The 72,089-nt window shown below is 39.7% G+C and overlaps 1 long non-coding RNA gene across 1 annotated transcript; it reads right to left on the bottom strand.

The window, feature by feature from the left end:
• Positions 1-16,111: 16,111 nt before the first annotated feature.
• On the bottom strand, positions 16,112-45,326 carry LOC117202478 (uncharacterized). Its single transcript, XR_004484874.2, has 3 exons — positions 45,138-45,326; positions 37,361-37,488; positions 16,112-17,947 (listed from the first exon to the last, which is right to left on the bottom strand). It is a non-coding gene; the product is annotated as an uncharacterized LOC117202478 (long non-coding RNA).
• Between the last annotated feature and the right edge of the window lie 26,763 nt (positions 45,327-72,089).

Below are 72,089 nucleotides of genomic sequence, written 5' to 3' on the forward strand. Positions count from 1 at the left end.
CAGAAGACTCATGTTGACAGCACCTCGCCTTAAGTGCTTGATGAACTTCTTTCTGCTTTTCTGACTCAAGGTCTTTTTCAAAGTCTCTGGAGCCTACTCAGCCCTCTCCTGAAAGGGTAGGAAAATTAATACCCTCAGGAGCTATCCTTAGCCAGTGAGGAACTGAAGCAGGTGGATAAATGCCCCAATCTCCCAGAGGTCCCACAGACTTAAAATCTGAAACCATAGCAAACACTGTTATGTTGTCATTTCCTCTCTTCCTGACATGTACCCAGCTCCTTCAATCCTGTCTCTGGAGATCACTCTCCACATAAACTTCCTGCACCCAAACTCTTTCTAATTCTCTGCTCTCAGCAGGGGAATCCAAACTAAAGCAGAAAGTTTAGAGACTTACATAAGGCTTTGGAGACAGACTGACCTGGCTTACCTGTCTCTGTCACTCATCTACCATGTGATCTCAGGCAATAACTTCCCATCCTGAGCTTCTGTTTTCTCATCTATAAAATGGGTATACTAATAAAATCTGTCTCAAAGGCTGAATGAGATCTTGCAGGCAAGCATTTAATAATCTTATTTTCTATCATTAATATTTTTTATTAAAAGTGTCTAGCACAACATGAACACTCAATGAAGTGTGACTTCCTTTCTGTCTTTTATGCTTGAGACAAAATAGATCTGGGAATAATAATAACAATCAAAATGTACATTTTTCCCCCATGGTCTGCAATACTATATTTGCTGCTCTGCTATATATAGAAGCAAGGCTGGATACAGTTTTCATCATCAGGGGTGTTGTGAAGTCTTGGTCATCAATTTTATTCTCTAGAGCTTTCAAAAACACACCTCCAAGGAGAGAGAGGATTTTGTGCTCCCAGTGCCCTCTCCATGCGGTATAAGCTGTACAGGAAAAAAAATACTTCTGCTACTCAGTGATAAACAGGATATAAGAATGCTACCTCATCTATATATTTTTCAATCACTTACTGGCATTTTTGGAAAGCATGCAGACTTAGGGAACTGGTTCAGGGCAGGCAAACTAGGCTGTAGATAGCTGGGGTTTGATGTGCTGTATTAGGTAGCGGCATGTGGCCCTCAGGAAAGATGCTTCTTTTCTGTGGCCCTACCGGAAGCCAGTATTTTATGTTATTTAGTTTCTTATTCCATTACTCAAAAAAAAAAAAGCTTATGAAGTGGTTACTATGTGCTAAGCAATGTGCTCATTGCTGGAGATAGAATCTTGATCACATGGACTTACTTCCTGGTTTATTTGGTTCTTATTATATAGAGAAGGACAACTAAACACTCACATAAGTATATATAAGATTGCAACTCTGGTGATAAGAAGAAGTTCTCATAGGAGAAGAGAGAGCTTCAGAAGCTAGGAAGACCCTAAAGGATTGTGAAACATAAGCTAAGACCTGAACTAAGAACAGGAACTAACTGGGCTGGGCGAATAGCATGGCAGGGATGAAGAGGTCTTTCCAGTTAGAAGGATGTACATCCTTTGTTATAGTCTATCTCCCTTTATTTTTCCATATAAATTATATGTCTATTCTTTATTTTTTGTCTCTTCCACTAGAATTTAAAGTCCTTGAAGGCAGGGGCTTTGTGTGTATGGACCATTTCTCTAGCTCCATGTATGGATACATGTGCAACAGCCCTGGGGATTGAGGGAACATGGCAAACAGCATGCAGAGCTGAGCTCTCCCAAGCCCTAAGTCCTTTCCCGTGAGTCCTCTGCTTTTGGGAGGTTAGACATTGGGCCCCTTTACTCAACATTCAACACTGTCTGTGAGTTCATTTATTTAGCAGAAATGCCATCTTTGGCATGGGACACAGTGTGTTGGGAGTTTGATGGCCACAGTGGTTTACTCTCAGGACACGCTCTATCTCAAGGGGTCAGTTTAAGCCATGGAGATTCACTTCTCTTCCCAGGGACTGGTGTGGAAGTAGGTCTGTGACTGGCTTTAACTGACACAAAGAGAAGGCTGATGGTGGGTTCTAGGAAGGCTACCTAATCCTTAAGAATACATCATAATAGATGGTCTTCTTCTTCCTCTAAATGTTTTCATGTCCGGATGTAAACTCTCAAACTGTCTGGCCAGAGGGGAACATTTTGAGGACGAAGATAGCAGAGCAGAACAATGGAAAGCACTTGGGTCTTTGGTGGAGTGGTTTAGCCTCTGAATTAGCTAAACTTCAGGTCTTCCTACCTCTGGCTTATTCATTTAGTCCCATTGGGTTTTCTCCCACAGCTGAAAGTGTCCTTAAAACTCACCTTACCTGCTACTGACATATGGTAAACTTGGCACTTCACTTTTCTTTATTTCCATCCTTCCTTCCCTCCTTCTTTTTCGTTTGTATTCAGGTGTGCACGACATTTACACCAGTGATGTTGCTGGCTTCCTAAAGTGCACACATTCATACATGGTCCTTGCAGAGCGCACACACTTGCACACGTGCACACACGCACACACACACACACACACACACACACACTGTTAGTGTAGTCCTAATCCTGGTTGGGCTGAGACTCCAGTAAGTATACATTTATACATCAGAGCATCTCTTTCCTAGGAGCTGCCCACCTTAAGACCACCTTCCGGGTTAATCAAGTCGGCTTGGGGTCGTATTGCTTCAGCTCAACCTGAGGGGAGAAGTGTGGCTTTGGGCAAGTTACTAAGCCTTTCTTAGCTTCAGCTTTCTCATCTGGAAAATGGGGATAACAGCAAGACCTAGCTCAAAGGGTTGGTGGGACATGTTAATCTATGGAAAGCACTTAGTATTGAGCCAAACACAGAGTAAGCACTCAATAAACTAAGCACGTCCAGGGTAACTCAGGCAGAAGTTTCCCATTTTGCCTCCTGCCTCATTGTCTCTTTCTCATTGCTCTCCTCCTGGCCTTGAATTGGGTCAAACGAATCTACAGAGATTGTAACTCGTGGTATTATTCCTCTCTATCAGAGTCAAAATGAGATATATAAATGTGTAAATTATACTTATAAATTTATAAATATAAATATAATATAAATAAATATAAATTTATAAAATTTACACATAAATGTGTAAATTACTTTGCCCTCTCAGTATCATCTAATACCCAAAATCTTTCTAATAGGGATCCATCTTTCAGTAAGTATGAACAAGAGAATGATATGTTTCCACATCAACTTGTGGACTGAGCCACAACATTCCTCTCTCTCTAAATTTCTCTCTCTCTCTTTATCTATGTATGTAGATATAGATATAGTGTGTGTATGTGTGTGTGTGTGTGTGTGTGTGTGTGTGTGTGTGTGTGTGTGTGTGTGTGTGTTCTTAGATTTCCTTGTTTGTAAGAATTAGGTAGATTTTCTTCTCTATGAAACATCCATCAAACAATAGCCTGTATCTGCAAAGGGGCACTGACAAAAATTGCACAGGGAAGGGAGTGAAAAGATAAGGGGAGAAGCAGCAAATGAACAGGGTAAATGCTCTAGATTAGCAAAACATGCATCACGATTAATGCCTCATTAAAAATCTAAAACTCAGAAAAGAAGTATCCACAATTTCCTACATTTGTTTGTTCATTACATGTGGTTGATTTTTTTCCAAGAGAAGGAGATAAACAGAATACAAACCAGCCCTGGCCCCTGCCTCTACCATCTGCATTTATATCTCAGGCCATGGATGGTGAGCTCCAGGAAAAAGGCTCTACAGGGCCTAAAGAGTTAAAAGAATTACTTTTGATACAAATACTGTTTTTTCCCCCCTCAAACCAGGAGATATAACAGAATCTTTAAAAGCTTGACTTGGGAATTGGACAGATTTGAGTTTGTTTCTAGATCCTGCTGTTTCCTCACTCTTTGATCTTTGACAAGTTACTTATACTTTCTGAGCTGCTGTTTCCACATTTGTAAAACAGGGGTGCTAATTGTTCCTGCTTTGTTCCTAGTCATTGTGAAAAGTAAGTGAGTTGGACTGCCTTGCTCACAATCTAACATTTGGCAAATGCTAAATTATAACAACAAGAGCTCTGCAGGATCACCTGATGTGGTGCTCACTACCATTGTTTCTGCTTTACAGAAGAGGAAACTGAGGCACAGAAAAGTCAAGTAAACTTGTCCCAGATTATATATTCTGGTGAGAGATTGAGATTGAATTTGGAACAAGCCAGTTCGGTTCCAAAGTTCATCTTCCCAACCATGAGGCAGTCCCTCCTCTGCATTAAAGCATTAGAGAGGTGTTTTCTTTTTCTTTTTACCTAAAAGTTTAAAGATGAAATGCTTATAATGTAGGTTAGCCAGAAATTTCAGGAACTTTGTAGTCTGGCATTTCAGGCTTCTAACAATCGCATCTCAGTCTGTCTTGTTACTCTTACCCCTACTGAGATTCCCCAGAAGAACTTTCCCTGATTGTCTTTCAGCACAGGTGGTTCTAGCTTTTCTGAAACCAGGAATGAGGCACAGAGATTAGCAGAATATGTCAGGCTCACTGAAGAATTGCACAGTCCATAAGTCTAAGTCAAGTTCCTGCCCTATTGGCCCGGCTTCTTTCTAATGTGTAAGGACCCCTGCCTCTAATTAAATGCCAAAACAGCCTCTGGTCTCTCAGCGGCTCCACACTTCTTACCCCATGCCAGCTGGAGCCAGAGCCACAGTGGAGACAAGCCTGTTCAGTAGGAGCCATGCTCTAGGTCTCCTGTAGGGACAATTCAAGAGCTTATGTCATCAAGGTCAAACCAGAAGTCAGTGGGGTCAGTCCAAATAACAAATGGCAAGGGTACAGCTCTACATTGGAGTAACGGCAGGGGAAGACCAGAGGCACAGGTCATCAAGACAGAGAAGAAATGGAAGGCTGGCAACCTAGCCTATGGGGAAGACCTTGTGGTGACAAGGTATAGGCTCAGAGTGGACCCACCACTCATGCTACACATATCAGGTTTGTTCCTATCACATGCTACGTCACATTAAACCTGGTTTCTTGATGACATAAACATGCTAGCTAATAGAACTATCTAACCCTGCCCAGGATATCAGAATTTATGGCACTAGTGGCAGACGGGGTAGAAAGAGGGAGGCATGAGAAGGGTGCAGACATTTGGAGGTAGATAAACAATTTAATGTCCAGAGTTTAGTGGCATGAGGAATGCATATACTCTAGTGTAAAATGGTCATAACCTGAAAGGTGTCATTTCTTCTACAAAAGTCTTAGAGAAGTTAATAGATCCATAAAACATCATTAATGATATTAGGATATTTGGGGACAGAGCCCTAACATTTTACTGGACTCCTAGATGCAAGATAGATCCAAAATTTATATTTGATAAAATAGAGTGCAGGAAATAAATCTCAGTTTCAGCTATCACTCTGGCAAAACTTCTCATTTAACTCAAAAAAATGAGTTTCAATATTGCAGTTCCTATGTAATTTTAAGGTAGGGGTTGACAAACTTTTTCCGTACAGGGCTAGGTCATAAATATTTTAGGCTTAGTGGACCATCTTATCGCTGCTACAACTGCTTAAATGTGCTGTTGTAATGCAAAAGCAGCCACAGATGATATGTAAATGAATGAGTGTGTTCGTGTTCCAATAAAACTTTACTTATAAAAACAAGTGGTGGGCAGGTTTTGGACCATGGTTTGCCAGCCCCTTTCCTAAAGCCTAGCAATCTTTAAAAGAATCATCACTTGATTCTTCCAATCCAAGAACATGGTATATCTCTCCACCTGTTTGTGTCTTCAATTTCTTTCATCAGTGTCTTATAGTTTTCTGCATATAAGTATTTTGCCTCCTTAGGTAGGTTTATTCCTAGGTATTTTATTTTTTTGTTGCAATGGTGAAGGGGATTGTTTCCTTAATTTCTCTTTCTGATCTTTCATTGTTAGTGTATAGGAATGCAAGAAATTTCTGTGTATTAATTTTGTATCCTGTGACTTTACTAAATTCATTGATTAGCTCTAGTAGTTTTCTGGTAGCATCTTTAGGATTCTCTATGTATAGCATCATGTCATCTACAAACAGTGACAGTTTTACTTCTTCTTCTCCAATTTAGATTCATTTTATTTCTTTTTCTTCTCTGATTGTTGTGGCTAGGACTTCCAAAACTATGTTGAAAAATAGTGGCAAGAGTGAACACCTTTGTCTTGTTCCTGATCTTAGAGGAAATGCTTTCAGTTTTTCACCATTGAGAATGATGTTTGCTGTGGGTTTATCATATATGGCCTTTATTATGTTGAGGTAGGTTCTCTCTATGCCCACTTTCTGGAGAGTTTTTATCATAAATGGGTGCTGAATTTTGTTGAAGGCATTTTCTGCATGTATTGAGATGATCATATGGTTTTTATCTTTCAATTTGTTAATATGGTGTATCACATTGATTGATTTGTGTATATTGAAGAATCCTTGCATCCCTGGGATAAATCCCACTTGATCATGTTGTATGATTATATTAATGTGTTTTTGGATTAGGTTTGCTATTATTTTGTTGAGAATTTTTGTATCTATGTTCATCAGTGATATTGGCCTGTAAGAATCAATATTGTGAAAATGACTATACTTCCCAAAGAAATCTACAGATTCAATGCAATCTCTATCAAATTACTAATTGCATTTTTCACAGTGAACAAAAAATTGTGCAATTTGTATGGAAACACAAAAGACTCTGAATAGCCAAAGCAATCTTGAGAAAGAAAAATGGAGCTGGAAGAATCAGGCTCCCTGACTTCAGACTATACTACAAAGCTATGGTAATCAAGACAGTATGGTACTGGCACAAAAACAGAAAAATAGGTCAATGGAACAGGATAGAAAGCGCAGAGATAAATCCATGCATCTAAGGTCACCTAATCTTTGACAAAGGAGGCAAGAATATACAATGAAGGAAAGACAGTCTCTTCAATAAGTGTGCTGGTAAAACTGAACAGCTACATGTAAAAGAATGAAATTAGAACTCTCCTTAACACCATACACAAAAATAAACTCAAAATGGATTAAAGACATAAATGTAAGGCCAGACACTATAAAACTCTTAGAGGAAAACATAGGCAGAACACTCTTTGACATAAATTGTAGCAAGCTCTTTTTTGACCCACTTCCTAGAGTAATGAACATAAAAACAAAAATAAACAAATGGGACCTAATGAAACTTAAAAACTTTTGCACAGCAAAGGAAACCATTAACAAGACGAAAAGACAGCCTTCAGAATAGGAGAAAATATTTGCAAGTGAAGCAAATGACAAAGGATTGCAGCTCAATATCAAAAAAAGCAAGCAACTCAATCAAAAAATGGGTGGAAGACCTAAACAGACATTTCTCCAAAGAAGACATACAGATGGCCAAGAAGCACATGTAAACCTGCTCAACATCACTAATTATTAGAGAAATGCAAATCAAAACTACAATGAGATATCACCTCACACGGGTCTGAATGGCCATCATCAAAAAATCTACAAACAATAAATGCTGGAGAGGGTGTGGAGAAAAGAGAACCATCTTGCACTGTTGGTGGGAATGTAAATTGATACAACCACTATGGAGAACAGTATGGAGCTTCTTAAAAAACTAAAAATAGAACTACCATATGACCCAGCAATTCCACTACTGGGCATATACCCAGAGAAAACCATAATTCAAAAAGTCACATGCACCTCAGTGTTCATTGCAGCTCTATTTACAATAGCCAGGATGTGGAGGCAACCTAAATGTCCATCAACAGAGGAATGGATAAAGAAGATGTGGTACATATATACAATGGAATATTACTCAGCCATAAAAAGGAACAAAACTGGGTCATTTGTAGAGACGTGAATGGACCTAGAGACTGTCATACAGAGTAAAGTAAGTCAGAAAAAGAAAAACAAATATCATATGTTAGTGCATATATGTAGAATCTTAAAAAAAGGTATAGATGATCTTATTTGCAAAGCAGAAATAGAGACACAGATGTAGAGGACAAACATATGGATACAAGGGGGAAAGGAGGTGGGATGAATTGGGAGATTGGGATTGACATATATATATATTATTGATACTATGTATAAAATAGATAACTGTGAGAAACTACTGTATAGCACAGGGAACTCTGCTTAATGCTCTGTGGTGACCTAAATGGGAAGGAAATCCAAAAAGAGGGTATATGTATATGTATAGGGGATACATATATGTATATGTATAGCTGATTCATTTGCTGTACAGTAGAAACTAATACAACATTGTAAAGCAACTATACTCCAACAAAATTTTTTAAAATATCATCACTTTATAACAATAGAATTTTAATAATAAAAATATTATAACTTGTATATTTTTAACATATTGCAGGTTATATATTATATAATATATTTTAGTAACAGGATACAATAGAGTAGAATGAGATAGAATAAACCTCCTGACCACAAAAGATTTCAGACAATTATTGAAAAACTCGTTTTTGTTCTATATCTAATAGGAAGTATCGGTCACTTAAGAGTTAAAACATTAGTCCCAGGTTATTTAGAAAGGTAATTTTCTATAGATTTGCAAAGAGGCATGGAATTTGACCTAAGCCTTGATTTGCTGAATACGGAAGTACATGACATGACATCAACTCCAAGGAAGCTAGGAGCAGTCAGCTTGACAACTCGAGGTCGAAGGTCCTATCTGGAAAGGCACAGGTAAAATTTAAGACTTTATTACAAACGAGGGGTAATTTACCTTTCTAATGATGTGCCTTCCTTTTACACGTAGAGAAGAGTTCATGGAGATTTCTCACAAGGTATAGGAATCTGTTCAAAAAGAAAGTTCTTTAGGGCTCGTTTTGGTTAAATAATGTTAGGAAATAGGTGTCTTTTAAAATTTTGTTATTTCTTTCTGTTTTTCTCCACATCAGCCTATCTATGCTTTGACCTAGTTCCACATCTCATTCACGAAACCTATGTCATGATGACAATCCTTGGCTATGAGTGTTTCATTGCTGATTAGCTTGCAGAAGAACTCAGCCAAATGCATGTATAGCAGCAAGTGCTTTACATCAGAGAGTGCTAGGAATATTGGAGAACGCTCTTTATTTCTTCCTAATCACTTAGCAATAGAAAAAGAAATCTGTTTCTCCTCTGCAGAGATGGCCACACGGAGGTAAACGGATTTCACATCAGGTTTTCTTGACTGTGGGCAGGGGAAGACTTGGGTTTAGGGTCAAGATTCTGTCTTGGATTTTGGAGTGTAAATGCCAAGTCCTGTGCTCCAACTCTATAACTGGCTAATTTGGGGTGCCTGGGTCTGAAAATAGAGCCCCTAGTGTTATTAGTATTCCATGAGGTAATAAATGTGAAACACTTAATCTGGTTTCTAAAACCTTATGGGCACTGAATAAATGATTGCTAAAGATAATTGTAAATGTAAAAATAATTTTCATTTCTATTATTTTGTTTAAACGTTTTGCACCTCTCTGTTTCCTGATCTTCAGACCTCAGTTTAAGAAAATTCTTTTAGATTCATCACCCACAGTCCTGCTTTGAGATTAATTCTTATGAAATGATTCCCCTCTGTCTTCCTTCTTTGAATCTGTGAATCGCATCTGCTTCCTTTCTTTTTAGAGTCCTTATCCCACAGACACATAGATCTCACAGAAAGATTTTCTTTTTCTCATAATTCAAGAGCCTGTTCCTTCTGGATGTGAGAAATTTAGTCCTGACTAATTTTTCCAGAGTCTTCCTATAGACCTGCAAGGATTCCCTAGAATATGAACGCTGAAGTTATGACTCTGTGCTACGGAGAAAACATTTCTTTTTAATATCACATTGGATCTGCAACACTCCAGTTTGGATTTTAGAGGTATTACTATTACCATTAGCAGATAGAAATCGTGATACCAGCTTGAAAGAATACATAGCATCCTCTTATACCCTGGGTCACTTAATCCGAACAACACCTTGTGGGATGTGTACTATTAATTGTCCCCATCTTATACAGCAGAAGTTGGAGAAATAATCATTCATTCGGCAATCTCCCCAGTCCTTCTATTCAGTGGTTGTGCATCAGAGTCCCAGCTTTCCTAGTACAGCTCATGATGTGAAACCCTTTTGATATGCTGTGCATCCTCCATATTAAGCTTCAAAGTTTTAAACACGAAAACCCGGAACTAGCCAAGCCCTTTTTTCTATACACCAAGCCATGTACGTTGAATGGACAAAGTATTATGTGTGATTTGAGTGATTTCCAAGGGTGCCTTTGTCTGTGTGATTTAAACCACAGGTTAAAACCAACTTCAATTTCAAGGCAAAGCCACTCTATTAAATGACTGCTCTGCACCAGGCCCCCAAGCCATGAGCTGTGGGGGTTACAAATCTCTTTCCCCAAAGTGCCCTCAAGTACCAACAATATGGCAGGAGTGAAAAAGCATTGTGTTTCCTGGATTCTTTAGGTTTCAAGAGGCGGAGAGTTGCTGCAGTTGCTTCACGTAATGTGGAGTTGACTCTAAGGCAGGGTTTCTCAGCTTCGGCACTCCTGACACTGTGGACCGGATGGCTCTTTGTTCTGGGAGCTGTCCTGTGCATTGGAGGGTGTTTAGTGACATGACACTAGATGCCCATGGCACCCTCTCCACCCTAGACCCAAAGCTGTCTCCGGACACTGCCTATTGTCTCCTGGGAACAAAACCCCACCTGGTTGAGAACCACTTTTCTGAGGTTACAAATGGGCCTGATGTGAACCAGGCATCTGAGCATGTAGGACCTTGGAACCCCAAGGAATAGTGAATGGCCAGGCCTCAGCAAGGACAGGGACCTTGATGGAATTAGGCCTCATGGCTTTTGCCCTGGAAGGCCTTTGTGGAAGCCGGTGTTGACGACCTCCATACAAGAGATTGTTGCTCTTGTTCCAGCTCTTTCTCTGGAATTTGTTCACCCCAGGGTACTCTCCCACCTCCTGGGTGGCCCCCTCACGTGCTGTCCTAGCACTTCTCTAATCATGGCTTCTACTCTCACAGTCTTTCACCTTGGCTTCCACTCCTGCCTCCCTGTTGCTCATCCATTTTCAAATCTAAGTTTATAATAAGAAGAGTCCTGTGGGTCTACTTCTTCCCATTTGGGATTTCTTGTGCCCAGTCTCTTGGAGGTCCTGAAACAGGCTTGGCTGTCCTTGGGGCAGGTGGACAGTGCTGGTCCCATCAGGCAGGATGGGTCAGAGTCCCGTGACACAGCTCCTTGGGGTTGCTCCATGTTATGGGATCACGGACCTGGCGTGGTGAGCACATGCTGAATGTCCAGTGAAATCGACCATGGAGATATGGAAAACGGAACAAGTCACTGAAGGAGGGGCACTCTGGGGTGCTATATGCTCTACCAATACAATGTCCTTTAATCCTCCTAACAATCAGGTAGTGGCCATGCCCCACTGTACAGGTGAGGAATAAAGTCGAGGGGTTGAGTGAAGTACCTAAATCCTCACACCTGGAGGAGGTAGATTTGAAATTCACGCTGTGCTCTTTGCTTCAGGACTCTTCCTGTGGGGTTAGAATTCATACTTCCACTGGCTCCAGTAACCTAATCTCTGGACCAAATCTAATGCATAAGTTAGCCTGTAACAGTCTCAGGGAGGGAGGAGGTCAAGCTAAGGAAAATTATTAAGGGATGGCTAAAGGAGAAGAGATATCAAATTATAAACAAACTTCTTTCCACTGAAATCTTAGTGTCCATCCAGACCTCACTCCCTCTCCACAATCAGAATTCCTTGAGGACTCATCGTTATACAGAAGTTGTTATCTGTGTGTCCCTGGTACAGAATTTGTGCTACTCTATTATGTTTAGTAGAAATGCCCCTCACTGTGGTATCAGACAGTCAAAAATAAACTAGTGTGTTTTCTATGACCTTATAGCTAATATATGCAAAATACCTGGAACACTGTAGGTGAGCAATAAATGATATCTCTTTCTTTCTCTCTGACTAAGCTGTGCAGTTCTTAAGACTATATTTATCCATTTCTTAATCTCCAAAACTTGGCACAGAGTAAGGAATAACGATAGCTAACATTAAATGAACACTTACCACATGCTGTGCGCTGGTTTAAGAGCCTGACGTGTATTGACTTCCTGAGTCTTTTTAACAACATTATACTAGATACTCTTCTGGCTTTAATTTACAGGTGAGAAAACTGAGGGGCAAAGAGCTCCAACATCATAGATTTAGGAGATGGCAGGGCCAGGATTTGAACTTGGCCCAAATGGTTCCAAATCCAGTCTTATCAGCCTGTCTACTGTGCAGTTTCACAGCAGAAAGCCTCATGGGTTGGCAAAGAGCCTATGCCCCTGCTGTCTTTCGAAATATTTATTCCCAGTAACCCTAGCTCTTTCTCCTCCGCCTTCTTTTAGAGATCGAGCCTGTTGCTGTTTGCCTGTGCAGCTGAGCCACGCACCCCTATCCATCACGCCTCTCTGGTTTGGAGGGGCTGCTGGGGCATGGCGCACTGAGCTGGGCAAGCAGCTCTCCTGCAGCTTTGGGAGCAGCAACATCAATCACAGCCCTCCTTCTCCATCTGGGCACTTGACATAAAGCCACCAAAACTCAGCCTTGGAGAAGCAACAACCGTAGGTTCCTGGGAGTTGGGGTGGCTTCTGCCCATGGGCCAGGGAGCCAGAGGGCCAGGGGGCGAGGGCTGGAAGACAGGTGGCTGTGCTGGGGGAAGAGAACCTTGATTGCTAAGCAACCATCTCAGCCAGAGGAACACTTTGATGTTATACTATTGTGTGCTTGAATTCTGCTCTGTAGAATCAGATCACTGCATTCAGCATAAACCCACCTCCTGGATCACAACACCCTCAAGCTGTGGGCCAGACTCCTTCTCTAGTCTCTCCCTGGCCACTCCTGAGCTTTACTCCCGCCCTGCTGGACGGCTGTCCCTGTGCCCCACAAGATAACTTCCTGTCAAATGCTCCCCACCACCTCCCTCTATTCACATGGGTGACTCTTGATAACCATCAGGTATCAACTGGAAAGTCACTTTTTTCCAGAAAGCCTTGTCTGGCTATGTCTTCAAGAGCCTTTGAATCTCCCCAATGGAAGAACAGATTGCACTAGAATGAACTATCCATTTGTGGGACTGTAAACCCCACAAGACTCTAAGTGAGGGCAGGGACTGTGTGTATTTTATTCATCATTGCAGCCTCAGGATCTGGTCAAGTTCATGGCCATAGGTGAGGCACAATTACTCCTTTTGGGGTCCATGAACAATGGATGGTCCTTAGAATAACAGATAGTAACTTTTACTTGACCATCTGAGACGGCGGCCACATGGCATCCAGGGTGATGTCTTTGGAAGGTATAAGTGGAGCCATGTCATACCCCTATTCAGACCTTGTAATGGTTTTTATAAGCTCCTTAGCATGGCCTATGACTGGTCCCCTGCTGACCCCTCTGTCCTCATTCTCTACCACTATCCCCAATTCACTACACTTGAGCCACGCTGGTCCTCTTTCTATTGCTCAAACACCAAACCTCTTTTCTGCATCTTGACCTCTCTGATGAATCAACAGAGATGATTGCTCTTCCATGTGATCTTGGCATTGCTACGTCCTTTAGCAGGAATATTATCTCCACCATGAAGCCTCCCCGATCATCCCTTCTCATTTGGTTCTGCCCTGCCCTCTGCTATCCTGCGCACTTTCTATCACATGACCTTGTTTTATTTTCTTTTCAGAAATTATAATCTGAAATAAACTCATTTATGCATTCTCTCCCTCTCTTTCTTTTTCTCTGTCATACCTACTTTTACTTGGATGTCAGCTTCCTGCAGGCAGAGCCTGTTATGCGTTATTTTCTGCATAGGTACGGGGCTTAGAACAGTGTCTGGCACACAGTATATGCTCAATAAATATTTACTCGTTTAGTGTACCACCATGATCAATGTATTTGTTCGTTGTTCTAATTATGAGATTTGAATGGACTTGTTCTTGCTGTCTTACCACATCTTTATGATTCAAGGAGCTTATTGGAAGTACGGTACTACATAGGGAAAAGCACTTAGCAAAATGCTTGCTACATTGTTTGTGCTTAGTCTCTCTTCCAGGTCCCTTACTGTTCTAACCCTGGAAAGAACCACAAATCAAGTAGGGATTGAACCTAGATCCCAGGGTCCCGACTGCAAAGTGTTAACCACCTATCATAGTGTCTGGCACATGGAAGGGTCTCAGTAAATGCTATGATTGTGATTGTTATTATTGTCATTATTACACCGTGCTGCTAAGTAATGTCTGCCTTCCCCAGCCTGTACGCCTAAGGTAGGGATGGTGGCTTGTCCCAATAAATAACATGATGGCATGTGGAATGCTCAACAAAAATGAAAAGAAGCCGAGAAGGTAGGAAGCAAAGGCACAGTGTGATACACTTGGGGTACCGTGCAATTCAGGGACTCAAGTGAAACCATGTGCAGATGTCACAGAGTCTTCTCATAGAAGGTTGGAAAGTCATGTACAAACTTTTCTCCCATTTTTAAACTGAGATTTAAAAAAATTTTATTTAATATTTCTATGCAGTCCCTCAAGATCTACCCCTTAGTTATAGGCTGTTTACTTTGTGTCCACTACTTAAGAAGGCCCAAATATGCAGCTTGCATGTCTCATCCCAGCAGAAGGTTCTGACCTGTCATATTTAAGGGCCAGACGTCATACAGGTGAAGTGTGAGGCTCCACAGCAGACACCATGCTGAATTCCAGAGCTTCTCAAAGCAGAGCCAGTGCCAGCAAATCTTGGCTGGATCCCTGTGCAAATACATCACTTCTGCCTTCTAGGAAGCCCTTCCCTATACTAATGCCTCATTAGCAAACTGAGTCCCCGCTATTCACCAAGGACCACGCTAGGCACTGTCTCTGATATTAGTCCATTTACATTCTGGCATTTACTCTATGGTATAACTGTCATTCATCCCATTATACTGTGGATAAATACAATTTAATTATATGATGTATTGGAGTTTCTACTCTGTCCCAGGCATCATGTGAAACATCCACTTGCGTTGGGACTAAAATATAATAATTTAGTAGGAACCTATGAGGACCTTCCCTAAGTCAGGCATCTTTCTAGGTATGGGGATAAATAGGTGCAGATAAACTCTTGGTCTTTAAGGGGCCTGGGCTCAGAGGGAATCACAGCCTGTGGAGGAGGGAACAGGCTGCAGAGAATATGTAAATAAGATGGTGACTCCATGATGGCACATTTAAAAAAATATATTGATATGTTCATTAATCCAAATTTGGGTTCATGTTAGTTTAAACAAGAATCTCCCCAAATCATTTTTTAAAAATGTTATCCTAGTGGTGGCTTCTAAAATTCCCCTGGAAGAACACATGTTCTGAGGCACCTTGCACAGTAGCTGACTCATAATTCATATTTAATAAATGCTGGTTCCCCCCCGCCCCCACCCCCCCCCCGTTCTGGATGAAGATGATGATGCTGATTCTACCCATGCCCTGTGGAATTCAGGCCTCTCTGGGCCTTCCAGACCACATCACAGCTTTGGTTGATCTGTGGGAAGTAGGAGGCAGAATGAGTGTGGGACAGAACCAAATTCTTCCCGAGAGCCTTTGAAATCAAAGGATCACGCGATTTTGCTTTGGTAGTTTTACCCTCTACTGAATTTGATCTCTTCCAGGCTGATGCTTTCCAAAAACAGCAAACATGCCCCATTTTTAAGGAAGTGCTTACGTAGTCTTCCCTCACTAATGACTTTCTCAGATGGGTGAAGCCATAGCCCGTGGGCACAAAAGGTAAAGAAAACTAAACAATGAGTGGGACCTATACCTTGTTCCTGTACTTTTGAATGTTTTGATTTCCACCTTGGCAACCGTTGGGGAAATCCTATCCTTGCATTAGAAACCGTGCTCATGGTGAATTTAGAGGAGGAAAATATTTAAACTGAAGTTCAGGTAAGTAAAATCTTAGCGGTTAGTTTCTTTTCTTTTTGGAGGGGGGCCCTAGGGAAGGGGTTTGTGAGGATGAGTTTCATCATGAGTGATGGAGACAGTATTTGCCCAGCTTCTGCCTTTCATGCCTTCCTTAAAAGACTGAATCAAAAGAACCAACCCGAGTGACCTTTGAAACAATGAGAATCCAGAAGACCACTGCGTTTTGCATTTGGGAAAAAATTAAAATGCAAAAAATGAAATTAATTAAGAACTACAAAGTTTACTAATGATTCTCCAATAAGTTTTTAGGTGAAATTTATTTCAATTCAATGCCAGTGATTTAAATTGTAGCTAAATTTCCTCACATAATAAGAAGCCATTTAGACTCCTTCCACAGCCCCACAGGTTTGGTTACACCCGGATTTCTCAGTCTTTGCGCTAGTGACATTTGGGGTCAGATCATTCTTGGTGGTGAGGGGATATCTTGTGCATTTTAGGATGTCTAGCATCATCCCTGATTTCTACCCACTCGATGCCGATGGAAACTGTCCTCATCCTAGTTGTGACAACCAAAAATGTCTCCAGACTTTGCCAAATGTCCACCGGGGGGGGGGGGGGGCGGAAGTAAAATTAACCCAGATTCAGAACCACTAACATTTGATTTATCATCATTCAAAATGTTCAAGCCAAATATTTTCCCATTTTCCTGAGAGACAGAATAAAAAACATTACTTCATTTACTACAAAGCCTATTACATGTGAACCAACTGCCCACTATTAAAATCCAATTTATTGTAGTCTTTACCAAGTGGTTCCTAAATAAATGTGTTATTCACTGAGGAGGAACACGTTTTTAAAATGCAGCTACTAACTGAAGGAACAGTTAGACATCTACAATGAACAATTGTTTCCTACTGATAATAATCTTTTTGTGTTATATACCCATTGATTATTAGAAGTTGGTATATTGAGATTTGAAAAGTAGAGCCTACCTCATGCCAAAGATGATGTGGTGGATTTGGTCTTGCCTCAGACCTCTCCCTGCCCCTCATGTTCATGGATCACCAATAACAGCTGCTAATACTAGGGGACAATTTATTCTGTGCCACGCACTGTGCTCAGAGGTTTAATAGCATCATCTCATGGAATCCTCCACTCAACCCTATAAGGTGACTATTATTAACCCCATTTCACAAGGATAATCTATGTCTCAAAAGGTCATTTAAGCAGTAAGTGGGTGAATAGAGATTCAAAGCCAGATCTGGATCTTACCCACTCTTAATTAGTATATGTCACAGACACTTTTGTAATACATGTTAGCTGTCTTCCCACACTAGTAGATTCAGTTTTACTGTATATGTTTAATGCAGATGTTGAAAATTCCATCGCATGCTCTTAAAAAATGGCCATGCACTGAGTTCTGAGAAAAATGATCTGAGTATCAGGAGTATTTTTTCTCTTGGTCCTGTCTGGGAGCAAAACTGTTAGCTTGTTCCACAGTGATGCCTTTGTTGTCAGACCAAACAATGACACCTATTAATCACATGAAGAGCAGAACCAAAAAACAAAGTTCTTTTTCCTGTGAACTGAGTCTTAAGGGTTTCATGGTTTGTATCTCTGGGCTTCAGGGCTTTAGGCCTTAGCTTAACAGGGCTGAGCCTCTCCTCTGGGGCTTCCACAGTTTACAGAAGTGCTGGGAAATGGCTGGGTATCTTGCATCTTTAATCACTGGAACCAAAGCAAAGAGGGAGGAGCCGAAGAAAGAAGCAGTGGGCGTAAGAGTGAAACCGACTTCGATGGATGGGGTCCTAGGAGGCAGAACTGCAGACTGTACCCTCAGACAGTCTCTGCGGTCATGCAGGCTTGGGCTTTATCCCTTGGCTGAGCTGTGCTGCAGAGTCTGGCCTGGTCTTTACCAGAAGGAGCCCTGCAGATTAACCTCCTGGCTTCCTAATCAGGGTTGCATTAGTACATCATTTATCGCCTCTGAGGATGGGCCAGGGTCAGGCTGTCAGGGAACTGTGAAAGAAAACATGGTGCAGGAGGTGGAGAGCTACTTCTCTTCTGGCCTGAAAAGCATCACGATTCTTTCGTTCCTGTAAATAAGAACAATAATAAACAAATAAACTCCTGGATCCTTCTAACATCTGCAGTTGCTGTCCCCTTGGGACTGTGTGGGTGGAGAATTATTCCACCCATTGAAATGAGGCAGGGTCATTAGGAGGTTGACAGAGTTCAGGAGTCTTTCTTATGGCCTTTGAGATGGACCAGAAGCTCCCAATGTTCCCTTTCTTCTTATTAAATGGAGTTGTGATCGTAATGCATCCTTCTGAGCTCCTTTCTTCTTCTTTCTCTCTAACAACCTGAATTTGACACACTTCCCTTCCCCTTTAACCCTCACAAGCTAAAAATAATATCCTCTTGGAACCAGCCAAAAAGTGTCAGTTGGAGGAGTTTAATTAGCAAGAGTGGGCAGGAGACAGTTCTTGCCTTCCCCATTTGCTGCATTCTCTCCAGGGAGCCGGAACCAGCGAAACTGGAAAAATCCAGGTTCATGTGTGCACCAGACACAGAGGTTTCTTCCTCGCAGGGAGAGTCTGCCTTGCAACCAAGCTGTTTCATCTCTGTAATAGGAGGTAGGAACACTGACGAGCGAAGTACTGGGGCTTCTATGTGTTGGCACATAGGATTTTAAAGCAATGGGCTCTTAGACTAGATTTTTGGGTTTTGCATCCTGCCTCCCCATTTACTGGCTCTGTGACTTTGCGTAAACAACCTGAACTTCCTATGCCTTGGCTTCATCATCTGTGAAATGGGGATAGTCATAGTAATCACCCATTAAGCGGTCATGAGAATAAATGAGTCCAGTGGAGCGCTCAGAACACTACCTGGCACAGAGTGAGTGCCACGTAGAGTGTTTGTAGCTAATATTATTAGTCGCTCGCCCTTTTTTGATTTTGGTGAAAAAAGCCTAGACCCATCCAGCTGACAAAATTTTGGCTGCTTCATCTTTTTATGGCTACCAATAAGAAGAGAAAAATTTAAATTGAATAATATTGAGATTAACGCCAAAGACAGAATTTTAACTAATTTGCATGGGTCTTGATTCATTTTTTTTTCATGGACTTCAGTGTATCCACAGAACTTTGACTTCTTGGACGTGGAAGGCTCTTAGAAATCCAGTCTCCCCCTCAAGATGTTCCTCGACACAGCAGCATCTCTGGCAAGAGGGGCTGGATGATCATGCAATACTCATGATGATAACATTGAGACCTTGCAGAGTACATTACAATTTATAATTTTTTCTTAAAATCAAGCAATGTCCCAGTTCTGACCTTTAGTACCTCTTCAAGAGATGTGTTAAGACCACACTGGCTGTGGGAAGAGACTCTATTGTCTATAGTTGTTGGCAGAGGTGGGGTTACAGGAACAGATTGGATATAGGGCTGGGCTCCTGAGGGTCACAGGGGACAATTCCAATCACTATGGCCATTGCAGGGTAATGAACACCAAACAGGTCTAGCTTTGGTGTTCAGACTGCCCAACCAAATCATGAGGGACAAAGTCTGAGCAGACTCTAGGTTCGTAGCTGTATGGTGCTGGTATCGAGTTCCAGGGAAGGCTATCTAGATCAAAGTGAGAACAAAGACAACAACTGGGTGTGGAATGAGGGCCAAGCTTTAGGCTACTAGGAGATTGCTTGTAAGAGCCAGATAGGAGGCAGACTCCTGTTCAAAAAGAATGAGCTCAATGCAATGCTCCAGTCTCAGTTGGTTGGGGATGCTGAGATATTTCATGTGAGCGTATTCGTGATGCAGTTTAGGGATAATCTGTGGTCCCTCAGGCACAGGGGCATCTTGGGCCCCACTTGAGAAATATCAGCCCAGGTCTGAGCAGTAACTGCATCTCAAATTCCCTAGTGGGTAGAGAATTTACCCACAAGGCTTGTCATCATGGAACTGCAGTCTTGTCAATATCACCATGCCCTCCCAAATCGGTAAAGTAGTAACTGTTGGCTCCATTGTGCACACTTAGGGAAATGATCTCTGTACATAGAACTAGGAGAGGGAGCTGGGATTTGAAACTCTAGTTCCAAAATCCTATATCTACCCCCCTCCCCTCTGATCATCATATGGCCCATGACAGGGACTTCAACCCATCTTTTGGAAAACTCAATCTTTAGCAAGTCTAGCCTTAATATAAACCTAGACCTCTTTTCATGTAACTTCTTTGTTAGTTTATTTATTTTTTTCCTGGAGATAAACATTGTCCACTTATATGTGACATATTTTGTATCTTTTTCTTCCCCCTTAAACTTTTTCCTTCCTCCCTTCACCCCAAAAGTTGGGGCTTAAAATGACACCATTTCTTATTGCTCTTGAGTATAAGGATTATCTGAACATCCCTGATTCTGTGGGCCAGACTCGACTGACATTGGTTGGGTCTTATTTTTGTGTCTGAGGTCAGCCAGCAGGTTGGCAGGGCGCTGGCTGGTCTTAGATGGCCTTGACTGGAATGGACAGGATGTTGGGACTTTCTCCGTGGTCTCTCATCCTCCATTAAGCTAGCCTTGGCTTGTTCCCACTGCAGTCACAGAAGTCCAAAAGAGAAAGCAGAAGTCCATAGGATCTTTTGAAGCGCAGGTGCAGAAATGGTACATCATTTCCTCTGCTGCATTCTATTGAGCAAAGGAAATCACAAAGCCAGCCTGGATTCAAGGGTTTTGGAAATGGACTCTGCTTCTTAAAGGAAATAGTAGCAAGATCATATTGCAAGGAACATGGATATAGGAAGGAGAATAATTTCAGCCATTAGAAAAATAATTTACAATCCCTTCCTTCTTCTCTGTTAATAATTCATTAATTAGTCTAATAAAGTAAAAATCACTGAGTTACACACCAAGGAATCAATGCTAGAAAAGAAAATACATAGTTCTAGCCCTCTTGCACTTTACATTTTAGTGGGGAAGAGAAAGATTAATAAAATTATCTCACTAGCACATATGAATTTACAGGTATACCTAGTGCTACCCAGGAGAGGTATAGAGTGTCATGAGAGATTAAACAATGGAAGCTGATCTAGTCTCGAGAGGTAGGGAGCACAGAGGAGGATTTTTCCCAAAAAGTGATGATTGAGGTGAGATATGAAAGCTAGGCAAAGCTCAGGGTAAGTGAACAGCATGAGTGAACACCTGGGGTCAAGTTCTAGACAGGAAAGTAGTCCAGTGTGGCTAAAGTCAGGAAGGAAGGGAAAGAGAATATGATCCTTGATGATGCTGGAGAGGTCAGCTGTGGACAGACCTTGTAGGCCATGATGAGAGATTTACTCATTATGATAAAAACAATGGAAAATCACTGAATTGTTTTGAGCAGCGTAGATGGGTAGAAATGGGGTGACATGATCATTCAATATTATGTCGCTAAAGCTAGAGCAGAAGGAGATGGAAAGGGAACTTATCTGAGATTGAACAGTTGCTGGAGAAGACAGATATATTTGCCAGTTTACAAAATGTTTTGGAGACTTGGAAGATGGATTGAAGGTTGTATATTACAGGAATGTGAATCAGCCACTAAGAAGGGCCCTGGACATCTCTCCCAACCCAACGTCATCATTCTGTACTAAAAATACATTGCTGCATTTATTTTGCTAATATTTTATTTAAAAATCTGGAGTCTGTGGTTAAGAGCAGAGGATCTGATACTAGACTGTCTAGATTCACTTTGGAACTACAGAATGACCTATCTGTGTGACCCTGGGTAAGTTAGTCACCATTTTTCTGCCAAAGTTTCCTCATCTGTAACATGGGAACAATCATATTCCTTATCTCATAGATTTGTTATGAGGAGAGTTTATACATGAAAATCACTTTTAAGAGGCCCGTAATAACTTGAAGCCATTATTGTTATCAGTATTATTTTTATTATTTCTTATGTTTCTTTTGTCCATTTTTTGGTTTTGAAGTTATCTGTCTTATAAAAGGATTTTAAAGAGTGTTTCCTCCGTTTTTTGAAAAATGTGATCTTCTGTGACTGGGACAGTTATATAATATATGGATTAGCTATTCTTTAAAGGATAGTCTCTCTAAAATCAACTGAAGGGACTTCCATGGTGGTGCAGTGGTTAAGAATCCGCCTGCCAATGCAGGGGACATGGGTTTGAGACCTGGTTCGGGAGGATCCCACATGCGGCAGAGCAACTAAGCCCATGTGCCACAACTACTGAGCCTGCACTCTAGAGCCTGCGAGCCACAACTACTGAGCTCGCATGCCACAACTACTGAAGCCTGTGTGCCTAGAGCTCGTGCTCCGCAGCAAGAGAAGCCACCAAAATGAGAAGTCTGTGCACGGCAAGGAAGAGTAGCCCCCACTCACTGCAACTAAAGAAAGCCTGCACACAGCAACAAAGACCCAACACAGCCAAAAATAAATAAATAAATTTATTTTTAAAAAATCTACTGAAATTTGTATTTATTTTAATTATGTTTAAAAAGAAGTTCATTTCACATAACTTTACAAGATTACTGGAATAAAATTGTCCATTATGTTCTTCTAAAATTTCTGCCATGCCTGTATTTATGTCTCTTTTTCATTTTTAATCTGTTCATTTGTGCCTTAACATTTTTTTATGCTTCATTAGTCCTGACAGATCTTCGTCTACTTTATTGATCATTCAGAAAATTAGCTTTTAGTTCTGTTGATCTTGTTTGGTTTTTCTATTTCATTAACTTCTCCTCTGATCATTGATTTCCAACTTCCTATTTTCTTTGGCTTTAATATACCTTTTTTTCTTAATTGGTTGCATTGAACACTTAGCCCATTAAGTTTTCTCCTTTCTTTCTTTCTGTCTTTCTTTTTTTCTCTCTCCCTTTCTCTCTCCCTTCCTTCCTTCCTTCCTTCCTCCCTTCCTTCCTTCCTTTCTTTCTTTCTTCTTTCTTTCCTTTCTTTCTCCCTCCCTTCCTTCCTCACTCCCTTCCTTCATTCCTTCCTTTCTTCCTTCCTCCCTTCCTTCCTTCCTCGTATTTGTGTTCAAAGCTCTCCATTTGCCTCTAACCCTACTCCAGCTACTTTGCACAGATTTTATCTGTGCTACCTTCATTGTCATTCAATTTAAATATTTTGCAATTTCCATTTTTTATTTCTTCTTTGCCTCTTTTTTAGACCTTTAAAACATTTTTACAGATGTATGTGGATTGTTTTAGTTGTTATTTTATCATATATTTCTCATTTAATTATACTTTTATCACAGAAAGTGAATTTATAGTACTGGTTATTTTTGGTGTTTTGTGTGTTTTGTCGTAACATATTTTTTGTAAATGTCCTATGTGTTTTTGAAATGATTTCTATTCTCCACCTTCCATTTTATCACTTCTCTCTTAGACTGCATCTGATTCCTCTTTAATCCATTTATTCACTTTTTAAAAATATCTAATGAACAACTTACTTTTTATATCCAGAAATTCTAGTTGGTTGTCTTTAAAATTCACTTGTTCTTTTTCATAGGGTTCTGTTATTTAAAAATTATATCTAATGTATATTAAATCTTGTGTTTAAATACTTACACATTATTTTATTAGTTCTTGGGTTGCTAAGTTTTATTTTTGTTGGGTCATCAGGACCTTTGGATCTCATGGATCTTTTCTTTACTGCTTCATTCTTTTTGACATTGAGCTCATCTTCAAGAGGGATGAACTATTCTGTGGAAGTTCTGCATGTCTTGCCTAGTGAAACTGTTGCTACCGTATGATTTCAAGATTGCTTATAATGAGGGTCCTCAATAGAAAGCTCAGGGATTTTAATGACTGTGAAGCAGTTTTTAGGTTAGTTTCTGGACCTACTGTTAATGCACTATTCATCTAGTTTAAAGTTGGGCCACATATTTATTCCTGGTGTGAGTTTGGAGTTTTTCTTTTTTTTGCCAGTGACTTTTCTTTTCCTTGATCCAAAGCACTAGACATAAGACTAATTTGTTTTGGGCTGATGGACAGAGCTTTTATAATCCGTGAGGAGGAGGTGGGATTTGAATTATAGCTGCTCCACATGCTATTGTCTTTGGCTGGGCATTAGATCCTCAGCACCCAACTCTTAGAATTCAGGCCTCCTCTGATACCTGAATGTTCTTACTGAATCACGTTCAGATTATTACTCTGGCATTGATTTCATTTTCCCCCTCTTGCACATGGAGATCTCTCTTGGCTTATTTTGGTTTATTCAATTTTTACCACTTTATCCAGAATTTCTATGGGCTTAAAGTATGAAGTGGACAAAGTGTGTTGGTTTAATTGTCATGTTGCAAAAAGTCAGCTTTGGATGTTTCCACAGTAATATTTACTGCAAGAAAACAAAACAAAACAAAAACCATTTTCACTAGAGTTCTAAAGTAAATAAGTTATGACCAATGTGTTGGACCCAGCTTGTACTGACTTTCCAAGGGCTTATTGTCAAAATTTTAGGAATGTCACCAGCCGGTTTTTAAACAGACTTTGTTTAAAATTAAATTATATAAACTTATAATTAAATAAATTATTTTTAAAACCCAGAAGTAATACTCAAGACTCATTACGATCTAATTAGTTTACTAGATTTTACCATTATCTGTGATCTTGAGATTATTTATGTCTATTGTTTCTTTACAGTGTAGATATTATATAATGTAATATAATGACATGCTCCTTAACATTTCTTCCCAAGTCTGCATTCAGGGACATCATGTTCATAGCTTGAAGTCAGCCATGGTGGAATTATGCACCCCAGGAAAATCAGCAAATGCTAAAGTCAGGTCAGAACTCAGGGAATAGAGCACCTAACAGTATCTTTTGGAAAAAAAGATCAATGATAAAATCAAGGCAATCATAGAATAAATAACAAATATTGAATATAGTCAAAGAATAGTCAACAAATGTATAATAGCAGTTCCTGAAGAGGAAAAACAAGAAAAAACTTTCCTAAAAATTAAAACATATGGTATATCTTACAATAAAATTTGCAATACAAAATTAAAACTACATATTGAAAAGGTACAGCACATATCTGGAAAAACTGACTCAGAAGAGCCAACACTAATATTCCAGTAAAATTACTGGACTTGAAAGAAAAATAAACAATCCTCTGGCATCTAGGCAAAAACACAAAGACTTATAGCAAAAATGATATTAGACTGGCATCACACTTTTCAACTGCAATGCTTTATGCCAGAAACAAAGATATGGACTAACATATTTAAGACACTCAGGAAAAAAATGAGCCAAGGATTTTGTATCCATCGAAACTAAATCTCACATGTAAATTATTTCACTTTATGTGTCATACTCTTAATATCTTTCAGCTTATTTAGGAATAATTTGTCTTTTGTTGTGTGTATGTCCTTTATGTGTATTTGTTTTCTATTGGGAGCTAGTCCTTATGCTTTTTAAGATCTTGCCCATTTTATGTGAAATTATTACTTCTTTTGAACTTTTAGAGGAAGTCATGGTTCGTTATAGTTTTTCTAACTTCACCAAGCTCCATTTCTGTTGTGACAAAATATGTCAGCTTGATTTCTAACATCCATCCTTTGGCCCTGTTCATCTCCTCTACTTTTATATGAAACTTGCATTTTCTTCATCTCAATTGTCCGTGCTCTGATCAATGAGGATTCTGTCCCAGAAACTCTTCATCACTGTGCTCATTTGTCTTCAAGGGGAGGTTAGCTAGTTTTGAGAGTTTACAGTGCCCAGAATTCTTCAGACCTTACCTGCAGACGTTACCTCATACCTCTTAACACTCACTCACTATTGGGTTGGCAAAACCCATAGTTCACTGTACTTTACAGTGAGTCTCTGGTGGCCATTTTGGTTTTTCTCTTCTCTGCTTTGTCAGATGTCCTATTTCTTTCCTCTGCTTCTTCCCACACTGATGTTGGTACTACTTAGGTTGTGTAGCTGTCTGTGTTTTGACCAATCCAGTTAAATTTTGTATTTAATGGGGATACCTGGTCATCTGGTTTGGTTATATATGATTGTTAGAGGCTTAGGTTTTTATTATGTAGCTTTTCTGTCAGGTTTTGTGTGGGATTCACATAGGTTAAAAAATTATGTCACTGTCACCACCAGCTTCTCAGACTCCACTGGGACATCACATTAATTAATTATAAATAATTCCAATAATAGCAATAATTAAATAATATGTAAATACTAATGTTTAACAACACCTATACAATTTGAAAAGACACTTTAAAATGTTAACACGTCTTTATTACATTTCTTAGAAAACTTAGAAGATCACTGTCAACATGATTTTAAAATCTATCTTAAAGTAGGAGCCACTATCATAATTAATAGTGAAATATTAAAATCACTTTCATACATAATCAGGAGCATTATAGCTATTTCTGTTGTTGATAAAACTAGTAGTAATATTAAAAGATGTGTTAATTTCAACTTTAATGAACACAGGAATACAGTTCTATGATTAATTACAAGTTTAACCCCTAATGCCGCCTAATAGTGCGAAATGTAATACATTTGTTCCTCATCCTCCTCTGGTTTCCTTCAGGCTAAAAAAGTCAGAGAAGAAAGGTGGAGGTGTGCCATTATCAGCTAATAAGGGCTGGGAAATGCCAGGATTTACACTCTAAGCTTTATTCTAGAAATTCAATTTAAAAAATATTAACTTGTGCCTGATTTGGAGCCCATTTTGATGTCTGGTTTTGTTCTGGTTCCACAGTTTCAGAAAATAGAGACAGTTGTTAAGAGTAGTTGTTTATTTTTATTTCAGGAAATAAAAATAAATAAAAAGGTCATGATGCTCTAGAGCACATTTGCAGAGTTATGTTTTAAGTACTAAAATAGTTCCAAATGTATCTTAAGGAAAGATTCATTAAGAGCTTAAAATATAAATGTTTTAATAATGCTAAAGAGTGACTAAAAAAAAATTGTTAGTTCCATATGAGAATCAATGAAGGCAAAACATTTCTTAATTAATATGGGCAAAAATGTTTGACCACTTTTTCTTGCTTCCCCTCACAGGCAGAGGCTTGGAATGCTGCCTGCTGACATGCCACTCCAAGTGTGTACTCTGATCTGTTGTCAGAATGTTGGCTTACAGGTCAGAGAGAGATTTGCCATTTACTGAAGCGTACACGGAGTACTTATTCACACAATTTTTTCCACCCCTGTTTCCTTCTGCCAAAATGCCATATCAGAAATAGATGAAAGGACAGAAAATGTTCAACTTGAGGAACAGAAGACACAAGAAAAGGATAAGAGGGCATGAGCTCTGTATTCAATTAATTGAAAGCTTGTTATGGGGAAAGAAAGTTGTTTGGCATTATTTCAGACAGAACAACTACCACAAATGGACAAAAGTTATAGAGGAGTGAATTTCAGCTCAAATATTGAGGAAGAGAGCCTCTCTACTTTACAAACTTTGTATGCTCCACCTTCCTTTCCCACTCAGGTTTATTCCCAGAAGCCTGTTCTTCTTCCATGAAAGAACTCTCCCACAAATTTATATTCTCCTTCCCCTGAAATTTCCCTTTTAGCAATGGAGGTATTGCCTGCACTAAAGGGATGAATCTATATTTCATTTTAAAGTATGGAGGGCTTTACATCAAAGATAGTATCAAATGCGATGAAGTCACTTTCATATCAGATTTATTATACCAAGATGTAATTATATTGTACTTGGCTTTATTGTGAGCTAGTGAAAGAAAAAATGACTGAAGGACAAAACTTCTTCAAAACAAATAGAAGCACCTTGGTCCTAAGAGTCAACCAGACTAATTACTTGTAAGCACAAATAACTTGCCTTCAAGGGTAACCTCAGAGTCAGACTGGATACAGCTACTGAGGAGGCTTAGGAGGATGGGAGGCCAGGAGCAGATACTGTTTCAATGGGTTCCATCCAGGCATTTGGAGACACGCAATCCTCACTTGGTCATCTGATCAGTTTGGCTCTAACTCATCTTCAGAATTAAAAAAAAAAAAAGTACATACATTTTTAAAGCCGTGGATGGATCTCTTTCTTGGGTCAAATGTTCTGGCTCTCCACTGCCAGGCATCCTGAAGGGCAGATTCCTCTAATTGGCAGGGCTTCTGCTCAGCTGTCATGTCTCCATGCAGTCTGGGTTGTGGCCAGGGGAAGTGGAGAGCTGGAAGGTTCTGGTGGAATGGGGTCTCAGAAACTAGGTCAATTCAGCCCAAAATGACATTATTGCTCAAAGATAATGAGGAGTCATGGAGCAATTGCCAAAGCTCTTCGTTTGCATTGATGTTGTGGACACATGTCTAGGAAATCGGAGAAGTGTAGGCTGGCTTCAGCACCAACAGAATGCCTTATCCATAACTTAGACCCTTTCTCTTCTTCATTGGTCTTCTATGGATCTGGACCTTTGCCCCAGGGTGATAAACTTGGAAACACAGCCTAAGTCTGTGTTCACGCACCTCCATGGTCCAGATCAATAGGAATTACAGCATTTAGTCCACCTTGTATGTTCAGTCCTTAACAATGCCAGTAGAACCCAGCATTTGTGGAGCCAATATTTTTTTAAGGAAAGAAAGAGAAAGAAAGAAAAAGAAAAAAGAAAGGGAGGGAGAGGGAAGAAGAGCTTTCCCATGAAAGAGGAAGGAAGGGAGAGGGAGAAAGGGAGAGGAAGAGAGAGAGGGAAAGTGATAGACATAGTCCATTCCACTCAGTGATCTCTAAGGCTGCCTTCTTATCATCCTTTGAATTCCTCATATTCATTCCTGTTGTAGGAGAGAACAATCCAGAGGAGAGTGTAGGGGGAGAGCTGAGATTAGTTAGCATGGATTGATCACTTTTGGTGGAACAAGGCAGTTCTGTGTAGCCAAAGGGGAGTAGAGAGAAATTAAAAGGTCAAGTTCACTAGCCAAAGTTTTCAGTTGGGTCAAAGAGCTCAGACTGGTTCTCAGTGTTCAAGAATTAGAAGACTGTGGAAGGTCGAAAGTATAAAGTCAGATCAGCTTGTTGAGAAGGGAGCTAAATATAGGCTAGAGTCAGAAAGTCTTGAGTTCAAAACTGACTCCAATATCTATGGCATGCCAACATTTTGAGCAAGTTACTTTTAATGCCAGTCCTCATTATAAACTGGAGATAAAAAAGAATACCTACACCGTGAGGTCTTTGACTTTTCACATTTCATCCTTTTGTTTGATTTTCTTTCTTCTTTTCTTTCACTGTCTTTTCTTGCCTGTCCTGCCCAGAAACTACTACTGTTCAGCTTTCAGCTTCATGTTAGCCCACTTATCAGACATCTTTGAATCTAGAAATTATATTACAAGCATGTCTTTACCTAGTCCTCAAGAATATTAAAAGTTGACTTTTCCTTCTGCTGGACTACAACATGCTGGTCAACATCTCTTTGAGAACAACTAGGACAGCTAGAGTGTTTTTAAAATCTGAAGAACTGCAATGCAATTCCAGAGAAGAAAGAAACTCAGAGAAGCATAGCTCTCTGAACTACCTGAATAGGTAGCCGTGAGGCTGATAAACAGCTGAGCTTTTTATAGCCTCATGGAACTGTAGGAACACAATTTGGAATCCAGGGCTGTCAAGGATAGGAAGCTCCAATAACCCCCCATCATGGTCTGGTTTGGGATTTGGAAGGGCTATATCTGGAAGTAAGAGTAAACCATTAAAAAAATAAAGATTCAGTCCTTGTACAGATTAAAGTCTAGCTTTGAATGTTCTCAATGCCTTGAACTAGAGTAATATAACTTCAGCAGAAACCCTCTTACATTTCACTGGTCAGAACTGGGACACATGCCAGACCAATCTCAGGCAAAGTGGAACAGGATTTCCATGTTTGGTTTTGACAAAATGTGGTTCTGTTTGCAAGAAAGAAGAGTTAATGGCTAATTGTAAGCAACCAATAGATTATGTCATCATCATCATATCAGATATCATTTACAGATCTTTACTATATGCCAGGCACTTCTGTAAGCAATCAACATGCAGACCCATTTAATTCTCATAACCACCCTATGAGGGAGTCTCTCTATTTAACAGAAGGGGAAACTAAGGAACAGGAATGCTAACATACCATAGGTAGGAAGTAGCAGAGGCAAGATTTGAACCCAGGTCATTGCCCTGATTTATTAAGCATTCACTATGCACTATTAATTATTCTGGATACTGGAAATGTACAATCTCTTTCCTCCAGGAGCTCAGAGTTCAATTATCCAGGAAGAATGAAAAGAAGATGAGCCAATTTACTTTAGAAGGGTCTTACCTCATGTTGATGGCCCCACCTTGAAAAAGTAACCCTGTGTGCTTTGAAGCATACATTAAAAGCTTCTCTTGATCTTATGGGAATGTTTCCTGATAATTTCCATTGTCCTGACTCCATTGTGGTCAATTTCCACTACATGAGCCCCCATGTCTAAATACCCCCTGGTGTGTTTGCCCAAGAGTTTTGGGGTGGGGAGAGCTTTCCCATGAAAAAGATACTGCTCCTTGTGCTTTAAGAGCTCTGTCCACCTCTTTGGAAATACTGATAACAGTATAAGTGTGGCCTTAGGAATGCATATATATTTTTTCTTTCTTACAGTATTGTACTGGGCCGAGATCACTGTAGACTCACATATATATTTTTTTAATTTTAGTTACTAATTTTTTGAGGACTTGTTTTGTCCCTAATAACCCATTGTGCATTCTATAAAGGTAATTTTATTTAAAACAGTCCTAAGAAGTATGTATTATTTGCTCCATTGCACAGATGTAAAAAAAAAAAAACTTTAGAATGCATCTTATAAAATCTAATATTGCCTCATTATGAGCAGATTAATAAATTATCTAGGTCAGGGATATAAAGGAGAGGCAGGGTCTTGAAGTTTTAGTATCTACACTAAAGTAGTTTATGTGAACTAATTCCCCAAGAAGCCCTGGGGTAGAGCTTGCCATCTCTAGCTTGGGGAACACAGTGAAGGCTCCTGGGCTTTAATTGTGATGTAGTTGAGATCTTTTGGAGGGGCACTAATTCAAATCGTTTCTTTAGAGTGGTTATTTACCCTGGCCTGACTTTTCCATTTTAGCCTCTCTCCACTGAAGAGTCCACTGGGCTGGCTTCAGCCTTAGAGCAGACACACCAACATGTAGCTCTTCTCTTGGCACGTGTGTTCTCTACCTCATGGGTTATTTAACTGTGGCTACTCTTTTCATTAATAACTGTTCACACTTCACAGTGGTACTTGTTGAGCTTGGCAAAAGCCATCCATTCTACACATTTTTTTGTTTCTGATCCCAGGGCAAATTGTCATATCTGACAATGTTTTTGGTATGGAGCAGCAGCTAGTGAAGAACAGTTAATTAAATAGGCTAAGTTGTTATAGTGGGAACAGGGATAAAAATATTGGTACGCCGCTAACCTTTTGCTTTTGGAAGGATAGTAGCTGGTTGACCCAGATACAATTAAATATAAACGGAATGTTGGAAGAAATGGAAATATAGATTCTCCAACAGCTCTCTTCACCCTCAAACAAACATTATCATTAGAGGAAGGAAGACACCTCTAGGTACAATGTCCCATCTTCAGTGGCTCTCGTTTGTGAACACATCATCGGCACTGTGACCACTTCCCTGCTTCTGGGGAGGCACAGTCAAAGCCAGACTTAGATTCATTTTGTCCTCATCCTATTCAGCTACTAGTGCTAGAGGAAGGGCTGGCCCCAGGGAGGGCAGCACAGTTAAGCCTCACACCCTCCATCACAGGGCCAGCATCACACATTTGCAAGCTTTCAAAGTACCACTTAATAGGACCTTCGAACCAGCTGAAGAGAAAGTGCTGCTAAACTGCTTGGTTGGCAGAGCTGAGTTTATACAGATGGGAGAGTCAGCAGAGACCACAGAACAGATACCAGCAACCAAGCCCTTTCACACTTCTGAAAAAAGAGAAAGGAATGGCAGAGGCGGGCCAAAGCAAACAGGCTTTGGAAAACTTGAAGCTGTGGGCTGGAATTTTCAGCTGTTCCTATTCTCTTCACACTCTTTTTTAGGGAGCTTGCTCCACTCAGAAAAGCAGAGACTTTCTACATTTACACTTCTTGGGTTCAGCCTCCTACAGAAAAAAGGGGCAGTTCGTTTTCAATCACAAAACAAGCATCGTTTCCAACATCATCAGCACAGTTTTCCTAGAGTCTGGGCTTTTTGTGGGGGATTAAAAGGTGCCATTTTTTCCCAGAGAAGTCTATGCTGTTGGGATTCCCTCAGCTTGTCTTTCTGTGGCTTGCTCTCCATCTTAGTCTTTATTTTCTCTTCTCTCTCTCTCTCTTTCTCTTTTCTACTCTTCCAGGAAAGAAAGCCATTTTCTTTTCCTTTCCCCAGAGTATGCTGAAACATAAAACTTCCTCACAATCTGCTACCTCACACAAATGCCCTTCAGTTTCATCTAAAGCATTTTGGGTGCTTATCGAAATGTATTATAAAGTAAACACAGATGTTGTTGCTGCACTGGGGATGTGTGATATTTCTAGTTCCAACTCCAGAAGGACTAAAGACAATATGTGGAGACAAGAATTAAAGAGAAGTTTAGCCTAAGTGGCTGTGAAATAGTCAGTAGCCATCCCCAGTGTGGTCACATAGAGTTTATAGAGGGTGGTTCGGAGAAACTTTCCTGTGGGCTGGCATCAGAGAAGCCAGCAGAATGGCTTCAGCCAGGATGCTCTGTTAGGAAAAGAAAGAAAACTATGTACCCACGAGACAGCCCATACTGTAACCATCTTAGCTCTGGATGTGTTGGAAAATGGCTGTCAAATCCTTTTGACTGGTTACCCAGGTCACCAGCTAGTTTACCAGAATGTGTGGATATGTGTCTGTGAGGAAAAACTGCAACTGTGTTTAAAAAACAGTTCCATCTGTTCATATGAATTTAAAATGCTTAGATGGAGGGGAAAAAAGAAGAGCAAACACAAGAATCAGACCCTTGAGGAAATAGATCATCTCAATTCAAGTTGGTAAAAAAGACATACAGATCAGTGAACAAAGAACCCACAGAAATTAGGAAAAACTCCTATAAGAGGGAGAGGAAAATAGCAGGGGTAGAGTCAATGGATGTGTACCATGAGGACCTTCTCTTGACTATGGGAGACCTCCAATGGCTGGTACTCTGAAATGCGGGCACGGTTGGTTTTCTGTTTATGAGAAATGAGGTTGAGCCTAAGAAAACTTGTTAGAAAGTACTGGCATCTGGACAGCTTTGGATATAAAGAAGAGAAAATCCTTCCTGGAGCTGGCAGAATAAAAAGGTAATAAAAGTCATCTTGGTGTCTGCACCAGGGTAAAGAAGGAGTTCAAAGAGGTACACTTGAATGGACAGTTTGCTTTCAAAGGTTTGAAAACACTTTGAGAAGCAATCAAACAAGATAATAATATCCACCCTATTTTAATAGACCAAGGTTGAGAGCAGAGGAGCAGAGGGTATGATTAAGGTAGGATATATGTGAACAATGACATTTCCCAAGAGTTAAGTCTCCATTTGTTATCTCTTGATGAAAAGTGTCTGGTGAGGTATGTGTAGGTTCCATTGCCAGACAAGGAATGGTAGTGCCAAAGTCAAATAGGGCAGGTGATCCTTGGCCTGGCTCATGCTCTTCTATCTACTAAGGGAAACATAACCTGGAAAACTTCTATCCGTAGTAAGACGTTCTCAAAAGTCTGTTATTTTGTAATTGACCAAGATCTGGAAAACCAAGCATAATTCATAATTATATCCCCAACTTTTCTTCAACATGGCATCTTGATAAATTAACTAATATTGCTAAATCTTAGTTTCTCTACAGGAAAGCTGAGAGTATTGTAGAGTATTGTCAAAGTTATTCAGAATCAAGACAACTGTGCCAAACACAGCTTTCCATGTACCCCCATAAATACAGTAGAGGTTAAGTGACCATGTCCCAGTTGAATGAGAAGAGTGGTGAGGCAGCCAGGGTTCTGTTGGCTTATCCTCTTAACCAGCCGCTTGCCAGGTGCTGATGTCCTAGGGCTGTCCAGGACAGAGGGTCAACACCGCTGGACTTGACCATTCTAAAGCTTTTTATACTACCTTCTTTAACCTCAGATTATTAGAGTTAAACCAAAAGAAGTGAAACTTTTAAATAAATCACATAAAAAGTCTGAATCAATCTTTGACCTTACACTTTTAGGGTAGCTCTCACCTTATCCTGATCTTTTCTAGCTCACAGGTGAGGGGGCTTAGAGGGGAGGTCTGTGGGCTACTGTCTCTCATTTTCCATCAGTTCTTCCAGTATTACCACCTGCAATCATCACATTATGTAACATATAAACAAAATGCAGAATTTTGGATAGTATTATACAAACACAATATAAAGATAAATACAAATAGGTGGTTTTTATTTATTTACTTCTTCCTCCTTCACTAGAATGCCAGCTCATGAGAACAGTGACATTTTGTCCAGTTTGTTCACTTCTGTATCTCCAGTATCCAGAATAATGTCTGCATTTAGTAGGTAACTATGGAATGAATGCATGGATATCTGATTCTGGTCTCCAGAAAGCCCATCATTTATCTTGGTTTTGCTATCTTACAATGTAAGATTCTGTCTGGGGCCATATCTCAATCTTCCGCACACAGTTTTTCATTTTCCTCTCTCTTTTCAAACTTCTACTTCTGATTAGCATTGCTCAGGCCAATGGCTGTGGTCTGTCATGCCTTATATGCATATTCAGGGATACTTCCATGGTCAGATGAAGCCTGGGCTCCCTTAAAAGCCACATGATCTGGTTAACAAGAATTGCATGCAGGTTCTGGACTCAGGCTTGTCTCAAAAAAAGGACTCATATCTGTTGGTAAATTCCTTCCTGCTCTCCTGCATCCTGCATTATGCCAGACCTTTTCTATTCCTCTGCCTTCTGTCATCCTCTCATTGGTTGCTTTCTTTACTAATAGTTGATGACATTCCAAGTCAATTTGCATCCCACGTAACATTCTACCTTTAGGGGCCATCTACTCTGTACCACCCCTGAGTTAGGTGTTATATATACAATGAATGGATCAAACAGTCCTTGAATTCAAGGAGCTTAGGCTCTAGAAGAGTGGGCTTCAAGCTTTTATAACCATGACCCACAGTAAATATATATAAATAATCCAATATATATAACACACACATAGAAAAGTACTGTTTCAAAAGTTTTATGAAACAATACTTACCTGACTGACATTTTCCATTCTATTCTAGAGTGGATTAACCTATTTTATTTCATGAAAAAAATCTAGTTATGACCCACTAAATTGATCCCATACTCTAGTTATGAGTTACAATTAGTACAACTAATTACTTGCAGGCAATTTTAAAAGACCACTCTTAGAATAGGAGAGGGTTTCCTAAAGTCACTATAATAGAATAAGAAGTATGTAAAAGTAGATGGAAGCTAGAGGTGAGTTGCTACTATTACCAGGAAGACAGCCTCCAGGACTGTATTTCTCAAACTCTGACATGCATGTGAAGCACCCAGAGATTTATTTAAAGTAGAGACTCTGATTCAGGAGGATGGGGTAAGGCCTGAGATTCTGTGTTTCTAACCTATTCCCAGGTGCTGCTGGTGCTGCTGGCGCATGGACTATACTTTGAAAAGCAAGGGTCTAGAAGGTGATGCCTAAAGGATGACCAGGAATTATCCAGGGCAAAAAGGGCTTTCTGGTAGAGGAAAGGGCATTTGCAACGTTACCTGTGTAAGAAAGACCATGGGCAACATAAGAAACTGCAAGCACCCACATTACCTTAAAATCACCTATGCACATGTTATAAACACATGGCCTATCCCTAGCAATGAGGGGTAATTTGGGCAAAGATGAACCACGTTCTTTACACAATGGTAAATTCAGGAAAAATGAAGCAAAATTTACAGATAACATTTAAAAAAGAAATTAGATATATTTATTTTTTGTGAAACACAATATTGGTAACCTCAATTTAGAATTATTGTATTTCTTCTTTCATTGGGGGCAGGGTAGAGGTGAGTAGAACCGTGATGTCTCCACACTATCTGAACATAATGCTGGGACTTGGAACATTTCTATGTGAGTTGAAATCTGAGTGTGCTTGGAGGGAGCTGCTTGTTGAGAAACTTGAGGTTGTGATGGTGCATTAAGTGTCAAGACCAAAAACTAGCCTCCCATCAGGTGGTTCCTGGGCATTGGAGAACAGATTTTTAAAAAGGGGATGATTAAAAAATTTAAAAATAAATAAATAAAACATAAAAAGGGGACATTCTGGAGTCACAAAGAATGAGGTGGGAGCAAGGAAGTGAGGCAACATTTTAAAGGAAGGGCTGAATCTCTTTTTTCACCCCTACCCCTAAGTGAAGGGAGGACGAGGTCCCTCAAGCCTTTTTCTAATCAGTGTTTCTCTTTCTCTACTCCTCCTCCGAATCCTGCCTCCCCCTGAAAGCTTCCCCCCACCACCAAAAAATAATATATATTATAAGCTTAGTGAGCGTAGTCTTAAATGCCTCATCCCCAGTGGCAGCCTCAGTTTATGACGCATCCCTTGATGCATCCATCCCTTGAGGACAGACTCTGAAGTCCCCATTTGTACCAAGGATGGGAGAATTGCTTGGAGTTACATGGCTCATGAAGGTGAATTTCTCAGGTCACCAATTTGAATATGCAGGGCTCACTAACTTAGAAATTTCTATATTGTTCTTTCAGTTAATGCACATTTCGTAACTACCTCCCTGGAAAGGCATTGCCTTAGATGCTGGGTGTATGATTGTGCCTCAGATAAACTCAGTCCCTACCATCAGTGAGCTTACAGTTATAGTTTCATATATATTTTGGGATGAATCATGAAATGATTCAAATATGGTGTGTATTTCACTGTTCACTCCTAACTGAGTTGGAGAGTTCATTGCCCAATGCTTCACTGTTCTCACATTGGTTATAAAGAAGGATTGCAAACATTGAGTTTGTATGGGGAGAATTTGTCCTCGATAGGACAATGAGGGCATGATGGCCATCCTAAGCCAGACCCTGAGGGCCAACCAGCATGAGCTGGTGCTGACACTGATTCTCAGTGCTGACTGTCTTCCCAGGAAACCATCTTTTCCTGGGAAATCATCCGTGGACTTGTTCATCCATTGTGTTAGTAGGCTGCGGTGCAGAGAAGAGAGCCCAAAACATGGAGTTTGAAGCATTTTCCTTCCTCAGAATGTGGTATGTGATATACTGCAACAGAGTTATTTCAAATGGGGGTCCCATTCTGTTAAAGAGATGAGCCAAAGATGGCCTCTGTCTGTTGCTCTTTTGATTGTTCTTCACTGCAGGCTGAGACCTGTTAGCTCAAAAGCCTACCAGTGCCAAACCCAAAGTTTTACAGAGCCAATTGTTTAAAAAAAAAACCCCCAACAAGCAGATTTTTAGCCACATACAACCCATCTTCTTTGCATATCCCTAAAAACCTCACCTGACGGCTATTCTCCATTGATAAGATAGGACCTTGTAGTTATAAGGCCCTCAGCCACTGCTGTCCGTTGGGGTGCTGGGACCCAGGGACTCCCTACCGTGCTGCTGAGAGAAGGTCAGGTCCTCCTCCTCAGGGAGTTCTCTTGCTCTCCTCCTCTTCTACACGGTGGCCCCTTGAAGCCTCTGGATGGTCTCATGCTGTGACAGATTTCTCCTTGCATCAACCCTGTCCAAGTACAGCCCAATAAAACTTGTTGTAGTTACTGCCTCTCATGGTCTTAGCTTTTTCTTTAATCAACTCTAAATCCTCGAACGCTCTACACACTCTTACTACAGACTGACTGAGCCAAAATGTATGGGGGGTGGTGGCTGGAAATGTACAGTTTTATGAGCTCCCCCAGGTGATATGTGCATGTGTGTGCATGTGTGTATGCCCACATAAGCATTAAAGTCTAAGAACCATGAGCTAGAAGATTTGGCTTGAATCCTGCTTCTGGCCCTTTTTACCTGACTTTGGGACCTAACCCTTACTTTCTCCAGGGATTAGTTCCTTTTCCCGTGTAGGGTTAAAATGCTGATATTTATGTCAGAGAGATCTGTGAAGATAAAATGCAATAGAGTGTATGGAAGGGATTAGAGCAATGGTGGATGCTTGTTAGCTGCTCTACACATCTGTATGGGATCGCAATTTTTCTTCTTGTTCCTTTCAGAGGCTCTTGGCCTTTATCTTTGTCATTCTAAAATATACTCTAACTGGCCTTTTGGAATCATGTGGGCCCTGTCAGTCTACTAATCCACTTGTAAATCTCATTTGGCATACCACTGTGCCTACCTGACTTTGGTCTTTTAATTTTTTCCTGTCCCTCTGCTATTAGATCTCTCTGTAACAGCATTATCTAATGCTATGAAGTGTCTGAGAGCCAGAGTTAGATGACAAATGCTACACAAGGTACATTTGTATCATATTGTTACAGTCCTTATCAATAAAATCAGGTGGGACTCAAATACTATTTTTATATATGATTTTGCTCAGTTCCACTCCACTGTCTGTTGGATATTTCTGGTTTTGATAAATACATTTTTTTCTTCCTTTCTGCTTAGAATCATCTACTGAAATATAATTATTTTTAGCAACTTTGCTGAGTTGTTTGCAGTTTTATATGCAAGTCTTTGCTCTCTGGGGACTTAATCAATATGCAACAGCCCAGTGTCCCAGTGAATGGTGAGAGAAATGTATGAACTCAGGGTGTGATTTCCCAGTGACAGTTGTTAAATGAGATCATTTACCAAAGGTGCCTTTGTGCACTGTAGAAATCTTTAACCCCTAATACATGGGTCTTGCTTTCCTTAACATGAATGGCAGATGGATAGATGTCCTTTATTTCATCTCTACTCTTCACACTCTTCCAAGTTTTTTAAAGAAGCCACAGCATGAATCAAACATACATGGGGAATCAAGAATAATTAGTTTTTCTTCTAAGGTCAAGGCCAGGGACAGATGCAATGAAAACATAGAAACAAAATTTTATGTGAATGTGACTGTAATTCTATGTGGCCAGAATAAGGAAAAGGAAAACACCACTCTGGTTTTCATATGTTAACATTGGTAGTGAGCAACTGGGAGGTGACTCACATGAAAGTCTGCTAGCAAACGCCCTTTATGTGGGTCCAGGGGGATGGGTAAATAAAACGATGGGTTTGAACAAATATAAAGTTATTGAGGGAGGATAGACATAATAAAAATTTAGGGATTGCATTTAGAGAAACAAGTTGGGTGGACATTATGAGAAGTGGCCAGTAAACAAATATTTTAAGAGAGGTAGTTCTAGAAAGTTGACTAGCAAAAAGAGAAATACTCCATATCAAGTTTCTAAATGGAGACAAGATAGACAAGTTAGCTTTTAAAAGAGCTACCTAATTCACCTTTCCAGTGCAAAGTCTCAGGAATCTAGAGGGGGGGAAAAAGCCAACTTCTTAATTTCAGGAAAGGCAAAGAGAAACAAAGAATTTCATTTCGATTGGGGTTAGAACTCAATTTTATTGAGCCCGTGTTAGACTTAACATCTAGGGTAACTCATACATGGAACAATAATATTTACCATTGTGCCAAGGGCTTTGCAAAGATTATCTCATTTGATATTCACAACAACCGTATTTGGCAGATAATTTTGTCATCTTCAATTTACAGATGGGTAAACTGAAGATTAGAAATGTAAGTTAATGTACTCAAGGCTGAAGAACTAGTAAGTGATATAGCCAGGATTCAAATCCAGTCTGTCTGCATTTGGATCCCTCAAATGTAGAAATATAAGGGGAACTCGTAGCTAATGTTTAAGAGTCACATTTGTGCTCCAAAAGTGTACCAGGCTAGTGTGGGCCCATGGTAGTATGCTCCTGTGATTGACTTATTTGCTCATAATATGCACCCTACAACTTCTTTCCTTCATCCTAAAGTACTTCTAGCACTAGCTTTGTCACTCATTAGCAATGTTTGGCCTTGGAGAAATCAATCCTTATGGGCCTTTAGCCTACCTGTAAAATGGAGATAAAAATAATCCTTTATATTTCCACATCCAAGAAAGATAGAGGAAGAGAAACTGGATTTAACCTTCTACGAAAACAGCCTATAACAATTTTAAAAAACTGAACAGAATATATCAAGGAATGATTTGTAAGACACTAGACATCAGAAAATGAAGGGCAGTGTCCCCTGAGGGTTGAGACCTCTCAAACTGCTCCAGCTTACTGCTGTGAGAGAGATTAAAGGCCACAATGCAGGAAGGGGGAATCCAGACAGAGCCTAGTGGGTTCCTTGAGTTGAGAAAATGGAGCTGAGAGTCCAGGAAGACCAAGGGAGCTAGTATACCAGAGAGAGGAAAGCTATAAAGAGAATGAGACATCCAAAGATCTACAGATGGGCCCCTCAAGTATTAAACTGAGTACTGATGAATGTGCACATACATGTGTCTGTATAAATTACCAGAGGTAAGGCAAAATCCGAAAGGATTAGAGGGCCAGGAATGTTGACTCTTCCTACCAGACAAACTGGAAAACCTCAAGAGTCATGAAGCATTGGGTAGAGTTAATAGAAAGGTCTTGACTCAATAATGGAGAGTAATTATCCCTAGGCTGAACACTGTTCTGGTTCAATCTAATATATATTAAAAGACAGACCTCCAAAGATTAAACTGTTTACCAATAACTTATAGCATCCCAGAGCAAAACTCAAGAACATTTATAGGAATACAAAAATAATTAGCACTCAACAATTATAAAATTCACAATGTCTAGCATTCATTTAAACTTAATAAGCATACATGAAGCAAGAAAGACAATGAAGAAATGCATTTATAATATAAAAATGACCCAGAACTGACACATATGCTGGTATTAACAGATAAATGACAACAAAACAGTTATTATAACTCTATTCCAGATATTCAAAAAGTTAAGAGGCTACATGGAAGATATATATAAAAAAAAAATCCAAAAAGAACCATATGAAAACAACAATGTGTAAGGAGAAAAATATACTAGATGAGATTAATGGCAGAGGATTTGCAGGGGAAAATATTATTGAACTTGAAGACACAGCAATAGAAACTATCAAAACAAAACAAAACAAAAACACCTAAAACCAAAAACCACAGACAGAAAATAAAAAGAGAATCAATGAGCTTTAGGTGGCCTAATATATGTGCAATTGGAGTTCCCAAAGTGGGGAAAAAATGGCAGGAAAAATATTTGAAGATATAATGGCCAAAATTTTTCCAAATTTGATGAAATTATGAACTCCCAGACACAAGAAACATGAAGAAAACAACACCAAGGTACATCATAATTAATTTACTGATCACCAGTGATAACAAGAAAATCTGAAGAGCAGTCAGAGGGAAAAATATATGTTTTATCCAGAGAAACAAACATGGTGATGACAGTAGATTTCTCATAAAATACAATAAAAACAAAAAGACAGTAAAGCAACGTCTTTAGAGTACTGAAAGAGAAAAAGTCAACCTAAAATTTTATACCCACTGAAAATATCTTCCAAAAGTTATGGCAAAATCATCTTTTTCAGACAAACAAAGCTAAAATAATTCATTGCCAGCAGACCTTCACTGCAGGAAAAGTTAAAGGAAGTCTTCAGGCCAAAGGAAAATGATACAGATGGAAATATGTATCTATACGAAAGAATTAAGGGCTTTAGAAAGGGTAAATATTTATATGGGTAAATAGGTAAGATTTTTTCTTATAACCTAAGTATCTTGAAAGATCATTGACTGTTTAAGCAAAAATAATAACAATGTAATGTAGTATTTATTATATATATAAAAGTAAAATGTATAAGAATATTCCAAAGAATGAGAGATGATAAATTTAAGTACCCTCCTATAAGACTCTTAGTCTATACATACAGTGGTATGAAATCACTTGAAGATAGACTGTGGAAAGTTAATAATGTGTACCATAAACCCTAAGGCAACTACTAAACAACAAAACAAAGACTTATAGTTAATAGTAATCCAAAGAAGGAGAGAAAATAAAATAGTTTTAAAATATTCAGTTAATTCAAAGAAGAAAAAAAAGAAGACAAAGGGAAGAAAAACCATATGGGACAAATATAATATAAGATGATAGTTTTAAATCTAATCATATCAATAATACAATTAAATGTCAATGGTTTAAATACCTTAATTAACAGGCAGGCATTGTCAGATTAGGAAAAAAGAAAGATCCCACTCTATCCTGCCTACAAAGAAACATACTTCAAATGTAAACATACTTCAAATGTAAAGTTAACATGTTAACAGCCATCAAAGGAAATCTGGTATGGCTATCTTAATATCACACAAAGTAGATTTCAGAGTTAAGAATATTAGCAGGGATAAAGGTTTTCACTTTATAATGGTATAATGGCCAATTCATCAATAGGATATAACAATTCTAAATGTTTATGCACTTAATACAGCTTCAGAACACATGGAGCAAAAACTAATCAAGAACATCAGGGAGAAACACAGAAGTCCTCAAGTATAGTTGAGGATGTCAATACTTCTCTCAGAAATTGATAGAACAAAATAGATAGAAAATCTGTAAGTAAATAGAAGATTTAAATAACACTATCAAGCACACTGACCTAATTAAGACTTATAGAACACTCTACTCAACAGCAGAAGGATACACATTATATTTAAGTACACTCAGAATATTTACCAAGATAAAACATATCCTGGGCCAAAAACAGTCCTAATGATTTTAAATATTTAGGTCATACAAAATAGCAAAATGGAATTAAATTAAAATTTGATAACATAAAGATCTTTTGAGAATTCCCAAATATTTGTAAATTGAATATTTCTAAAAAATCCTTGGATGAAAGGGGAAATCAAAAAGGAAATTAGAATGTATTTCAAACAGACTGAAAATAAAAATACAACATAATATTTTTGTAATGCCACTTTGGCAACACTGAGGGGGAAATTTATAGGATTAAATGTATAATTAGAAAATAAGAAAGATCTCAAATCAATATCTCAGTGTCCAACTTAAGAAAATGATATAAAAAAATAAAAAGAGTAAATTGAACTTAAAGTAAGTAGAAGAAAGGAAATAAAGATTATAGCAGAAGTAAACACAGTAGAATATAGAAAAGCAATAGAGAGAAATCAGTGAAACCAAACCTTAGTTCTTAAATAAGATAAAAAAAAAACTGATAAATAGCCAATTTAATGAGAAAAATAGATCAATGACCCCTAGAAAGCAATATAAAAAATTGAGAGAGGTGACATCACTAAAGATTCTTCTGATAGTAAAATGATGATAAGGCAATATTATGAACAATTCTATGCCAGTAAAACAGACAACTTAGGTGAATTGTACAAGTTCTTTGGAAGACACATATTACCAAAGCTTATTCATGAAGACGTAGACAACCTGAATATCTCTCTATATAGTAAATTTATTGAATTTGTAGTAAAAACCCTTCTCAAAAAGAAACTTCAGGCCAAGACAGTTTACTGGTGACTTTTTCCCAAATGTTTAAAGAAGAAATAATACCAATTCTACACAAACTCTTCCATAAAATATGAAGGAGGAAACTAACACAACATTGTAAAACAACTATACCCCCCCCAAAAAAAAACAGAGACACAATAAAACCAAAAAACAAACAAAAGTAAAAACACCCCAAAAATTTAAAGGAGGAAATACTTCCCAACTTTTTATTAGCCAGCATTACCTTGATATTAGAAAATTACATTATAATAAATGAAAACTAGAGCCCAATACCCCTCATGAACATAAATACGAAAATTCCAAACAGAAAGACATTTTACCAGAGGGTAGACAGCAGAAGCAAGAAGAACTACAATTCTGCAACCTGTGGAAGGAAGACCACATTCACAGAAAGATAGACAAAATAAAAAGGCAGAGGACTTTTTACCAGATGAGGGAAGAAGATAAAGCCTCAGAAAAACAACTAAATGAAGTGGAGATAGGCAACCTTCCAGAAAATGAATTCAGAATAATGCTAGTGAAGATGATCCAGGACCTCAGAAAAAGAATGGAGGCAAAGATCAAGAAGATGCAAGAAATGTTTAACAAAGACCTAGAAGAATTAAAGAAAAAACACCTAGAAGAATTAGAGAACAAACAAACAGGGGTGAACAATACAATAACTGAAATGAAAAATACACTAGAAGGAATCGATAGCAGAATAACTGAGGCAGAAAAACAGATAAGTGACCTGGAAGACAGAATGGTGGAATTCACTGCTGCGGAACAGAATAAAGAAAAAAGAATAAAGAGAAATGAAGACAGCCTAAGAGACCTCTGGGACAATGTTAAACGCACCAACATTCGCATTATAGGGGTCCCAGAAGGAGAAGAGAGGGAGAAAGGACCAGAGAAAATATTTGAAGAGATTATAGTCAAAAACTTCCCTAACACGGGAAAGGAAATAGCCACCCACATCCAGGAAGTGCAGAGTCCCAGGCAGGATAAACCCAAGGGGAAACATGCCAAGACACATAGTAATCAAATTGACAAAAATTAAAGACCAAGAAAAATTATTGAAAGCAACAAGGGAAAAATGACAACATACAAGGAACAAAAATAGGAACAAAGTTGGAGAACTAACACTATGTGATTTCAAGACATAAGGCTACAATAATTAAGACAGTGTGGCAGTGTGTCAATATAGATGGATGAAACAATAATACAGACTAGAGAGCCCAGAAGTAGACCCACACATATGTGGGCAACTACTTTTCACTAAGGTTCAAAGTCAGTTCAGTGGAGAAAGGTTTGTATCTAGTTAGTTTTGAGTAGGACCTCATAATCTATTTAACAACACCAGCAGGTGATTCTGGTACCCATCCAGGCTTGGGGATCTCTGTTTAAATGGCATGCTATCCCTTTCATTCCCTCAGTATCTGCCTTTTAGTCTGGAGTTGTTTAAACCCCCCAACTTAAGTACATGGGGATTGGAATGAATCCATCTCCATTTAAAGGAGAGGCATGGAAAATAACAATAATCCTGAGTCTTAAATGGAAACACCTACCTCCTAGGTCCAGGGATGTGAGTCCAATCTGGGTGTTCCTGGGGCATCCCGAGTCATCAGCATAGAATGACAGGTGAATCCCTCCCTGCTGAGAGTTCCCTTGTAGCTCTGCTCCATATTTTATTTATTTATTTTTTTAAACTACTTACACTGCCATTCTTAACTCATCATAGGTGTTCAGTCACCTTCATCTTGACACTAAATTATGATTACAATCCAACGGAACTTGGCTTGGAAAATTCATTTCGAATAATTCTATTTGCTATTCTCTGCAAAATGAAATCAACAAGATGGTCTGCTATCCCTTTCTTACCTTGTCTCACTGCTGCTTGGCTGGTCCTTAAATTCTTTGGTTTGATATTTACCCCCTGGAATCTCAGTTTTTCATGACACACAATTTCCAGGGAGAAAACACAGCCCTTTTCCCCCAACTCAGTGTCTAGATTTTTTGGGTTAGCAAAATGGTGTAGGTACTTTTAGAGCATTTAGTCTTGCATTTGAATAAAGGTGTTTCTTGCACAAAAATACAGCTGGATTAGATTGCCAACATATTATTTAGGGAGGCGCTGAGAAAGTGTATGATTTTTCATGATGGCTTCCTGTTTTTCCTGCAAGCTATGCTAGTCAGGACAGAATCACTTCTCAGCCTGATACAAGCCACCAGCCTGACATACACTTATCCACCTCTATGCAGTGTGTCTACCTGCTGTAAATTATTTCCCGGGGCATCAGAGGTCCTGTTTTAAGCTAGGAAAAAAAAGTAAAAGCCCTGCCTCTCATCTCCTGCTGGTTTCTAGTCCATATTCAGAATCATGAAGCAACAAGTAGGGTCATGTCTGTCAAAACTAAAGAAGTGAGTAAACATAGTCTGGAGTAGAAAATTCACTCTGATAGGCCAGAAAGAGGTTGATGGTGTGAAAGAATAAGGCAAAATGACTATGTTTACTGCATTGCTAATAGCAGGCCACTACAATTACAGCGTTTGCTTAGTGTGTTCACTTCACTTGTTAATCACAGTATCCCAGTCAACCAATAGATTTGTCTTTTTGGACATAGCTTGTTATCTCCTCTATCAAGCCAAGCTACAGAAGGTCACCCCCGGTCAGTGTTGGAAGGAAGAGAGAGTTTGCACACGAATAAACCCAGATGTCACGGTTAGTGGTGTTGGTGGAAGCACAAGGTTAGTCATCAGAAGCTGGTAAGGTCAGGGGGTAAGGGGGCTGAGGGATAAATTGGGAGATTGGGATTGATGTACACACATGACTATATATAAAATAGATAACTAATAAGGACCTACTGTATACCACAGGGAACTCTATTCAATACTCTGTAATGACATATTTGGGGAAAGAATCTAAAATATGAGTTCATATATATATATATATATAAACTCTTCAAAGTTATATACATATAACTGATTTACTTTGCTGTACAGCAGAAACTAACTCAACATAGTAAATCAACTGTACTCCAATAAAATATTTTTAAAAAGAAGCTGAAAATGTACCAGGGTCCCCTGTCCTTTATCACAGTGGAGGGATAAAACTATGTCGATCTAGAAATTTGTATGCTACACACACACTTATAGAGTTCTCACTGTATGTCCAGACCTGTGATAGGAAATGGGGTTAGAGATATGGAAAACTGAGTCCTTGAATTTGGTAACTGAAGGGGATTCCTTTCTGGATAGGGGTATGAAGCTCAGTTTAGTCTTTGGCTGTTTTCGTTTGTTTGATTGTTTGTTTGCAATGTCAAGAAGATTTAGCCAAATTGTAGCTGAGGAAATTACATTCCATCAGCAAAAATAAATACATATACAAAAAGAGTGTGCCTTTGTCATTTTAGCCACAATAGTTATATTAATAATAGCTGATCTTTCTTGAGCACCTATCCTAAACGGGGAACTGTGCCAATTGTTTTACTTAATTTAGGTAATCCTCAATATTTACCCTATGGGAAGTAAGAGCTATCGTTATACCCATTTTCCAGAAGAAGAAATGGAGGCTCAGAGAAGTTGAGTGATGCGTCTAAGATTACAGAGCTAATAAGGGTGACTGTAGACTCAAGTTCAAATCTGCCTCATAGCAAAGTCTCAAATCTAATTTTCCATGAATGATTATAACAGCTGATTCCATAATGGGAGGAAGGCTTAATTTTCCTTTCAAAGAGTGTGTTGTTTGTGACAAAAAACAGTACCATCAGGTAAGGTCTGAATGTTTGGGAATGTCATGTGGGCATAGCTTTATTATTGGCTCCCAGATAATCCCGTGGATTAGTAATCTTCCATTTGTGGCTCTTGGGAACATTTGGGGAGAAAGTCACTCTGTGAACACAAAATTAATCATTGCCTATCTGAAAGCTATCTGGAAAAAGTTAAACATTTCAACAAACCCCCTTCACTTTAAGTGCATTCAGCATTTTCCCTCCTCAGAAATGACTTGTAAGTTTGTGCTTTTAATTATTATCATTCTCCCCTAAAATTACAGGCAAAGCAGTCAGTGATATTTGAAACATCAATTACTGGCCTGCAGCCCTCTGCTACTGTTTCTCTGCCTGCTGCCAGGGCTGCAAATCCATTTTCTGCATTTCTTTCAGATTTTCTGAACAAAATTATGGAAAATTGCTGTTGGCACATGGCATTTTTCCACAATGGTCAGAGTTATTGAATTGTGCCGATCTGTGCTACTTCGGGACAGCATTCCAACTTAAAATGCCAGACTTAAAACTATCAGAACATTTTCTCCAATCTGGGCTTCATAAACTTTCCACAGGAAGAGGCTACAGAATCTGCCCTGGCTTTGCCTCAAGTTCCTACTGAGGGTAACTACGTGCTTGGAACGGTCAGGTTGCTGCGTTTTAGTTCCTCTCACCTTCAGGATCTCTGATACAGAGTTTTTTTCTGTCTTCTCATCACGATTGTTCACACTGTGTGACTAATGAGCCAGGGGGGTGGCCCTCACTGCCACCAGGACCCTCTGAGGCCTGAGGAAAGAGAGAGACCTGCTGGCAGCCATTTTGAATGAGTCTTCTCTGTCACTCATATCAGGCCCCCGATCTGTGCAGTCATGTTCCAAAGGCACCTCAAACTTAAAATTCCAAACTCTACCCCCTGGTTTCTGTATTCCGTATTGAGACTACAGATGCACGTAGGAATTCTGGAAGTTATTCCAACTACGTTCTCTGTCTGAGCCCACATGGTCATTTGGTCACTAAGATCTGTCAGTTCTACTTCAAATGCCTCTCTCGCATCAAATTCTTTACTATCTATGATATTTCTTCTATATTTTTCCAACAAGCTCTTGCCTTATATTTTGCCGCTAGTCTTTTCCTTCTCCAATGTATCCTCCACATCACTGTCCAGGGAGTTATTTTAAGAATATGTATTAGTCTATCCAACAAATACTGAGCACCTACCTTGCACCAGGCACTATAGTAGGTATTAGACATGGTGAGGGTATGACTCCATACTCTAAATGTTATGGACATTTGCTATTCCATTGCCTAGAAAGGGTCAATGGATCTTCCTTATGAAAGAGTCACAGATCTTTAACATGGCTGGTCCTCAGGGACTATGTAGATCTGGTTCCAGTGTATCTCTCTGGTCACATCTTTCCACATTTCTTTCAATGCAGCCTATCTTCCAGCTGTGCTAATCTCTCTGTTCCTTAAAAAGGCAGAAACTTTCTTGACTTCAAGCTTTCATTGCTACTCAGCACTCATCTTTCACAGCTTAGCAAATGTCAGCTTTTTTTTTTTTTTTAAGGCCTGACTCAAATCTCATCCTCCTATGAAGACTTTCCATTCTTCCCCTTCTAGCTCCCGGGTCCTCTGTACTCTCATTGCACTGCACACATATCTCTGAAAATTTAATAGGAGGTGGGTAGTATAGGATGGCGATAAGAAGCTGTGGGGTCAGATGGACCTAAGTAGACTAGTTTTAAGTTCTTTGTCAAGTAGTTTATCCTAGTTAAGCCTCAGTTTCCCCATCTATAAACTGGGGCAATGAATAAATACCTTACAGGGTTAATAATATTTAATGAGGTCATTTATTTAAGATGTCTATCTTAGAGTAAGTGCTGAATAAATTATAGCTGAATAAATTATTACTGTTGTTACTGTCATCATTATTATCATAGAGTAGCTTACTACATGTTATTATAGTTATTTCCGTGCCTCTCTCTCCTGCTAAAGTGCATGCTTTTACAATACAGGGACCATATCTTTTTCACCTCTGTTTCCCCAGTACCTAGGATTAGGGCCTGGCTTATATTAGGTACTCAGTTAACATTTGTTAAAAGAGCAAATGAATCTTTATCTGGAAATTCACATGTATTTCAAAATCAACTTATAAGGAAGCCAAACCCATTATCCCCTCCCCTTCCAAAATACATAAAATGTCTAGAATAGAGCCTGGTATGTAATAGTTGCTAAAATAAAAAGTAAATTACATTATAGTTTAAATTCATTAATTAAGCCAAACACATTGCTGAGTCACTCTCTTGACCAGGTGTAAGGATTACAAATATGAATTTCTGTGGGAGTTGAGACACTTGATTAAACTGTTTGAGTCAGAGATCCCCTAAATATCCATAAAAAGTCATATAAACCATATATTTCAGGTTTTGTCTCCAGGAAACTAGACTATCGGCCACTCATATTACTTAAATTTAGCTCTTGGTACCTACTGACTGGCAGATAAGAGGAGCATAGAGAGGTTGTAGGTTCTACCTTGTTCAAGAAAGCCCTGTGGTTGATTTATGTTTGTGCTTTGGATCCAGGGTGAAATATAATTCCCACATTCCATAGAACATGACTGCAATCATATGCTTTATGTTCCCTTGATCTTACCTCATCAAAGGTTAGCCCCAAATGTTGCATTCCTAATCAGTGTCTGGTGATACCCCCAAGTACCTCTTCATTTCTCTGATTGGTCTGCACACTGCAAGTTGTTATTTTTGGTGTCCTGCATATAGTAATTATGCTTTCTTATGCTACTCTGCTGTAGGTACGCCTCCTCTTCCACACATTGGATGGGCTCAGGACTGGGTGCCTTCTCGACGTATTCTCCCAATGTTTTAGAAAGAAGCTCTTCAATGTTGTATTAAGCATCTGGAATAACGAGTTTTGTTGGAACCAAGGAAAGAGGAAAGATAGGCCCCATTAGATCCCTGATATATAAATGGAAGGCAAAACTACTAGTTTCTCTCAATGTATGTAAAGTTCCTAGAAGAGTGTCCAAAAGGTAGAAGTTAGTGGAGTGAGCCTGTCTTTGGATTGAGAGAGAATATAAGTGGAATCACAGTTTTGTTCATCTCAAGGCCTCTACCAGGCCTTCTCTACCAGGTATCATGAGAGAGCTGACTTGGACTCCTGTTCATACTGCCCAGAATATACATGGGTTTGGTTGAGATTTTCAACTTCTCCCAACTTGAATTTCTGAATAGAGCTAACAGTACTTGAGCTTTCCAGTCTTAAGAGGAAGACTGAATAAGATTTTTGTACAGAAATAACCTGGGCAGGCTACAATTTTATTCTTTCATTCATAATTCCAAAAATAGTTCTTGACTCTTCTATAGGTCAGACCTTCTATTAGGCACCAGTGGCAAAAATGGTGGGTAAAAGCAGACACAGACATGGTTCTTTTATTGTATTCTAGTATAGAGGTTGGCAAACTTTTCCTGCAAAGGAATAGATAGCGAAGATAGTGTTGGTCACGACTACTCGGCTCTGCTGTTGTGGTGTCAGAGTGATGATAGACAATATGTAAATAAATAAAACTTTGTTTACAAAACAGGTGGAGGACTAGAATTGGTCTGTGGGCCACAGTTTGCCAACCCCTAGTCTAGCAGGACAGACAGAAGGCAACAAAGCACTCATACTAATAAATGAAAGAAACCTGGTTCCCGGTGGGTGTATAACTGAGGATGTTCACACAGATTGAGATCCAAAAGACTTGTGCGGATAGAAAGAAAAGAGAAAAAGGAAATACGATAGAACATGGAGGATCTTGTGGGCTCTATCCAGGATCTTGTTTTTATCTTTAGTGACAAAGAAAGTCCCTGATAACTGTCCATGCCTTTCCTTTCCCCTCTACCTCCATGTAGCTAGCCCTCTGCAGGAGACAGCTGACCACGAGTATAGCCCTCCTCTCAAAGCTCACAGAAAGGAAACATTCATAATCACTCTACCACAGCCGCATATTAGCACTGAGAGCAATTGAGTGGGGCAGGCCCTTCTCTTGCCCCCTCATCATGAATAGTGAGAGGAAAATCAAATCCTAGAGAAAACCAAATTTGTTTTTGGTGATTCCCTCTGGAGTCTTGGGCCTCAGGAGCCCCACTGCCCTTCCTCGGGGTCCCTTCTTGCTCTCTCCTGGCTATAACCATAGGGGACCCTCATCCTGGACTGGAGGGTCTAGAGGCACAGCAGGTTTGAAGCGGCCATAGACCCCCTCGCGGTATTCCCTGGGGAGATCACACTTCTCTTTGAGCTTCAATTTACACAGCCTTGGAATGATAGTTATTCTACCCATCTCAAAGTGTTATGATGGGATGCAAACATGAATTTTTCTTTTGTCATCTATAAGACACAAAAACATGAGATACGAGGATGGTGATGATAGTGGTGGTGGTTGTGATGATGGTGATGATGACAATGTGCTGGAAGATGGACTGGGTCACCATCTCTGAAGCATTTTTAGAATATGTATTTGTTGAGCACCTGTGTGCTAGGTTCCAGGTGACAGGAATACAATAGTGAGGAAAAGAAGGCATAGCCCTTGTCCTTAAAGGCCTTATAGTGGAGGGAGAATGGCATTAAAAGAATATTCACATAGTTAATGATATGTATATATAATTATATAATGAAATGATATTTTCTTCATAAACACAATTAAACAAAGGTTGCTCTCAGAGGTGAGTGTGTGTGTGTGTGGTGCCAGGAGAGACTTATCTAGGGACAAGGTATTTAAACAGAGACTTGAGGTATATGGAGAGCTGAGTTAGGCAGGTGATGAGTTTACATAAGAATGTTCCAGGTAGAGAGGACAGCATGCGAGTGGGTCTGGACGTGGACATGTTTGTGGTGGTCAAGGACTGAAAAAGGCCAGGAAGGTGTGAGAAGAGTGAGCAAAAGGGAGCAAAATTCAGGCTGAAGGTGGAAGAGTCAGCAGTGGGCAGATCCTTCAGGCTTACTAGACACATTACAAATAGTGGTCTTTGTGCTGAAAAGCTTGGGGAGCCAGTGAAGGGTTTCAAGCAGTAATGGGTAATCCATCCTACTGGTGTTAAATAAAAATGACGATGTGTGCTATGTGGGGAATGGATTGCAGAAGGGTGAGTGTTGGAAGCAAGATGAGATGGGGGTGTCCCAGTGAGAGATGATGTTGACTGGATCACAATAGGGCAGTGGAGGGGGAGAGAAGTGGGCAGAGATCTGTTTTGGAAGTAAGGCTGGTGTTATCTGTTAAAGGATTAGATGTGTGGGTAATCAAGAGAGGGGAAAATTTGAGGAGGGCTCCTAAGTCATCTATAGTGAGAAACTGGGTGGGTGGGTGTCTTATTACCTGAAATGTGGGGAAAGACTGGAGATGAAACTATGTATGTATACACATGAGTGACTGATGTGTGTGTGTGTGTGTGTGTGTGTGTGTGTGTGAGTTGGGAGTGACAGAGAGAGAGACATAGAGCAGAGTCATTAGGGTAGGAATGGGGAGGGGGCATCAGAGTCTAAAATAGTTTTCAGTCTAAATAGCATTGGTTAGTTTGACAAGGTTACCTAAATGGAACTGAAAAGAAATACACTGGGAAAAGCCAGTAGGGTAAATATCTCTGCTCAGATAGTAACTTTTCATTTAAATGTATCTTGTACAAACTGCATAGGTGGCTGTGGATGCTGTGTAAATGGTCACATGTTCCAAGCAGTTGCCATTGTCTCCTGATTAAGCTCATGGATTCTGGAGCCAGATTCCTTGGGTTCAGATCCTACCTGTCCCCCTGTGTTAGGAAGAATAATGTCCCTGCAAAGATGCCCACATTCTAATTCCTGGAACCTATCAATATCTTAGTGTTCATGGCAAAGGGGAATTGAGGTTGCAGATGGAATTAAGTTTGCTAAACAGCTGATCTTCAGACGTGGAAATGACCCCGGATTATCCGGGTAGATCCAATATAATCACAGGAATTCTTTTTTTTTTTTTTTTTTTTTTTGCGGTACGCGGGCCTCTCACTGCTGTGGCCTCTCCCGTTGCGGAGCACAGGCTCCGGACGCGCAGGCTCAGCAGCCATGGCTCACTGGCCCAGCCGCTCCGCGGCATGTGGAACCTTCCCGGACCGGGTCACGAACCCGTGTCCCCTGCACCGGCAGGCGGACTCTCAACCACTGCGCCACCAGGGAAGCCCCACAGGGATTCTTAAAAGTGGAAGAAGGAAGCAGAGGCGATCACAGCCAGAGAAAGAAATGTGATGATGGAAGCGGGTCAGAGAGATGTTACATTGATGGTTTTGAAGATGGAGAAAGGAAGATACGAGCCAAGGAGTGGCCTCTAAAAGCTGAAAAAAGCAAGCAAACGGATTCTCCCTCTGCGCCTCCAGAAAGAAACACAGCCATGCTGAAACCTTGATTTCAGCCCAGTGAAACCTGTGTCATACAGTACTTCTGACCTACAGAACTGTAAAACAATAAATTTGTGTCATTTTAAGCCACTAAGTTTGTGGTAATTTGTTATAGCAGCAAGAGGAAATTAATACACCCACTCACTAGTGTTCATGGGAAAGCCATTTAAGTTCTCTGCATTTCAGTTTCCTTCCGTGTTAAATCGGGATAAGTAAAATACTACCTGCCAGAGATGAGATTTAAGTGGAGCAATAGATGTAAAACACTTAACACAGAGCCTGTATGTGGTAAGTACTCAATAATATTAGCTCTGCCCCTTCCTCAATGTGCCCCTGCCTCAGTATGAGAAAAGATGCTGCTTGTCTCAAAGGGAGACCACAGATGTTCAGCAATGACCTGCCCAAGCCAGTGGGCTATGGTTTACCCGAGCCACCTGGTGAACTGGGTCAGTTTCATCCTTGTGGTCCTAGTGGCCCCATAGGACCCGGCAGAAATTAGATCTGTCTCTAATTATTGACCTAGACTAAACTAGACTCACTCCTGTTGCAGTGCGGAAGTATGAGCCCTAGCAGCCTGTTTTATCATCCTTTAAAAGGTTGCTCCTTTTCTGAGAAGTAAAATAGAATAAAACTTCAAGATGAGTACACGTGCGGCGTTTACGGTATCAGTATGCTTTCTGACGTGCCGCAGTTCATAATATTCAAAGTTTTAGCAAACAAAGATTATTTTAAATTATTAACTGTTTGTGAGTGGAATGATTTGCATATTTCAAAACATTCTCTTCCTATTCCATCTGTAACACACCTTCTCTCCTTGGGAATCATGAAGGATTACCGGGATGACAGGCTTTCGCCTGGCTTTACTATGCTCCTCTGGAGGTTAGGGAGTGGCTGCTGCCTGAGCTTGTGTTGGGAGCCTGGTTTCTTGCCCTGGAGTCCTTTCTTCCATGCCCATAGGTCTACATGCTCGGACCTGTGGCCTCAGACCTGCTCAGGCACACATCCCTGATCTGGCCCTGAGCTGGGAGTTTGGAAGGAGTTGTCTCACCCACAGTCTCAAGAGCTGTGGATCTCTCTGGTCTGCTGTGGTTCACCTCTTTCCTGAGACCAGTTGGCTTTCCACAATTATCGTCTCACTCTATTACCTCCAACTTCAGTTCTGTGCTGTGCTCTCAAGTTCCCCTATGTCCATCTTCTAATCTGAACGTCATTCTCTGTTCTTAAGTTAGGTGCCCTGGAGATAATGTCTTACACCCCAAGCCCAGTGCCTGGGCAACAGGGTTCTTATATTCCTAACCCTTGACTCGTCATAGTCCGTGAAACCTGATCTCCCAAAGTCTGTCTTTTCTTGCCTGAACTTTCCAATAATGTCAAATGAGAGAAGAGTGGAGTTGTTTGCTGAGATATTTCCCACAAAGTGACCTGCACACATAGTTATTTGGGTGGTGGGGGACAAATCAACAGGCCAGGGAGTGGTTTGATTACACGGCAACCCCTCTTTAAAAGGATGAATGTTTGGGTTGATTCTTGACCGACAATGTAGAGAACAAGTTCACAGCTCATAGTTTTACCCCTAAAAAGGAATTGCTCTTCCAAAACCCCAGAGGAAAGTGGAGTCTGGCTTTTTGATTATATGTTTCATTGCAATGAAGTGATGTAATGTCATACATGATAAACTAGGGAGCTGGGCTTGAGGTGAAGTCGATTGAAGCTTACAGGCTTAATCCAGGTTTGGGTATTTCAAATTTGTCCAGCCATGATTTCTGGGGCGAGTATTTGAGGTTAGAATAGCTTATAAGTGACATGGACCATTGGTTGGTTTCGTTTGCAATTCAGTGGGCTGCTGCAAAGGAAACTTTGCTTGTATGGTTTGGAAAATGTCATTTTGAAGGGAAAACTGAGCTAATCTCTGCATCCTAAGAATCTTGGAAAGGAAGCTCTTTCCCTGCCATTTTATCAGAGCCTAAATGAATGTGAACAGGTAGAGACTGTCTCAAGGATTATAAAGGGCCTGGAAGGTTTGGTTTTGTGTGAGTTTATGGGTAATCCCTGGTTTGTTTAACTGGGTGATTCTGGATCAGGGAGCAGTTGACACAAGTTCGTAGGGACAAGCTTACAAAAGAAGGCCTTGTGCTTTGGTGGTGTTTTCACTGCTGTCTATCGTACTTTGGCTCCTTCCTGAAGATGTGGCTCTCAAAGCACAGACCTCTTCACAATGACAGTCCAGGATTGCTCATGTGGGGACGGAATGGTTCCCACTGTACTCTCCTGAGAGTGATGGAATTTATTTAAAACTAGAATAGTATTTGAGGAAAAGGAAACCTCTCTGGCTAAAGTAAGAACTGAATTTTACTCTCTGACACAAATCAAAACCTTTTTTTTTTTTTTTTGCGGTACGTGGGTCTCTCACTGTTGTGGCCTCTCCCGTTGCAGAGCACAGGCTCCGGATGCGCAGGCTCAGCGGCCATGGCTCACGGGCCCAGCTGCTCTGCGGCATGTGGGATCTTCCCGGACCGGGGCACGAACCCGTGTCCCCTGCATCGGCAGGCGGACTCCCAACCACTGAGACACCAGGGAAGCCCCCAAAATCTTTGTTGGGTCTCACACACAGAAATGAAAGTGAATTTTTTTTTTAATGTATGTATTTTTAAATTTTTATTTTTTAATTGAAGTATAGTTAATTTACAATGTTGTGTTAGTTTCAAGTGTACAGCAAAGTGATTCAGTTAAAAAATGAGATGTGTCTTTTTATGTTGGTGAGGCTGGCATTCAACAAATGGGTTGGCAGCTTCTCTTCGTATATTTCATGAATAATAATGTTGTTCTAAGGAGGTAGAGACAATGGTAAATAAAACCTGAGGGCTCAGGTTCTTCATTAACCATGCCTGCAGTCTGGTAGGGGAGTTAGCTCTTAAATGAGTTATCACAGACACAAAAGCAAAGTTTGTCTATATTTAGTGCCATGGAGAAAAACTATAACCAGTGCAATGGAAGACACTGGAACAGGAGGACTTGATCAGGCTTGGATTCAGGTCCAGCTTCCCTAGGAAAGTGGTGCATGTTCAGTGGGAAGGGACAGAGGGCAAACTAATTCCTGCTGAGTGAACAGTACTTACAGAGAGTCCCGTGCTGGAGGGAGCATGAGGTGGTCAGGGCCTTTCAGGAAGCATGGCTATAGCAAAAAGTCAATAGGAAGTTGGGGCCAGAGAAGTGAGCAGGATTCAGGGTTCAGATGGTAGAAAGCCTGTAGCTTTGCTAAGGACTTTCTGAGACTTCTCCTTTGTAATTCTCTTCCTCCTCCCAACCTTCCCATCTCTGAGGAGTTAATATTATTTAAGGTGAACTGTCTTAGGAATTACACTCTGCCCATTTCCTGGCTCCACAATTCTTCCTGCTATATATGGGGGCTTCTTATCCTAGGGCTACTCTTAACTCCAAAAATAATTTGTCCTTCCTGAATCTCCTTAAACCCTAGATACCCTGAATCTACCACTCCTTCTTCGAATGCTATCCACAGAACAGTTCTGGAGCGTCCAGCCTTAAACTATATTATAATATCTGAATCTATTTCTTTCTCCCCTTCTAAGTCTCAGGCATTTCTGGATGCTTAAGGGTCCAATGGGCTTAAGAAGGATATCAGGGGATGACTATGGAGACTGACCAGGACCGACCCCTGAGGAGAGCCAGTTGCCCCTCAGGGGGAAGATCTGGAACATTCTTCCTTCCAGCTAGCTGCCCTGCCCTAATCCCCACCAGTCTCCCTCTGGCTTTTTCCTCCCCTAATTATAACCTGAGTTGAGTCATCTGGTATAGCTAGTGGTGGTTAGGGTTTAATGTCTGCTCTAATAGTTACTTAGTCTTCAGGATAAGTAAGGAAAGTGGTGGGTTTGAAGCAGCCTAATTCTCCTCAGGACTGAGGTCATTCATAGAGGTTCATTAAGAAGACACAGAATATCTTTAAAAACCACTAAAGAAACAGAGTGCTCAGAGTTTCCATTTAGCCATCCCCCAAATATCTGTCTAATTTGAATTCAGATAAGTAATCAAAGCACAATGCAACCACTGACTCTGCTGCCTGCACTACTAGAGGGGGATTTATCTTTCATTCCTCCATGCAATCTTCTATATCCTTCCAGGAAAAAAAGAATCTAAATCAGAGATTCTCAAATCTCCATGTGTCCAAGATTTATTTGGGTTACTTATAAAAATGCAGGTGCCTGATTCATCTGGTTTGATGATTGAGTTTAAATGAAAATCACCCTAAAATGATTCTGGTGCAAGTGGATCATGACTGCACTTTGAGAATTGGGGCAGCAGCCCTCTTGCTCTTACTATGGACTGGGAGCTGAAGAAGTGACACAGGTTAGCACCATCCTTGTGGGGAGCAGGGAGGAGTAAAGGGTGCTGGAGAATTTTCTTAAGGATGGAGGGTTTGTTGAACCTCACCCATGATCTAGTCACTCCCGCATTATATTGTTAATAAAGTCCCAAAGAGTCTAACTTTAAAGGTTCAGATTATCTTCCATGATACCAACCTTAAGAGATGGGATACGGTCACAGGTTCTTACATACCTCTGAGCCTAGTTGAGAAGCTAAGCCTGTTTATAATCTACTGCAGTAAATCAAATGTGACAAATGTGAAGGAAATATAATGATCTGTAGTATTCCTAAAGACAGATAATGAAATGGCTGAGGCTGTGGATTAAAAGTACCAGGAGTGACTAATAAGCAAAGTCCATTTTCTAAATAAAACCTGGTAAAAAGAAAGAAAGAAAGAAGGAAGGAAAGAGGGAGGGAGGGAGGAGGAAGCAAGGAAGAAAGAAAGGAAGGAAGGAAACCTTACTATGTGAAGGATAAAAATCTATTTCTGTATGATTTCTTACAGAAAACATCAAAAAAGTAGCCTATAAAACATTTCACAGAATTCAAAATTCTCCAAAGTATTATCCGTGAGAAACACAAGAGAAACATCAACAGTTTTGAAGAGAAAGGATTGTGATTGAGGAACCAGATCAAATGTTCCTTTGACTCTCATTCATTTTCAGCAATGGCTGAAAGACACATGTCAGTATATAACCTCCAAAAAATAAACCATTCATGTACCAGTTCTTTAGAGAGTATCCTGGCAATCATAGAGATCAGTTAAATGAAGGACTTTTCACAAACACAATCACAGATAAACAAAAAGATAAGTAAATAATGTAAAGAAAAATATAGCATAATTATCTGGTCGAAAATTCCATAATTTCCAGGAACATCCTGGAAATTAGGTGGGAGAAAGGCCAGGGACAGTGAGGGAAGATTAATTTCTTTATCTTACAGGGAAAATTGAGAGTTACTTATTTGTTTATTATACCTAGAAATCAGAAAACTAAAGATCAATTAAGTGTATAAATATTGAATATACCTTCTGAATTACTAGAGAATAAAAGGGCTTAGTGTTTAATTAGCACATGATAGAGAACCACAAAAAAAAGGAAATAAAATGCAAAATAGACAAAAATGAAAACAAACAAAACTAGAAAACAATAACAGCAACAAAAGTGAACAATCCTAGTTAGAACAATATATTTATACAAAGCAAATTACTCCTTTTTTAAAAAGATTTTCAACTTGGGTCCATATAAAACTACTATTATTTTCTGTTTAAAAGAAACATAGCTAAAATAAAATTATTTCAACAGAGTAATTTATCAATATGTTTCATATTCATTAGCCCAATAATTTTTGATTTTAAACATTTCTTCCAAGACAACAATCATGTATGTACACCTGGATATCTAAGAATATTAATTGAAGCATTATTTAAAATGTCAAAAATTAAATAACAATGCCTAAGATATGTGTGAGGTAAAAATGTAAACATCTGCAATGTGAAATGCCCTTGCATGTTTAGCAAGTTCCTGGGTCATATTGGTACTGCCAGTCAGGAAAGCACACTCTGAGCAGTACTGCATGGAAAATTGGTTCTCAACCTTGGCTGCACAATGACACCTGGGGAGCTTTCAAAAATACTGATGTCTGAGTTCCAACATTAGAGATTATGATTTAATCACCTGAGGTTTGATTAGGGTATAGGGGAGGGGGTGGTTAAAAATCTACCCCCCAGGTAATTTTACTGTGCAGCCAAGGTTGAGGTCCATTGCTCTATAAGATTGGCCAAACCAAGGGCCTCACATTATCTTCACTATAAATAATATTAATGGTGATTAAGCATGATGCTCCGCTCTCTGACACAATCTATCTTAAAAGATTTCATGGACATAATAATGACTGCACTTTATGAAGCAAGTGCACATGCAAGGCACTTTACACGTACTATCTCAAATGCTTGAAGAGTCTCTTCAAGGTCAGCTTGGTTTTCCTTACCATCGGTTAAAAAACAGAGGTGGTATAGTCAGTGTGACCAACCATTCTGATTTTCCCTGGACAAAGGGATATCCTGGGATGTGGAACTTTCAGTGCTCAAACCAGTGAAGTCCTTGGAAAACAGGGATGAGTTGATCACTCAAAGGCTAATGATGTGCTTGTGGTCACCCGCTACTAAGTAGCATAGCCAGGAGTTGAAAACAGATTTGTCTTGTGCTACTTTCATTCTGTCATTCTTCCCTGAAAAGCCATGGGGGAGGGATTCCAAGAAATTACTTGAGCTGGAGTTGTGGAGAATCTCCATTACAATGCAGGCTTGATTAACTGGAAATGACAGGAAGATAGCTCTTTGGTGTGGATTTCAAATATTTTTCAGTTTAGAAATATAAAATACTCTGAGCCAAATAAATGATAATATCTATGGCAGTGGTTCTCACAGTGGGTCCTAGAACCAGCAACAACAGCACCATAGGGGAACTTGTTAGAAACTTGTGCAAACGCACAGACCCCAAATCAGAACTACTAAATCAGCAACTCTGGGGGTGGAACCAGCAATCTGTGTTTTAAGAAACCCTCCAGGCGATTCTGACTTATGCTAAACTTTAAGAATCATTGATTTAGAGGGAGGTGGTGAAGACTGGGATGTTTTCAGTTTCCCAGATTCCAAAGTGCACTCAGGGATGAGAACCACAACTATAGACCTCAAAGCAACAGTTCTCAACGTTAGCTGCACATTAGAAACACCTGGAGAACTTTTTCAAAGTCCAGATGCCCAGGCTGTTAGACCAATTACACAGGAATCTCCTCTCCAGGATGGCATCAATATTTTCCAGACCTTCCTAGATGATATCAATATTGATGTTAAGTCAAGATTGAGAATCACTGCCTTTAGCCCTTTAAGGCCGTAGAATTCCACAGTGATTGTAGCAGGTGTGTTCCCTTATTGTCAAATTGAAGAAATGTTTCCATGAACATGGGCCCCTAGACTTGCAAATGGAAAAATGCTAACTTCACTCTGTGCCTTTCAGTTACCTGATCTGCCTGGGGTACGTCTATTAAGAGTGAATCTATGGAACTTTCTGGAAAGTCAGGTGGGAATATAGTCCTCGGGACCATCAGAGTCCTTTGGAAGATTTGGACCTCTTCATGGGAAAAGAATAAGTCAGTAGGTATGAGACTGATTTTTCAATGAAAAGACAAGGATTGTTATGAGGGTGTGCCCACATTTGCCCTTTGCTGAGAATATGCCAGGGCTTTGACTGTTGATTTCAATACAGACATGGGCCTCACCTGGAGTCAGTCCTTCTGGACAGTAGACATTGACTTCATGGGCCAAAACTTCCCATTCGGATTTCCAAAAATAATGTTTAATGTTTCCCTAAGACTAGTAAGTAAGTAGTGACAATAGGAAAAATAACTTTACACATTTATTTTTATGTCATAAAAACTCTTGAAAAAAAGAATTGTCTGAAATGAATTCTGCATTCTGCAGTGTTATGGTAGAGCATGGAAAGTACTGGAACTCAAACTCTCTCACTTCTTTCTCTATCCAAGCTGTGAATTTCAAAAATAACAAGTCATTATAAAAGTGAAACATAAGATTCTTCACATTCACTGTTTTAATCATTTTAAAACCTTCCATAACTTGACTTATAACTAAAATATTTCTTTTTAGTAGTTAATGCTCATTGCACTGTTAGTGCTTTCCGAACATAAAATAAGATAGCGTTAATATTATGTTCTAGGTACCATGCAAGGCATTTTGCATGTATTCATTCAACACAGACTGTGTATTAGAGACTGGAATGGTTGCTGAAGGTCTGGAGATTAATGACACATTACTCGTGCTTTCAAAGAGCTCACAGTCTAATGTGATAATTAAGGAGTGATGTAGTGTATGCAGTGAAGAGGAAAGTACACCAAAGAGCTCCTCGCCCAGTTTGGCAGGGCCAAGGAGTGGGCAGGAGCCAGGAGAAGCTCCTGGAAGAGGTGACATGTGGCCTGAATCGTAAAAAAGCATTAGGAATAATCAAGTAAATCTTAATTGAAATACATCATGTTTTTTTTAATCTTCACAACAATTCTATGAAATAGGTATTATTAGTCACATCTCATGCAACATTTTAAGTATATAAAACTACCAGGCGGCAGATTTAGTGTCAAAGAGTAAGTCTTATGGGAGGGCATTATGCTAGCTAGCTCACATAAAGGTTAGTTATCATATGTATATGATATGTATATACGTATAATTAACTCTATATAGGCTAACTGCTAAGTGGCTTACATAACTAAGCAATAATACGTATATGTGTTTTATTATATATATATATATATAGTATTATATATATACTATATACGTGAGATGTGAGAGTTAGAACAATTCAACTATCAGCTGAACACTTTGTTCTTGGAAATGTGACCTGTACCTCATCAAGTATCAGGATCGTTGTCTTCATGCCCAGCCTGGAAATGCTTCTGATCCAAATGGAATATTTCAGTGTAGCAAGTAAACAAGCTTGGTAAATGCTCTGTGTACTTTCATGAATTTTAACCTTACATCTCTTTTATTAGACTGCGGTAAATATATTCACATTGGAGGCAGTGAAAACATCTGTTGTGTCTCAAAGACCTAGTTGACTATCTCTAATAAGATGTCCTTGAAAAAGTTACTTAAGCTTTCTGAACCTCAGTTTCTTTATTTGTTAACAGGGTTACTATATCTGCCTCAAAGCATGATTATGAGGATCACATAAATGGTAAAAGGGCAATTAGAAGATACTTTAAAAATTGTCAATTTCTCCCCTGTCCTTCACATTATAGGTTGAGATCATAATCCCCTCAGGCTTAATCTTTCAGATGCCCTATTATGTTTATTCTAAACTATACTATTTCACCTAAAAAACTAAAATAAAATATCTAAACGTAAAGTATCCTACTTTATTTCTGAGATTTGTATTTGGCCCTTGGATAAGCTGAATGTTCTGGTTAAGATAGCAAATGGGCCAGGTGGAAATTAAGCTTTCAGCCTTATTATTGAAATCAGTGAATTATTGACTTATTTGTAACAACAGCAATAACTTTCAGAAGTGAGATGCCTTTCTCACATGCTCAAAACTACATCTGGCATTGAAATGAAGTGTAAAGCTTTTAAACCAAAATAAGTCTTTATAAAATGTTGTCCATTGTGCCTCTTCCCAGAACCATGTAGAAGAGGATATCATATGGTAGAAAAATGGGGGGAAAAATCTGAAACTATTGTTGTCCTTTCTCAGAATTCTAAATATGTAATTTGAGTTACTCTAATAATTCAGAATTTCAAAGGTCCATTTTATTTCAAAGAGAACCTCTTAGGCTAATTTGGGGTGGATAGAAAGGTCTGGTCTCTCTGGCCAGGAGTCCCAAAGCATGATTTATTCTTGCAGCATTTCTATGAGATATTTTTCCCTCTCTTCCAAATTTTGTGGAAATGCCAAGTCTCTTTCTTCAAAAATTCAATACAATTTGGCTCAGAAATACAAGGCAGGGGGAACAGGATACCAGGTATTTAATTCTACACTGCTTCTCTCACCCCTGACTAACCTTTTATTTTAGACTTAAAAATAATTTTCCATATAGAAATGTTTTACCTTTTGATTTTTTTGGATATTCCTTAAAACCTCCTCTAAAGCCCTGAAATGTAATACAGTATTCACAGGTGAAAACTACTTACTCTTTGAAAACAGAATTTCTTTTGGCTCAGCCAAAACTACAGGAATGTTTTCACTTACTTCCCACTAAAGAGAAAAACGATTTCACGAAGTCAGTCTCACCTTTGAGGAATAACATCAAAAATGTCAACCTTTAGCTTTGAGATTTCACCAACTGCAAGTTAATACTAGTGCACAGTCCCGACTTTGAATCATAAAACCTTACTAAACACAACTGCCATTTGATGCCAGTGGCATGGTGCTGTGGAAAGATCTTGGATTTTATCTCTTTGGGATAACTGTGTGTTTTAGAAATACCATGCAAACTCTCTGAGTCTCAGTCTCCATATCTTGAAAATGGGACACCTCTCCCTGTTTTCCCCTAGATTCTATGATGACAACATAATAGGCCTGGCAGAAAGCAAGCTCTCCATCAATGTCAAGGGCCGTCTGCTTCACTGCCATCTTCATTTCCTAGATCTAGATCCAGATCATAACTTTGCCTTTGCATCTGTGGTAGAAGCATAATGGTCCCTCAATGATGTCTTAATCTCTGAAGCCTGTGAGTATATTAGGTGACATGGCAAGAGATAATTTGCAAATGTGATTAAAGTAAGGATCTTTAAATGGAAGTTCACCCTGGATTATCCGGGTGGGCTCAATGCACTTACGTGAGGGTTTTTATAAGTGGAAGAAGAAGATTACACAGAGAGATTTGAAGATGCTATGCTGTTGACCTTGGAGATGAAGAAAGGGGTCGCCAGCAAAGGAATACAGGTGGCCTCCAGAAGCTGGAGAAGGCAAGGAAATGGATCTTCCCCTAGAGCCTCCAGAACACCTTGATTTTAACACTGTGAGACTCATTTCAGACTTGTGTCCTCCGGAACTGTAAGATGTTAAATTTTAGTTGCTTTAAGCCACTAAGCTTTTATTAATTTGTTACAGGATGAATAGAAAACAAATACTGCATCTTTGTACAGCCCTGTCCTGGCTGCAGGGCAGGAAGTGCTCTGAGTAGCTCAGGAAAGTGGTTCTAACCATGGGCTGTCTATCTCCTTAAAGAGCTCAAAAGTGGCTGATGGAGCAATGATTGTAACGGATCACTTCTCTTTAGTAGGCAAGAAGGCTGAAACTTCTAGAGCAGAATGGACAGGTTGATGTAAACCATACATTTAAGCACCTTTTATTTTTTTTCTTCACCAACTTAATAAAAAGGCCTTTTGTGTTTCAGCAAAATCAGGTAAATATAACTTCTTTCTGGGAATATGACCTTACAGATTATAATAGTGCTTGTTTTTCAGAAGTCCAGAGACACTTTCTACCCCAAGTTTCTGAAAAATTTCAAGCTCACACTTCTGTGTCACCTTTGGCAACAAACCCTGACTGAACCTGAAGCAAAGCCACAAAAAATGACCTCTGGAATTTTTTACCTCTCAGGGGAGGTGTTCAATCGAAAGCAAGTTGAAGTAAAACCCTCTGGATTTGACACTTACACCCTGAACCGTGCCTATTTCAAATGGTGGCTTCATGATTCTGAGATTCAACAAAACCTTCCTGTGTTCCCATCCAGAGAGAGAGAGAGTAATGACAAACCTGGGTGGAACTGGAGGAAAGAAACATCCTTTGCTATTTTGTTGGAGGTGTTTCCCCAGAGCCATCCAGAGGGACCACCTGTGACATGCGTGTTTGAACTCTGTCACTCGATCCTGAAACATTTTTATGAAGCACTGCAGAAAGCGTTAGTAGTATATCCAGTGAGTGATGATATGGAGCTGGGGAAATGCCATTTGCCTGGGGGGTCCCCAAACTTTTCTGGCCTTTTAGCCAATCATATTTATTTTATAATAGCTCATATGATAATAGCTATTATATAGCTATTATATAACTATTATATAGTGCTTTTATGAGATCAAGGGGCCTCTCTTCTTCCCTCTTCATGAACAGATCATGAGGAATTCCCCTATTTCTTACATCTCTGTATGTGGTGCTTGCAAAGGAGTACAGTTGAATCTTGAACAATGCCAGGGATAGGGGCACCGACCCCTGCACAGTCAAAAATTCCAATATAACTTTACAAAGTTCCTCTGTATCTCTGGTTTTGTATCCATGGATTCAACCAACTGCTGATCCTGTAGTACTGAGGTGTTTACCACTGGAAAAAAAATCACGTACCCTGGTCAGTTCAAACCCATGTGGTTCAAGGATCAACAGTATTTCCTACTGAGGGTGGATTTGAAAAACTGATTGCTGCCTGCAGATCTCTGAAGCCACCACATACAGGAAAACAATCAGACGTTTAATGTCTGGCTATTAGGACCACAAACAAGAAGGAGAGAGAGAGAGAGAGAGGGGTGGGGTGGGGAGAGACTGAGGTTGGTGATAGCTCAGTGGAAAGCAGATTTCTCTAAAGTTCGGAAATTGGAAGATTTGTTGGTAATCTAGCTGGAGGCAAGGATTCTGGGTCAGTGCCCTGATTGATGTATGCAGCCTGCCGCGGGTGTAAGGTTGGAAAGTGGTTTCACAAGTCACCTATCTGCTAAACCTACTATAGATGCAACTAAGGTAGTTTTAAGTTCCTGGAGACCAGGGGTGTCCAAACACAGGTCCGATAACCACTTGCCAGGGATATTCTAGAGAACATGCAAAACACTGATTGGGTGATTGGACTTCATCATTTATTCAGACTATCAGCAAACGTGCATTAGGTCTACTACATTCAACTCTCTGTGCTGGATACTGTGTTTGATTTAAAGATTATCTTAAATGTTTATAATTTATTATTCTATTAATTGTGATATGAATGGCAAAGAAGAATGATCAAATAGAGGTAGGAATCACATCCTTCATAAAGGCTGAAAATATACAAAAACAATGCTCATAAGGTAACATGATTTCTAAAAACCCAATAACAACAACAACAATAATAATTACCATCTGGGCCAGGCATGTGATTATATATATACATATATATATAAATATGGCATGTGATTTCATCTTTCAACAAAACTTTGTAGAAAATATGATTACCTTTATTCCTCATATATGGAAACTGAGGCTCAGAAAGGTTAGATAAATTGCCCAAGATCACCAAGCTAGTAATGACTGGAGCAAGTAATCTATCCAGTTCTAGCAAACATATATAATGGATAGGTAGCAAGTTAGCATATTGTCTCTTGGCTATAGAATTACAGAATAATGGAAATAGAAATGTAGCAATTACTCACAAAACATTTATTTGAAGGCAAATGGAGTTCCTTTCCAAAATAAGTTAGCTGAAAGTTATTCGTTTTCTGAATTGAGATCTGCAAACTCTCATCTGAGGCGAGCTCAGTGTGACAAGTCAGTTGGCACTGGGTGCTTGCAAGATATTACTTATAGCAAATTGGTTCAAACACACAAAAAATGGTTCTTAATGTTGACATTTTGTTGATGATTTAAGAAGCTCTCAAGTAGCTAGAGTTAGGGTTCTTTCTGACATTCCAGTGCCTTAGTAATTCTTGGAAGATGCAGCAGCGGGGGAAACATATCCTGAGCACATCTACCTAGCACTGGCCCCAGGCACCGTCATGCACATTAGCTTATTTAATTTCCTCAGTGCCTCAGAGGGTCAATGTTACACACCCCACGCTTGCAGGAAAGAACATTGAAATTCAATACTTTGTTCCAGATCACCCTGATTATTAGACCATCAAAGCTGGCTGTTTGGTCACAGGCTTGCAGTTTATGCATAGGTATGCATTTATATATTAATAATATGGTAATTCAAAATGCTTTTCTGGGTTATATTGTAGTCCTAACCATCCCTTTGTAATAGTGCTTTTATGGGGAGAGACACTTTGAATTCCAAAAAAGAGACATTGAAAATTAAAGTCTCCTTGTGTACTGGCTAGAAGCAACTTTTTTTTTTTTTTTTTTAACAAATTAGATTCAGATACCAACCCCATGGTGGAGAAGATCAGGCATTAATCACTCTACACTAAACCATTTGCCAATTAATCTGGGTGAGAGCTCTGGGAACCAACGAGCAGTGATGGTGTGTGGATTATTGGCATACCAGGACATGGGAGCCAGCACACTCTCATCTGAGTTTCCATCCATACACACTGTGTCTCAAACTTGGGTGAGCAAGGAATCTATAGGCAATGAAGGACCGAAAGCCCTAGGTTAGCTTTGGTTCCAAGCCACCTTCTTCCCCAGGGGTGGCATTGAAGAGCAACTGTTGGGACACATGTGTCAGGAGAGGAACTGATGTGAAGATGCGACTCTTCCTTTTGGTGGTGATTGCCTTCACAAACCATCCCTGTTGGCATGCTAGGTGCTTTGTGCACTTCTGTTCTCTTCTAATAAGTGAGCTCTGCTGGAGGAATAGGGTTTGGGCCCTCAGTGGAGTGCCTACTGCACCAGAAAGCCTGAGAAGCCAGAGTTCTTTGATGAGGCTACACATGGAAAAGAGATGAGGCCAGGCACCGCTCTGGGACAAGGCCACATCAGGACTCTGGTCTTGACCATAAAGTATCTGTACTTGTGCCTCGGCCTCTGGCTTCCGTAGTCAGTCCTCACTCTTTATCATCCCCTACCAGAAGCAATCCTTTAAAATAGCAAAACTGATGAACTTAAAACCTCATGGAGAGTAGCAGAAACAAAACGGGCTCAAGGGCTTCCCTGGTGGCGCAGTGGCTGACAGTCCGCCTGCTTATGCAGGGGACACGGGTTCGTGCCCCGGTAAGGGAAGACCCCACGTGCCGTGGAGTGGCTGGGCCCTTGAGCCATGGCCGCTGAGCCTGCGCGTCCGGAGCCTGTGCTTCGCAACGGGAGAAGCCACAACAGTGAGAGGTCCGCGTACCGCAAAAAAAAAAAAAAAAGGGGGGGGGCTCAAAATCTGAGAAAGGGACATTTGAGAAAAGCAAATTTTGAAGCTCAAAGCCAGCTTAAGCCCATTTAGTCACAGTTTATTAGGAAGCCAATGTGAAACCACAAGCAGGGACTAGCCCTGTCCTATTTTAAATGGACTTTCCATTTCAAATGTGACTTGGTCAAAATGTGACTTGGTTAAAATGGAATTGTTTGTGAAATTTCTCCCATCCTGATGTTTTAAAAAACTAAACTATTTTATACAGTTTTCTTTAAATATTGAAACGTTAAATATTTAATGTTACTTTGGTTCTTTGCTTCCATCCATTTATTATTACTGCATTATTATTAAATGTTTTTATTTTCTTAAATTTATTTATTGCTATTACATTTATTATTATCATTATTAGTAATAGTATTAGTGATAGTAATAGTAAGAGCAGTAGCAGTGGTGGTGGGTTTGTGTTTTCTAGATTTGGACCCAAACCCCTATCTAGTGTCTTAGTGCAGTGTGAGCTGGACTGGAATATATTTGGGAGATGTGAAAGCTCCTTAGTATAGAGGCATATAGTATAAGTATAGAATCTGTTGATTCTAAATCATCCACCCCAGCCTCGCTATCCTTAGGTCTTACCCTAATCCCATGTGAAAAAGATAAATCAAAATTAACATGAGCACATGGCAAATAAAGAAAACAACATAAAAGAATATTAGTAAAAAGTATAAAAGTTTCTGTACTTCCCCCAATTTCTATTCTCACTAAGTAACTATTTATCAGTTTCTTACATATTCAGTGCTATTCACTCCAACATATATAGACAAATGTTTCTCATGATCAATTGGATAATTTCCATAACACACACACACACACACACACACACACACACACACACACACACAGACATTACTGTGTTTTGTTTTATTCCTTCTACTGAATATTATATTTTGGAGAATTTTATCAACCCACAGGCATGTTTTATTTTTTAAATAACTACCTAGTACTTAAGTATAAAGATGTATACCTTTTATAAAAATTATAAATTATGGGACCACAATGTACTTCTTGTTTGTGAAAATATATCTGTAGGATAATTTCTGCTTTTTATTTTAAAGGGGGCTGTGGATAGTACTTGCTTCCCAGATAAAAGACACTCCAGATACCTCTCAATACAGTGGCCAAAGGAGAGAAGCAAGAGAAACATGTAAATGCCCAGAAGAGGAAAAAGTCAAGGGAGCAAATAATTCCAAAAGAGGAACCAAGAGCTGCGAACAGAAATGACCAAGAGAAAAAAGGCTCAGGGAAGGTTTGCTCCAGTTCAGTTCTATTCATAATCCCTTTCAGTTTTTCACCAGCAGCCCAGCCCTGCACACCTTATTGCGAGCCGGCTCTCCTTGGAGACCTTCTCTATCTTCCCCTTGTGGATAGAGGCGGCCCCGGTAGGGGAAGACCTGGGCGCCCCCTAGAGGTTGGAGAGAACAGGCTGGACAAGGGAATATACACATCAAATTGAAGGATATTTTTAAAAGACAAAGACAGCAGTTAAAACAGCTAGTCACATGCATGCCTCTTTCCCGGTGTCTTGATTCATGTGCTCACATTTTTACATAATTGCAGTGATGGTCTAGATTCAATTTTGTGTTCTGCTTTTTTTTTTCCCCACTTAATATTATATAGTAAATGTTTTTCCATGTGGCTACCTAATCTTTCTAATTACCATTTTAATGACTTCATAATACTCCTTCCAGTTCACATATTGTAATCTATTTAACCACTCCCTATTGGTGGACATTTAGATTGTGTCCAGACTTTTACTCATATAGAAAATGGTGCATACAATATCTGTTGTATTCTCCTTTTTGAATGAGTTTCTTAGATGAAAGGGTGAGTCAAAGGGTAGGGTTGATTTCATAGCTCTTGATAAACTTGGTTCTGCTGATTCTATAAGCAGTAAAGCATCTGGCATGGTACCAGCATATTAATTTGGGTACTTTTTTTTTTTTCAAACTTCTGCAAATATAATAATGTAACCTGCCACTGCCTTTCACTTTCTACTAATTCTTTTCTGCTTTCCACACAGTCAACTCATGCAGGCCTTTGGCTGACCATTTATTCATTCAATACCTTTTGAGAACCTAATATCTACCAGGAATTTGTTCTAGAATCGTGTTTCTTTGGTAACATTGCAATTCTTACAGAAAACAGGAACAAAGGATGAAAGTGCATCACGATGATGAAGTCATTTTTTAAAATGTAAAAAAAAACATACTTTGCAAAGCCCCAGTTATCAAATTTAAGTAAATTGTGGGTTGAAGAGAATTTGCTAGCACAATCCAGCTCCGTGAAATGCATAAACGCTGAATAAAAAGAACTGAGATGAACAAAGAGCACAGAGCTGGCTAAAGCCAAGCCCTGTTAGGTGAGTAGGAGTTCACCAAAAAAAAAAAAAAAAAAAAGATGACAGTGGGGTCTTAGAATCAGATCATTTGTGTGAAGTGAAATTCTTGCTCTTTATGAGGTGTGAGGATTTAAATAATTTCTTTTTTTTTTCTTTTTTAAACTTTTCTCTTAGGTTCCTATTTGACTTTTAAAACTCAGACAAATTGTCACCTATGTCATTTGCTTTCCCAAACCTCTTCAGGAAACAAAAAGTCCTTCTTTACCTGGTGTTCTTAGCCCATTGGTGACATACCAGCCTTAGAGCATTAGCATCACTTGATGTTGTCTACATTAGAACGTGACATCTTTGGGGACATAGGTCATATCCCCTCCTCTCGAAGTTTCCAGCATCTCGCACAGTACCTGATGTATGTTAGTTACTAGACAAATGTTTGTTGAACTTAATGACTTGAATTGAATGTTTCAGTAATTATGGCACATCAAGAGCAGGAAATATTATGCAGCAATTAAAAAGCTAATTAGGAAAACTGCATAGCTGGGTGGGAATATGTTTAATGTGAACATGAAAAGGGGTATCTGCATTATGATTCTGTCTAAAAATTCTCAGGCAAGGTGCTAAAGAGATAAAGAAGTATAAGAAAAGATGCTTATCTCGAAGAAGCTCCAGGCTCATGTTACACTGAGGGAGATAGGTGTGTGGAAGTGTTATCATGGTATGAGGGCAAGGACGGTAGTATGTCTGAAATGCTGAGTAGAGGGTCGAATCTGTCTTGGGAAGTTGGATGAGAGAGACATAACATTTCATGCGGGTTTGGAGTCAAAAGACAAGATAGTGGAGACAGAATTTTCTTAAACGGGAAGAACATGGGAGAATGAAAAGGCATTGCATTTTAGAGAAATCGTTAGAAAGTTCTGTGGTGGGAAGGAGATGAGAGAAGATGAGAGTATAATGTTGACTTATATTATAGATGCCTTGCTAAGGTGTTTTGATCTTTAACATATAGACAGGGCAGTATGGCATGGTTACATTTGTTTTTAAGACAATAACCCTGGCAGACAAAAAAAGATGTATTGGAGAGCAAATACCCAGGGCAAGTACACCAGAGAGGGGCCTGAAGCTACCTGCTTCAGGTGAGAGATAATAGACTTGATGGTGGACCTGGAACAGGGGCAAATTTTACATACCTTCAAAAGGGGAGTGGACAAGACCTATGGGATGTTGGGAGCTGAGTGAAGGGAGGTTTCTGGGTGACTCATAGTAGCAGACAATTTGTAAAAAATGTAAAAGGAACAGGTCTATGGCAAGAAGGTGGGCGGGAATGGTGAACTGGGGAGATGCTGGGCTGAGT

The sequence above is a fragment of the Orcinus orca genome, chromosome 16 (assembly GCF_937001465.1).
Source record: "Orcinus orca chromosome 16, mOrcOrc1.1, whole genome shotgun sequence".
NCBI lineage: Eukaryota > Metazoa > Chordata > Mammalia > Artiodactyla > Delphinidae > Orcinus > Orcinus orca.